General features: G+C 36.0%; 2 protein-coding genes across 6 annotated transcripts; both read left to right on the forward strand.

The window, feature by feature from the left end:
- Positions 1-2,702: 2,702 nt before the first annotated feature.
- Positions 2,703-35,959, forward strand: LOC140153500 (uncharacterized). Of its 5 annotated transcripts, none has more exons than XM_072176276.1 (5): positions 2,703-2,947; positions 7,333-7,679; positions 11,587-11,819; positions 25,199-25,236; positions 30,802-35,959. In XM_072176276.1, the coding sequence occupies exons 1-4, from the start codon at positions 2,783-2,785 to the stop codon at positions 25,225-25,227; spliced, it is 774 nt and encodes a 257-aa protein (XP_072032377.1). In that variant the 5' UTR covers positions 2,703-2,782; the 3' UTR covers positions 25,228-25,236; positions 30,802-35,959. The 5 variants fall into 5 exon arrangements, with proteins under 5 accessions (XP_072032377.1, XP_072032385.1, XP_072032369.1 ...); XM_072176292.1 differs by having other exon boundaries at positions 2,704-2,947; positions 11,587-11,713; XM_072176284.1 differs by lacking the exon at positions 25,199-25,236.
- A 9,313-nt stretch (positions 35,960-45,272) lies between these two features.
- LOC140163036 (uncharacterized) lies at positions 45,273-67,204 on the forward strand. The gene is made up of 7 exons (XM_072186380.1): positions 45,273-45,563; positions 46,698-46,762; positions 48,310-48,382; positions 50,788-50,940; positions 53,088-53,405; positions 54,921-55,136; positions 63,840-67,204. The coding sequence occupies exons 3-7, from the start codon at positions 48,340-48,342 to the stop codon at positions 67,202-67,204; spliced, it is 4,095 nt and encodes a 1,364-aa protein (XP_072042481.1). The 5' UTR covers positions 45,273-45,563; positions 46,698-46,762; positions 48,310-48,339.
- Positions 67,205-72,089: the final 4,885 nt, after the last annotated feature.

The raw sequence follows: 72,089 nt of genomic DNA on the forward strand, positions 1-72,089 counted from the left end.
GCCTGGTAATCGCGCCCAGCCGAGAACCGCCAAATATGGGTAGGCCTAACCGCCTAGTCTATTTTAAAACTGATGCATCAATGACTATGTTCATCATGTCATATAGAGGCCTTGCATGCGACGTATCATCCCGTAAATATGGCGGACTACTCAAATGCATTCAACAAAAGCATGATTGCAATCTACCGTGACAGTTCGTCTCACACACATAATCCTGCACTACGATCAAATAGGTTGATGACAACATTTGATTGAATGGACTGCACTCCGCCATAACTACGGTGAAGGACACCGGTTGAAAACCTTTGTTTGGAGCCAATCAATAATTTCATGCAGGGCCTCTATTGTATCATTCTCACATAGAGCGTGTTTATAGTGAGACAATCTTTCCGTTATTTAGCTAAACTACCGCGTAGTCTAGATTTGCAATGGTTAGTAAAACATAAACAAATATAGACTGCGTGGCAGTCCAGCTAAATACCGCATAATCTGCCTCACTATAAACACGCTCATTGATATAGAAATACTAAATTCGTTCACTATCTATATTTTTACTTCTAGTAGAGCTCCAATCTAAGGGTTAAAGTTATGTTTTAGGTTAGGTTAGGATTTTTTAAAGTACCCAGTACAGTGAACCTTATGGTACAAATGCGCGCGAAAATTTTAGCATAGGCCTATTGAAACTAAACTGGTGAAATATGGGACAAAAGTGGAATAAATTCGCGCAAAGCGCTAAAAATGGCATTTTGTGGCTATAAAATGGCCAAATATGAGGTTAATTTCGACACAAACCAATACACAGGCGTCAATATTGGGGGGGGGGGGTGATTATATTGACCATCCCCCTGGCAAAATATTGTGGCATTTATCCCCCCGATCTACGCCTAGTGTAATTTAGAGCCCTGTGCCTCCATCGGTCTCCCTCTCCCTCTCTCTCCTCCCCCCCCCCTCCTTCCTTTTTTCTTCCTCCCCTTGGAGAAAACTCTAATAGGCACAAAGGACCAATATGCGATACGTAATCTATTTCCTCTTCTTTCTATATCTAACCTCCTTGTGCCTACATAATTAGTACTGATATATCATACGCTGGCGAAATTACGTAATTAATCGGATTAATTAACATACTGAGCAATAGGTGAAAACAATTTTGACAAAAGGAGTTGTCCTTGTCAATTTGTAGACATGTACTTTTGATTATTTACATAGCTTCTTCTGAATCTCCAATCACTGTGTAAAACATCCATCCAAAAATCTGATTGCTATTATTATATGGATGAATGGACATATCACAAAAGGATTGCTTATCTCAATAGGGCATGTACTTAAGCATTTTTTTTTAACTGACCGGCGTTATTGGGCGTTTTATCGGAGGTCACCGAGTAATGCCGAAGATCAAAATCGATTTTATGTATTGTGTATGTATCATAGGACGCTCGTATTAATTGTCTCTATGCGCTTGAGAATTCAACAATATAAATAATGGTAGCTCTATTATAATAGGCCTACACATTAATGTTTTAAGCAGATAAAATTCCAAAATATAATACGTTTTCTGCCTTTGCTTGTCACGTGGTAGGCGTATTATATTTATAAATAAGTTTCAGATGAATAACAAGAAGACAAGTGGCCTAGTGGTCTAAGGCGCTAGGCTCATAGAGTACTAAGCGTTGCGCCGTGAGTTCGAACCCCGCCTCTGCCAAACTTTAAAAGAAGTAAATTAAAATTTGACTCTTTTTATTTCATATTTGGGAAATGTGACTGGGAGAATTTATGTATGGTGTGGAGTGGTGTGATAGGGCATGTACATTAACTGGCCGGCGCGGTCCGGTGACTAAGTCTTTATTGGGCGTTTTATCGGCAGTCAACGAGTAATGTGAGTAGTTTTTTTGGTAGTGGGAGGCAGGAGCAAGCAAATTTAGCACCATGTTTTGGGACACCCTAAAATATCAGAACCAAAAAGCCAATAATTCACTTTTATGGCCATTTTGAGATTTTGGTACAAAAATAATCCCCAACTCAGTTCCTATATAGCATAATATACTTTAGGCCTACTTCAATAATTGCAGGCTCAATTTGGTCAAATAGCTTCAAATAATACTGAGAACACTTTTTGGCCTAGAGAATAAAACTAGGCATCCATAGGCCTAATTATTGTTTTAGCCGCTGTCATGCACAGATGACATCATCATTTCAATCAACGAGGCAAAGATCAAAGCCGAGTTGTTACGCAGAACTTTAGAGGGAGCCTACTTTAGGCCTACTAGGGAGTCAATGAAGGTAAAAGGATTTTAGGTGCTAGTGCCCTAAAAGCAACACATTTTGATGTAGGCCTATACCATTTTTCAACAATTTTTATACTTTTTCAAATTTTTCCGCCCTTTTTTCTTTACTAATTCTTTTTGCCGCCCCTTCGTTTTTGTCGCCCTGTTTTTGCCGCCCTTTCTTCTTCCACCGCCCTTCGTTTTGGCCTCCCCCTGCTTTTACCCGGGGGGGCTCGTGCCCCCAAAGCCCCCCCCCCCCAAATACGCGCATGTATCATGGTCATCACCTGCTGTGCTGTGCATCAAATCTATCTGAAATCTATCAAATCTATGCTGTTGAGCGCCATCATGTGCCCTGCAAGCTGTATGTGAAAATTGAGGGATTTTGAAGTTGTCTATGAAGGTTACTCTGCTTGTTTGCGTTTCAGACAACTGGCAATCCAAAAATCAACAAAGTGGTCAAAGGTCATTTTGGGCCAGAGTGAAAAATTTTCTCGATCCATCTGTGTAATGATATCACGATGGCGGAGATGAAATTAAACGAAACTTCACTTTTAGGAGCTTCAAAAAAGTCCTATGGTCGATCATATGGAACAACACAAAGATCTGTACAAGAAACGTACATAAAACACACTATTTCTCCAGCTGACACCTTACAAGGCATCGCTCTAAAATATGGTGTTTCGGTAAGTAGACATCAAATTGATCAATTCATGAAAATTAATCAATCATGACTCATGTCAATGCTTCTCAGCTCATAGACATGGGTTTCTGTTCTTGCTTTTATTACATTATGTACATGTTTTCAGTACTATACTCATCACCCCGTTGGACTAGCTCGATACGGCTTGGTCATATAGTATCATGGCATTCATGTAGTCCGAATAATCAGACCCAGAACAAAATATTAATTTCTGACATGATCGTGTACTAGCTGGGTCTGAACTGTTTCCATATGAAATCTTGATGGCAAATTGGACAATAGAAGCACATGGTTCTACGTGACAGCTTTTTAATCCCTATTCAGGTTACGTGAATCACGCTATTGTGGACCATCCTTCTGATACTTGACTGAGTGTTTGGACAAGCGGAACGGTTTTTGTCTACCTCTCTGTTTGTAAACAAACCAGGAGGTCGAAATCGTCCTCCTCGCCGAATACGAAAGTCAGATGTAATAGTACGGCACTGGCATTCATGCATCATGGATCGAGTAACGAGTTAGACTAGGACTAGGTATCCCAGGCAAACCGTAGTTAACACATTTGCTAGTCAGCGAAATTCGCCGAGACCGGGGCCAAACACAATGCACATTTACATAGAAATTTGAATTTTTTTCGAGAACAGGTCGGTGAAGGAAACCTACATAAATATGTTTTCTATACTTCACTTGACCCAAATATATGATTTTTTATGGTGATAATCAAATCGCACATGGAATTTTAGAGGATTTTGATAGCAGTTCCATTAAAAAAAGCTGCTATCGTCATGAGACTAGATCTAGAAACACCCCTAAATGCCATTTTGGGGAATTTTGCTATAATGAAAGACAAAGATAAAGACAATTTATCGCGTCTGACGTCACCTGTCAATCAAACTCGAGCACGGTTTGTTTACAAGTGTCGTGATGATGACTTGCTGAGCGCGGATTTATAACCGGGCGCCTTATTGTTGATTTTGCACCTTTCGACATGCAAACCATCTCAAAAGTTAGGGCTTTATAGTAAGAAACTTTCTTTGGTGAGGGCACCATGTCCACAATCCCTAGAAAAGCTGCTTTTTGCCTTGTAAAAGTAATGAACTTTTTCGCCATTTGCTGCTATTCCTTTTCTCCGATCAGCACCAGATAGATCGGTCTTCCTTTCTGCGCTGATTAACCTGTGTAAACCAATCAAGGATCGTAATTAACAGTGACATCAGACGCGATAAATTGCATTTATCTCTGTCTTTAATTATAGCAGAATCTTTTTGATGAAAGTCAATCTTTGACAAGTTGTAACTTTGTTACCGAAAGTGCTATGACAAAAAGGTTTTCAGTTTTGGCTTTCTTTACTCAAGGGCTTTAATTTGATATGTAAAATGATGCAGTGTGATGGCAAATTTGAATTCACCTAGCATACCTATAGATAGGGCTGCTAAGAATACATAATTATGTTATTTAGCGCCCAAATTTGCGTATTTTGGCTCCAATTATGCGTTTTGACATTTTTGAAAAAATCTAAAAAAAAAAAAAAAAAAAAATTTTTTTTCATGGTTTGGAGAGTCCCTGGACCTAACATCAAGTGCTACCATCATTAAAAAAAAAAAAAAATTGGAAAAAAGATACAAAAAAATTACAAGTTTGTATCCAAATGGGACCAATTTGTAACTTGTGTTCACTTCAAAATCTATCTAAGATATAGACTTGTGTACAAAACCAATGCATTTTTATATCTTCAATAGACTATGCAGTGAACACAAGTTACAATTCAGTCACATTTTGATACAAACTTGTAATTTTTTTGTATCTTTTTTCCAATTTTTTTAAATCAACCACAAATGCTTGCAGTACCTCACTCTAGGTCAAGGGACTCTCTAAATCCGCAAAAATTTTTTTTTTTAAACGCAATTTTTAATTTTTTTAATTTTCTTTTTTTTTTTTTTTTTTTTTTTCATTTTTTTTTTAATTTTTTTAATATTTTTTTTTGTTTTTTTTTTTGTTTTTAAATTTCTGAAATTTTTTTTTTTTTTTTTTTTTTTATGTTTTTGGCGGAAATCGCGGATTTTTGCGTTTTTGGAAAATCGGGGTGCGTTTTTGGCCTCCAAAATCGCGTATTCTTAGCAGGCCTACCTATAGACTAGTATAAACTATGGTACATAAAGTAAACTATAATTTAATATCATCATCATGCACTTTTTTTTTTTTTGACTTGGGAAAACTGTAGGGAATTTCACGAACATAAATAATTTGAGAACTGATTGTATAATAAAATGAGGTCATCAAGTTTGGGAAATCTAGCACTGGGCAAATCAATCGAACTCCCGATTGGCAAACATGCGATATTCGCATCAGCCCTACCGTTGCCTACATTTAGTGAACAGAATATTTTTACCCGTCCATTTGAATAACGAAGTTGAACTTAGAGCAAATTTTTCATCGCTAATCGCTATGAATATGTCGAGTTTTCAGCTCGGAACTCGGGAACACAAAATTTAAGTTCTAAATTAAACTGTCGATTTTTAAATGCTCTGTATCATTTAAATTAGGTTTTTTCAGCAATCGGATATATTTTTATTGTAAAGTTGAGAGTCAGATTTTATTTTTGGTGATATTTGATATATTTGGTGTCTTCACTTTTGTTTTAAATGTACGGATACTTTTTGTGTGCAGTAAATAGGGATTCTATAGTAATTTTAGTTTTATATCATAACTTGCCTTTGATATGGGTGCCCAAAACTGCCCATTAAAGATGAATTTCAACTATGAAAATGATACATGTGGTCGCATGTCACAAGGTGGTCCATTTTGCGTTACAGGCCAAAAACTTACCAAAATATGATTTTTGGATATTTTGAAGGTTTAAATTAACCCCTTTTATTAATCGACATGACTTTTAAAGAAAAAATATGTTCCGTTTTTGCTAAAACGGACAGTTTCCGCCTAATTAATGTACACGATTCAATGTAAATTTGAAACTTTAAATATATTTTTCTCGTTTTCGATAGTATTATCAGAACAATTTACATTGCTCATCTTTGGAATATAGTTTTTGGAATATTTTGTATCAGAATATGTTCCAAACATGATTGTGAACATCTTGGAGTCAATAAATGACTCTTTCAATAAAAGGCGTCTTGTATACAGGGTGCATAAAAAGTATGTAAAATTAATAAATTATTTTTTTGAATTTTTAAGGACAACTTGTTAACACTTCAACCTACACAATTTTGAATGCAAGTATTGAATTTGTCAGCAAATTTCACCCCAGAAAATGTATACTTTTAGCATAGTAGGGGCACTAGGGTGACTAATAAGCGTGCTATGGCAAAATGCTGTTTCTTCAAATTCAATAATTAGAAAACAATAGAATAAATAAGGAATTACAAGTGCATTCCATGCAAATCAGCGTACCACTTTACAAGTAGTGATACTGAAAATGTTTTAATGTTTCAGAACAATACTCTGATGTGTTACTCACAATTAAATACGGTACTTAAAACAGCCCTGTATTGTGTACTGTTTAAAAGATATTCATTGCAAAACATGTCTGGGTATGACAAAAAATAACATTCCCATTCACTCAGCACACACAAACCTCCTCCTGACCCACCTGCTCCTGACCCACCTGCTCCTCCACCCCCGCAATTTCAAATGTAAACTGCTGCCATTTTTTTGTTTAAACTTCTGTTTCATTGACATTTTCCACAATTTTTACTCCATCCTTCAGCTTTAAAATGAGACCTCAACTAACTCAATAGGGCAAGGGGTTGTTGCAGTATAACATTTTTCGTTCCGCCCCATTTAGAAAAATGTAACACCTCCACCTTTTTAGGGTACAAACTTGTGACATACGACCATGTACTAGTTTGTACCGTATTGTCTGTAATAAACACTCCCCCTCTAATAAACACTCCATCTAATTTTAAAATGAAAAATTGACAAAAATGCAAACATATCCATGCCATCCCCCCCATAACGTGTAGAGAACTCGCTAAATTGCAAGGAACAAAACCTATTATGACTCAACTCCCATCCATTTCATTGCCTAATTACATTGTATGGTAGAATTTCACTAATTCCATGAACTTACAGGTGTAATTTTGTTGTATTTCCCACAAAAATGTCATTTTCTGTGGGCACCGTCATCATGTAGTATTAGTATAGTCGTAAATCCCTCCTTTCAACAGGAGCACCATCATGAAATTGAACCCGATTTTAAAACTTTTTTCACTGACAATTCACTTCCAATAAATGCCCCCTTTTGGAAAAATGCAAGGGCCCCGGGGGCGTTTATTACAGACAATCCGGTATAACACCACAATGTCTTTTAGAACTCAACATTTAATTACAATCTCTTGAAATTGTATTTTCCAGGTGGAACGAAATAGACGTGCTAATAAACTATATACCAACGATAGCATCTTCCTTCGTTCAAGTCTTAGCATTCCAGTCGGCGATCAACCTCTCCCAGCCCACGTATTGGAAAGCGCCACCGCAAGTGCAAATAATAAACCCATCCATGGTGCTTTACAAACAAACGTAATTCCAGAGAATAGTAGTAGCGAGGATGAGGCAGAGGAAGTAAAGACAGAGGAGAAGAAAGAAGATAATCATCATGAAGAGGAAACAAAGAGAGACACCACAATGGATTTCTTTAACAGAATTGATAGAGAATTACGGCAAGAGAAGACAAAGATGGTGCAGATTGAAAACACAAGCAAGTAAGCATTTGTTTCAATGATTATTCTTTGTTAAATATGCTTACAAACATATTTAGTAAAAACTAGTGAGTAATAAAATAAGCTAAACCCTGAAGTGCACAAATAGAAAGCTATACTTGGAGTATGTATAAATACAACATGTTTTGAGCGGAAGTAGTCATAACTACTGGTCCCAACTACCGAGGTGTTGGATGATTTGACTACATTGTACTTCCAATGCGTCAGCGGAGGGAAAGTAGTCAAATCATCTAACACCCAGGGAACAGTAGTTTTTACTACTTTCCCAAAATTGAACATGGTTGTATTTGTTTTACTATGCCTCATAAATATTTTCATTAACACAGAAAAAGTAAAGAAAACTTTACGGCATGGTTAATAAGTATAATATTTTGCTTACCCGATTTTATTGGAAGATTTCTGTTCAATCAATTTAGATTTATATTATTCTAATTTTCTTTTAACACTACATAAATAACAGTCATAAAACTTGTGTGTTATTTTAAAAATAACTGCAGCAGCCGCCATTTTCATGCTGCAAAAGGCATCTGAAGAATCGCTGTTGTGTATTATAGCATAATATATGTCTGAAGGAATGGTGACTCGCAGGTCAAGACACTGTGTGGTAGTAGGGGTGCGGAAGTTTTTACTACTTCCTCACATGCCTTTAGTTGCACAGGCACAGAGAAGTAGTCAAAATACCTACTCGGATGCTGGCGTTATTAACCAATAAGATGTCTGGATTACCTTATAAATATTTATGAGGTAATTTAGTAAAAGCAAATTACCATTATCATATTCATTCCATTAACTGCCCATGCCCCTATAAGCACCCACCCAGTGACTTTACAACAAGCAAACTTTGGTATTAACTGCCCAATGTGCCCATGCAGATTTGGATCATGGTCTGAAACTTACAACATGGTGATGATGATGGATGAATATTTTTATGTATTGTAGGCCTAAACAATGTAAAACATAAACACCCATCTAAAATGACATTGTTAAGCGCTCTGAGCGGTTAATGGAACGAATACGATACATGTAATTCTAAATTTATGTTGAGATTTTGCTGCCTGATACTATGTAACCTTCATTGGAAGGGAATACTATCACCATAAAACTTGGTGATTGGGTCTATACCTTATGATTTGTTTTTATAATTTTGTAAAAAACACACAAATTTTAATTTGTTACACATATCTTTTAGTATTACTCAACTTTGTTGGTACTTAATTTCAGAGGACACTTTCAATTCAGGGATTGTAATTATTGGCTGTATAAATTAGTACCTACATGTACTCCAGTTTGGCATTATATGTTTGATGAGATGGCATTCATGCACATACATGTAACATGCAACAGGCATGCAACATACCAGCGCTTTATCACTTTTATTATTATTATATTATTATTATTAATTGTCCCATATAATTTAGATAAGTTTGATGATATGGAAATCTTTTGATCTTGAGTCCAAATTTCATTTCCAAAAACAGTTTGAAGGCTGTTGACATTTTAAAATATGACCTTTAGTGAACTTTAACTATGTTAACCATTGAAGCAAATTTAAAGCCGGTTTCTAATTGATTTGACTAGTTTAAATTCAAATTTTCCGATGTTATTATTAATAATATTTTAATGGTATTAATATGAAAAAGGAAATAAATAATTATAATAAGTACGTATATATAAAATAAATAAAATGAACATAATGAGTGAGTGAATAAGTAAATTGCTGACTTACTGACTGACTGAATGACTGAAGGAAAGAATGATAGAATGACTGACTGACAGACAGACTAAATGAATACATAATGAGTCAGTGTGTGTTTGTGGGGGGGGGGTGGAAGGGATGAGGGTGTGTAAGTGACTGAGAAGAATGAAACGAATACCTGTACCAACAGCACTCATATGAGCAATATATGAACAGTCTTTTTTGTCTATTTTGAAATATATGAACAGTCTTTTTTGTCTTGTTATAGGTACACAAACGCAACAATATCAAACTGAACAACAACAGTTAAAGCAACAATACAATGTAGCTACTGTTTGTAATCCTACAGCTCAAGAATTCTTCTCTTGACCTGACAGTTCCCCATGACATACAATGTATAACCTGAGCTGACCCATTCCAAAAAATCTTAAGTTTTTAACTTGTTCTCATTCCAACCGGATTTAATCTCAACTGTACCAGATTTTATGTAGCACTACTTTCTGGCTCTGTTGCTTTTATAATACTATCCAGAAAGGTTGCGCCAGCAAAAGCGCTTCGGTTGAACACCTCGCGCTACGCGCTCTGATGTTCGTGCTATGCACTCACTAAGTCTGTGAGGGCCACAAAACTGCGGCTAATTTTATGTGAACTGTATCGACCCCAAATTAGAGTGTAATCTTCATGCAAGCTTACACAAAATTAACATATTGTCACAACTTCAGCTTCATTCTGTAAGCTGTATACATGTAATCCCTGTCTTGATATTACGCTAACTCTGCTCTGTAGGCTTACATGAATGTACACAGAAACCAAGTTAAACCATGACCTTGCTACTTGACAAACTCGAGTTTCTCCACGACTGTGCCTACAATCTTTTGATCGGGCTGCAAATTTGGCCAGAATCGGATAATCAATTCTTGAAACGATTCACCTAAAAGTACTTTGCAAGAATCAAAATTTGAAATTCCTATTCTATGCGCAATAAGTTTTGAGTCTTTTGATTCTTGCAAGATGAGTTTTTGAATATTTTTTGATTCAAATGAAGTAAGATGAAATTACACCCTTGCACATTATACCATACATAATTTGTACATTCTGTAAAATGATGTGATCGTACATGTGATTATTTTAAAGGAGAGAGAGAGACAGCTAGGTAATAATATAGGGCCAAACATTTTTTATAGCAGTAATTTCAAGATAATATGTATGTATTTGTTTAAAATGAGGTAAATTGTACTATTTCATCCAATGAAGCCCTTGAGGTGGTTTTAAATGCAAATTAATGATCCATGATCGTTTTCATCTTTGGCACAGAAGAAGATAATAATTTTTGGCAGTGTTTTCAGCACCCTACCTCCTCTGATTATTGCTCTCAGACCTGGATACTGCCCTCATACGGTTGAAATTGCACATGTCCAAATAAATTCGGAAATTGTGTCAAATCGTTCAAGAACATCACGAATGACCTCTGCTGATTTTCCCGTAAAAAGTTTGTAAGTAATATGGAATCTGTGGCCAAAAACAAAAATTTCACTTTGACCCCCCCATGGGGAATTCCACTGGGATATTTTTTACGGAAAAATCAGTGGAGGTGTGCAGGAACATGACTCAACATGTGAGTATACTTTTATTGGGACAAATGAAGTGATTTGCGAAAAAACAGGAAAAAAACAACTTTCAATGTGATTGGTCAGAAGCCAATAGCGACTGCTAGGTTACCATGGCAACGGTTTTATTACCTTCATAACATGGCCAACATATCCTACATAAGTACAAACTCACTTGAGATTGTATCATGAAAGGTTTTGGAGATATTTGCAAAAATGTTGGAATTCATGATTTCCCTAAACCTTGCCTTTAACACCACCTTAAATTAAAATACAAAATCATATGTAATGAAAGAGTTTAACTTCAACACTACACTATTTTTTAGCTCACCTGGAATGTTGTGGATCGGTCAGTCGACTAGCGTCTTCAGCAGATGGTGATGCTGTGATGATATCGTGTCTACAATCGGAATAATCCTTTTTGGTAATGTCACATGATTGGCAGTATGTCGTCATACAATGTAGGATGTTAGGATGTTGTGGCATCTTAACAACCTACCTGTATAAAACTATATATTGTCAAAGGATTATCCGGATTGTAAACAAGATTGTTTTACCCTTGTTATATTTCCATTACTTCTTCTAGGGTGTCAGAATATGAAGCCATGAGACCACAAGTTGTATCTGAAAGATCACCATCCGAAGATCCAGTACGAAGATCATCAACGCCAGGATCGTTGGCGCATGCTGAGAACAGCTATCAGCATGGCACGGTGAGAATGAGTATAGTGGACAGGAGAAGATCTGTGGATATGTCAAAACTGGAAAGGCGGAGATCCGCAGATATTGTGGCTATGCCAAACTTCAGCGGAAAAGGAGGTAGGCGATGGACCCATTTTTGGCGTAGGGGAGACAGACAAGACAAGGACCCACAGGGGTGGACAGAACTGACCGATTTGACTGAAAATTTATGACCCAAACAAATTAATGTGTGATGTTTATGCAAAGGGATGTAGCTTTGATTTTTCCCAAACAGTATGTTTCCTTCTGTCATATTATGATTGCAATTTATACTTAATATTCCATTTAGAAAGTGGCTTAAAATAAGCTTTCAAAACTTCTTTATTTAAAAAAATTACTGTTACCTTTACACAAGGTTCATCTGAGAAGGAAATAATTTACAAATGTATTTTTGTTCTGAAAGCTTGTTCTTATATTGACCAAAACTAATGCAATTGAAGTTTGATTCAGTATCTATTCTTATTGTACATATTATATGTAAATATGATTGTACAATGTACAATGTACATATCAAGTTTGTTCCATTCACTCATTTAATAAGCATATTGTGCACCTGTACAGCCTGGTATCTGCATGTTGAATGAATAGCATTGAAATGTATCTCTATGCAAGGTTTAAGAGAATACAAATCTTCTTGGATATTTCATCATTCTTGGTTGCTGTGGCATGCAAAAACCTCTTGATTCTTAGCTAACAATTACAATATGTAGCAGAATGCTCTCAAATGCATTTCGATTTGAGCGTATACTATGGCGATGATTGACTGAAGTCTTCTGAATGGTTTTACATGTAGCCCTTAACCGTGTTGACTTAAATGAAAGAGAATGATGTGATTCCTTCTGAGGCTTCCAGGCAAGGATCATAGTGGCTTTCACAGAATTACTTATTATTATTGGGGGAAAGTTTGTTACTATGTTCGAAGAAAAATGTCCACATGAAGTATTCTGAAGAAGTGTAAATGTAGCTTGGCTATTAAACTAATGGATGACCTATCATAAACAAACACTGAAGGAAGTGTACTGTTTGGAATCTCTAATAAAATATACATCCCTTTGCCATGACATTACACTGCATAAACTGCATACAGCATCAACCTGCTCCTAGCTCAGCCATGTGTGTAAGATACACATACACATTAGACAGCAAGGGGTGAACGCAGTACGCAAACGTATGATGTCATGTGATGCCAGTGTAACCAATCAGAACTGTTGAATGGCATCCAATTGACATCTCGTTCACCTAGTGCTGTCTATTCTCTATATATACACCCGTACACCATCTGCCTACCTCCTGTCTGCCGCATCCTAATTTGGGGTAAAAAATTACTATCTTTATATTTTTCTTTAACAAAACTGTCTTGTGTTTTGAGTAGGATTTAATTTTTTTCCTAGAGGAATTTTCATCAGAGGGCTGAGCTTTCGGTACTCAAGCAAGTACCATCTTCAAAGTCACTAAATAAAAACATCTTATATAGTTATCTGTAGATGGCACTCGCTAGAGTACCGAAAGCTCAGCCTTCATTAAATCCTACTCATGTTTATCGTCTGGGAGTACCAAGTAATTTCAAAATGTCTTGTGTTGTTATCAAGTTTGTTTTATGTTTGTCAATGCATGCTCAAAATAGTACAATGTGTACAAATTACATGTACAATGAGTGACATGTGCAATATTTTTTCAATCATTGAATTCTGCCTACATGTATTAGAATTGGAAAATTAGATGAAAATGAAAAGTCTTTGGTATCATTGGTAGAGAAAGTGACATCAATATTCTATATAGAATCTTATTTAAAGACAACATTTTGCTTAATGCATGCCACACCAAGATACAGTACATCATGTAGATAGATTACTAGATTCAATGGCAAATTGATTTCATCATCATGAGAGAGTGACCATTCAGATCATTTCAGATTAAGTTGGTTTCATAAGACAGCATTTTTCATCCGATGGAATAACCAATTTATCCCATTCTTTTTGGATAATTGAATGTGATAGAACCAGCAATATGCATGTTACACAATATCACCCACATAATGGGCTACATCAGTGCATGTTAAGAGTAAATTCAGAAGGGCAGGGTTCATTGCTCACCAATCATGTGTTTCAGTAATTGCTGTATAAAGCTGTGCAGTTATTTAAAGACAACTGGCATGGCCAGTATAGTTCGGATATAGTTGATATTCAAAACATGGTTTGTAGCATTTCATTGTGTGATATTTATAACATCAATTTCATTTGATTACAGCGCAAACAAAAGCAGTACTATAATACAGTAATAACAGTAAAGGCTAAAGCCATTTGAAAGAACTCTGAAAACATAGTTTGTACTAACAATTAGGGTCCAAAATTATGTAAGAGATGCAGGAAATAGGAGTAGGATGCACATGTAGGTTTTCTTATATTTCACATCTATTTCTATTGCCTATAATGTTATAAATGCTTTCATTGTATTCAAGCTCAGTTATATGTAATTTATTGCACCATAGCTTGCCTTTCACAAAAAGACTTCATAGCAGATGTTTCATTTCCATGAACTTTGCACACTGCACAGTATAATTTATTATCTGTGATATTTGTACTTTACTTGCAGATCAATTGGTAGCCCATCTACATGTACGTGTATGTGACCCATCACATGGAAATACAGTCAATCTTCCAATTTGGAATTTTCATTTTTTTTAAATGATTGCAGCACCTGTGTAGCAATCCTTAAAAAAAATTTTTCTTTTTTTAGATTTTGTGTTTTTGGCGGGAAATCACAGATTTGTGTGTTTTTTGGAAAATCAAGGTGCATTTTTTGGCCTCCAAAATTGCCGATTCTTAGCAGCCCTAGTTTATACTATGTGCATGACAAAAATAAGAATTTTAAAAGCTATATATTTGTCTCATAAAATAAAAAATTAAATTTAAAAGAATGATGACTTGAAAGCATTATAAAAAAGCAGTTTATAGATTGGTTGAAAAATTGGTGAGTTCATTTTTGGAGGCAGCTGCAGTGTTTTGATGTGATGGGTCAGTTATCGTGCATGAAGAAATTTATTTGCTGTACATTTTACATGCACTAAAAATAAAGATATTAGTCTTTTAGGCCAAAAAAAAAAAAAAGGTTTGTCTCAGGACCCCTGCAGCATAGCTTTTAAAATGAGATTTAGCGCAGAGCGTACGCTTCTGGCGCTAGTGCTTTTTTTTTTTTTTTTTTTTGAATGATAAAACATCGTAGTTTTCAAGAAAAATTACATTTTCGGCACAATCAATTGGCGATCATTTCTGACAAAATGTCAAAAATAAATACTCCAGGAACTGTATGACATGTTCGCTCTGAATACCGATCTCTTGAAACAGTATGCAAGTAACGGCTCTGCGAACGAAATAGCGGGACAATCGACTCTACTTGTAGATCTAGAACACGTCACTGGGAATTTCCCATGTGCAGATATTTTGCTGCTCGATAAGCGATTTCATAACCAGAGAAAAGATCATCATTTAACTAATTTTCATACCATGCCGAGTAAATATTGGAGTTTCCTCAACACATAAATGTCAACTTTTTGTACTCCTTACTTACGGTAATGTTTAAATGTAGGACAAAATAGCGGCGCACATCAACATTTGTGGTGCTGAATTTTGCACCAATTCATTGGCACTACTCACAACATTTACATTGTCACGTCGTGTGATCGAAATTTTTCAGAACTTGAACGGGAACTTGAATTATTAATATTTAGCATATTTTTTAGTATAGGTTAGGGTTAGGGTTTAGGTTAGGGGTTTTAGGAGGTGACGGTTAGAATAGTTAAACCGGGAGTAAGATCTACGTTGCGTATGCCATGTTATTTGGGGCGCCGTTCTTGTTACAAAAAAAAAAAAAAAAAAAAAACATCGCATAGGACATAGCCTGTTTTTCAAAAAAAAAAAAAAAAAAATAGCACATATAGCTTTTTAGCCAAAAGGTCCAGAGACAAACCTTTTTTTTTTTTTTTTTTTAGTTTTGGAAGCTTGAACTTAATACAGTGACACAATAGCAACAAAATATAGCCTACATGTTGCTTACTTGATAATGTAACAATAAAAACGGTGCATATGTAGTAAATTCAGAAGATTTAGCAAGTTAGCAACTCCGACATTTGTAGAACCCTGCATAGAGAGTGTCGCCTAATGGTTAGGGTACTTGCCTTTAGTGCATGAGATCTCAGGTTCAATTCCTGACGGTGAAAATTTACTGAGATATTGACTTGGGAAAAAAATGACCGAAATCAATATAGATGCTATATATTTGGGTTATCCAGGGTTGTCAAAACCCGAACAAATCAAATCAAATAATAAAAAAAGCAGAATTGTGTTCTTGAGATATTGGGGAAGAAAGATGGAATCAGCTTGTTCTACACTTGTAAATATCCAAGGTTACAGCAAACACATATCTGTATACCGCACAGCCATATTTCAGACAGTATTGTGAAACACAATTTGTTGACCATACACGCTGGTGGGTATGCTTAGCCTATATTACACCCTTGCCAAGTTTAATATTTTAGTGTTTTGATCTTGGACTATTACTTATGGAAGGTGCACTCTATCTCTATAGAGGTTTATGCTATAGAATAGGAAACATATGTGGGTGTGTGTGTGGGGGAGGGGTGGTTGAGTGTGTGTGCATATACATGTATGTGGTTGTGTGGATTCGTTAAATTAATGTATCACAAAGTAAAGGGGTGTATGTGACGGTGACCAGCTTCATGTACTGTTCAAATGATGACAGGAAAATTGTCATACATGAATTGTCTGTTGTACATGGCCTAGCAAGCAAATAGCACAGGAAGGAAAAATACACCGTGCAATGTTGGCCTATCTTTTATAAGCAAGGCACACAAATTCTTGTGAGCCCATTTTTTTAGGCATCCTCAATCCATCTTTCATGTCAATATAGAAAATAAAAATTACATGCGCCACTGGAGTTTTTCCTTGGGTATGGGCTGAATATCACAACATTTCGCATGTACAGACAAAATTTTACCTGCACAGAATTAATATTACATGCATCTGTGCATGTAAAGCCCTTCTAAATTGAATCCTGGTCCTAACTTTTTGGTAAAATAGGTAATTCTAGGCCTAGCTCGAACACTTAGTATGTTTGTAGTTCTGTGATAAACACACACGCATATATAGCGTAGCATTTATATGTGCTCCAGAAGATAGAATGCACACGCCTTACACATGCGTAAGGCTCAGTATGCAACATGGACAGGTACATTGAGCTTGGGCAAGAATTATCTAGTTAACCTATAGTCAAATGCTCTAGTGATAGTGATCTAGATGAAGATATCTAGGTTAGGAATAAGATTTATTATTAATTCATACCATATTAAATATTTAAGGAAAGATGTCACAGGATTTTGCTCCCATTTTATATAATCTATGGTTTGGAATTCATGGATGGATTATTTCAAGCTGCAAACAAGACAACGCGGACACTCATTTTACCTGATGTGGACAATTTTGCAAAAAAATGTAGCTAAGAAAAATATTTGTATTTTAGTTTAACTCAGTTATTGTCATATAGGGTAGATTGTTAGTAAATTTTGTATGGAATAATTAGCTTTTGTATGATCTTGTTAAAAGCATCTTATTTCCATATATTTGTGTACAAGGTATTAGAAAAATAGGTGTACATAAAATTTATATTTGTTATTAAGTTATTGTTGTTTATTGTTTTAGCGAATATGCAAATTAATACACCAAATACTATATGTGTGTGAAGGAATTTGAAATGCAGTGTCCTAGCTTTGCATTTCTTGGATTTCTATTATTACTAATCCAGGGTATTAGATAGCAATATGTGATGTGATATTTTGATAAGTGGTGTAAACTCTAGAGACTAGATCGAGTCATCAAGACACAGATGTTTATAATGTGTACTATGCACAGTGAATTTTCACTTACAACATGCAAATCCATTTATAATAATACAAGTACATTTATAATATGTTCATATAATTTTAAAAAATAAATTATAATTTCAAGCCATTCATGCAGTCGGAATAAGTCATCAATTAAAAATAGTCGTGGACAAACAGACACATACATGGTAAAATGTACATGCACAGACATGATACATGTTATCAGTTGATCTAAACCATTTTATTTCAAGCATTTTATCATTCATTAATAGGAATATAATTTTGGAAGTCTGGTCCCCTGGTAAAACTTCCGCCATTCTTACTAATATAATAATGTAATTAATAGTTATCTTCAGTAGATAGTTTATAGCTCTGAGCATCTGTGTGATTCACATGCTTAAATAGTGGTATGTTATGAAAGTTAACATCCTTGCAAATTAATGCTATAATGCTTTATAAATAACTATGTATAGACTAACTAAATGTTATGGATATTGAAACTTGGTGTCCAGATTATTTTGTTCTGGATTCAGTTTTGAGTTTTGACTCAATTCATTTAAAAAAGAAAAGAGGGTTCTTACAGTTAGAAAAGTTCTCAAGGTGCTAATTTAGAGATGTACATGAATTGTGCATTATTATTTTTGGAGACTCTTGACTGGATACGGGATAAAAACACAATTTTGATATTTTACAGGAAAAATATAGAGCATGTTAAAGGGGATGGGACCAAAGCCCATTAAAGTAAGATATTTGTTAAAGTGCAACCTCTATTGAATGTTTTCAAGTATGGTTATCATGTAAGGTAAAGTTGTAATTAATTATCAGCATTTAGAATTAATTATTTTACAGTATTAAAATATTAACAAGTGCAATACATGAATTGGTCTGATCCAATTTATATTTTTACTTCAATATTTCGTATATTCCCACTTTATTTCTATGGCTGAAAATATTTCTGTGGTTGAAATGTGCAAGATAGAAAGCTTTTTTTGTGATAATAATTAATATAGTATTTTTTATTATCTCAACAAAACAAATTGGATACAAATATGATCGATCACCTCCCCAATATAATTAAGTATTTTTAAGATTTTTTTTATTTTGATGTTATGATTGTGAAATCTTTTCATCTCGGATTGAAATAAAGTTATCCATTAGAGGAATCATATTTGTGTCAATACCAGTGATGCCAACGCCGCGCCTTAGGCGCACAATTGGGCTACTTGGCGATCACTTGCCGCTACTCAAAAATGCATGCCGCTACTTGTCTAAAATTGGGCTACTTTTGCCAGTCTCAGGCCGCGGCGCTAATTTGATGTATTTTCCTTTCAATTTAGCCGATTTATAAAGGTTTTGAGTCTTTGAAGCTCCAACTTGAAATTACAATGGGTTTTGTGACCATTTATTGATCGGTCAGTAACTTCCCAGTAAGTACCGGAAGTTTCAAAGTCAAGTGCTTTTCCGCCCAATTGGGTGTTTTGCGTTATAAATTCGGGTAAATCCGCCCAAATATCCGGTATTGGGCACTTTTTGGAAGCTTAAAAATTGGGCTACTTGAGAATCCTTTACCGCGGCCTGGCGAGTCAATGCGCCGCGCCTTGACGCTGAAAAGTTTTGGCAACACTGGTCAATACATGTATTTCTATCATTTGTCAGATTTTGCATTTAATCACACCATATCAAGATGTGTTAAAACTTGGTACCTAAATTTGTTTTTCTTACTTAATTTTTGATGTACAGTATTAATATAAATAAGTATGTTTATTATGGCGCTGACCGCAGATATTTATAACAAGTAATTATAGTGCTAGCACTTTGTGCAACTAACTGGTATTTTTGTAACAACCCAAATTATGTATATGGTACAGGTTGTAATTGTTTTTAAAATGTAAGTAGTTCAGCAAAAAAATTCCTTTAAAAAAGGAATGGGCGCCCAATGGGAACTTTGGTGTGATGTGCTGAAATGTAACCATTTGGATAAAAGTGTCTTCTTTAAACCAAGAGGATTGGTTTCAAATAGAAAGAATAAAGCTTAGGTTATCATCAGTTTGGTTACTATTGTTTAATGGCAGTGGTATATCATGATAGGGGGTGGAGCAGAATTGTTCCAATGCCAGAAGATGTGGTTTAACCCCTGAGCACTACCTGCTGATCTAACATTGCCTCTGATTGGTCAATTACATAATATCTTCATTTTAATCACCAATCAGAATGGAACTTTTTTGCATGGTGAAATTATTTTAACAATGTTGCTGATTGGTCCAATTGATAATGGAAACTTCTTTTTGGCCAATCGGCAGGTAGTTCTCATGGGGTTAAGATTGATATTGTGCAAATTATATAACAAGCTTATTCAAAAATGAATCAAATTTGACATTAATCATAAATTTAGAACAATGTTGCAGCTCATTAGGATATTTTAGAAAATGGAAAGTTGGAACACGAGTCCCAACTATTTCAACTCAAGATTTGTAAAAATAATATTTAGATTTTGTATTTTTTGTAATACTTTGTGGTCATAATGTTTGCATTAAAACAGTATCATGTACATAATGTTATGCATGGTCAAAACTATTCATGGTTTTCATTGTTCATATATTTTCTCATGTCTAATACTGTAAAAACTTGATAGTTAGCATATGTGCTTAATATAGAGTGCTTTTAAAACATGCAAACATGAAGAGCCCCATCCACGAAAGTGTAAAGGGTTTTGAGCAAATCATCAATACACATAAGTTGTATACGAACAAGTAAACCTGCAAATGCGTGTCTCAACCCCATTAGCTCAGTTGGTAAAGTGCTGGTAGTGGTAGAAATAAGAACACTAGATACATGTATGCATGTGAGATGCAAGAAAGAAAACTTTGAATATATGTACAAGATAGACCAAAATGTAATTGCTCTGTGGAAAAGTAGAGCTTGCAAATTTGATTTTTCAATATTAATTAAAATGTAGTAAAAAATATAGAAATTAAGCACTAAATAGGCAAGAATTATTTGGTTTTTGTAACTGCAGGCGCAAGCCAGTAAAGCGCCAAATTATGCCTGCTTTTAAATTCACAAAAGCATGGATCTCAGTCACACAATACGCTAAGCGCAGTTTACGTAGGTAAACCTGGACCTGGCTACAAAATCTAACTCTCCTGGCTAGTCAAACTTTGGTTGAGACATTCACCTTCCACTTGTGTTGAGGTTTAAGTTTGAATACATGTACATGTATGATCAATGTTAAATATTATCAGGAAATGTTCTTCACATTATTTGTATCATTTCGATTTGGAGGTTTTTGTTTCATGTAGTTGTGTCTAAAAAAAATTTTCTTTTGACTATAAGCTTTGATCTAATCCCTCACAGATGGAGGATTATGTTTAATATCACAATTGGGTCTTATTGGAGTATTGTAAGTATTAGTGGCATGTGATCAAGCTAGACATTTATCACAGATATTTGGAAGGACATAATCATGGTAATCAACTAACAAATTTGATAGCATTTTTGCATGACAAATTTGGGTTCATAAAGAGTTTTTGATTTAAAAAGATAGATTTTTAGTCTACCTCAAGTCCTCAACCTTTTATTGTCATAGTAATCATGCACGTTGCATGAACATTATTGTATCACCAAGAGGAAGCGGTTCATAATACTTCTGGTATCACTTTGGAATGTTATTTCATGTAAATTTGGTTTTGCTTCCTCAACTGTTGGCTTTGTCAAGGCAGTAGATTGACCCTTTGCACAGATCAGGCATCTTGCAACCAAAAAGAGAATCTCCATGCAAATGCATGCACAAAATGTGCATTTTTGTTTTTGTATTTCTAGGAAAATGCAAAAAGGCTTTGGCTATGTGGTAGTCATTTTTGCAATAATTTGGTAATTTCTTACTGAAAGGTATATCATATTGCATATAGGTATCAAAGGTCATGATAGGGTCAAAAGGGGTCATCCTATCAAAATGGTCATTGAAGTGACCCACTCTCATTCCCAGTGGATGTATTTCTGGATGCAGTATGACACCAGGGTATGTGATGACACAATATCATTCGTATTCATTGACCATCATGCAGAGGTCATAAGGGATTATTTTATGTGATGGTTTAAAATGGCTAGAGACGGACGGGACAGCTGGAGGAGGAGATTTACAGCCTCATTTTTTTTTAATAGAAAAGAGGATGCTCCATTTCGTATAAAGAAAGGATAAGACATCAATCAAGTGCTTTATACTTCATTACACTGGTGCAAGTAGTAAGTTACTGCATTCCAAATGATGTATGATCAGCTCGTAATAGGCGAGAATTATTCAGTTTTTATTACTGCACGAATCAATAAAGTCCCAACTTACACCCGCATAAATTCACAAAAGTGTGTGGCAGTCACACAATTCACAAAAGGCACTTGGCATAGGTCATCTATATCAATCCATGATGTTACGAGTCCTGTCTATTGCGAGCTGATCAGAGTATAGTAACACAGTTTATCAATTTAGAGCATCGAAATGAGTTTGATGTAATCACATTCCCAATGTTAAGACTTGTTTTCACAGTCATATATTACACTGTGCTAGCTGGACTTTGTAAAAACCAATTAGTTGGTTATTTTGAATGTGGACAGTTTGTATTTAAATAGTAACATAAAATCTGTGTTTTGGACCAGCTTCAAATAGGCAAGCATTGGACATTGATTCAGGCAAGTGTAGGTACATAATTGCAACAGATGCATTAGGTGCAGAATGCTTGGTGTAACAGTCTAACAGACATGCACGTAAGTCTCTGCTTATAATGTTGTAACTTAAGAAATGTAGTAACTAGCAAGGTAGTAATGTTTCTTGAAACAGATTCATCAGGATCGTTCATAGTTCATAAGATTGATAAAGGTTCTTTTTCAGATCCAATAAAATGATACTACTCACTCAGAAATATTTCAATTCCTATCAGGAATCTTGTTCACTCTGGTACTGGTGTTTCTAGATGTTTTTAGCACCGGCAACACTTCTGTCTGGTTTTGATGACGTCACCAAACTTTCTTGTTGCCGAGTATTTATGACCTGGTCATAAATACTGAGATTGTCCCCCACATCTATGGTAGTCCAAAAATCCACAAGAAGGACACGCCTCTCCGTCCCATAGTAGATTACACAGGCTCCATTGGATATAATGTATCCCGCTCGCTGGCTGACACCTTAAGTCCAATTGTTGGTACAACCAGCCACCACATGCTCAACTCTAAACAGGTGGCTGAGGACTTAGGTGAAATAACCATCAGAGAGGATGAGTGCCTCATTTCACACGACGTGGTGTCGTTATTCACCAATACCCCCATTGAGTTGACGTTAGATATTATCTGCCGCAAGCTAGAACAAGATCCTAACCTCGGCCAAAGGACATTGCTTACCGTCAATGATCTCATGGAGTTGGTGAACTTCATTTTGACCACAACGTACTTCACGTTGAAAGGAATAATCTACAAACAGAAGAAAGGCATGGCGATGGGTAGTCCACTCAGCCCGATAGCAGTAGACCTTTTCATGGAGTGGCTTGAGGAAGAAGCGATTACCACAGCCCCGCTCAACTGCAAACCGTCCCTTTGGAAGAGATACGTCGACGATGTGCTAGAGGTCATTAAGCGTGGCGAGGCAGAGAACTTGGCGCAACATCTCAACCAAGTTGACCCGACGGGTAGCATCAAGTTTACTTATGAGGAAGAGTCCAACAGTAGCTTGCCTTTCTTGTATTTATCGCAAACCAACTCATACCGATCAATACTTGCAATTCAATTCTCAGCACCCACTACATCAGAAGCTAGGCGTTGTAAAAACTCTGCTTGATAGAAAGGACACCATTGTGACTGAGACGGAAGACCGGAAAAATGAGGAGTTGCACATAAAACAAGCCCTCGCTAGATGCGGTTACCCTGAGTGGTCCATTAACAAAGTTAAAGCGGACAAAGAGCATCCGAAACCCAAGAAAAAGCCCCCCAAAGACAGCAAGGAGAGGAGTAAAGGTCTTGTGGTCGTCCCATACGTGGAGGGACTCTCCGAGAGGGTTTCCAGAGTTTTTAAGAAACATGGCCTTTCCACCAGTATGAAACCCCACCGCACTATACGTAACATGTTAGTTCACCCGAAAGACAAGCGCGACGCATTACAATCAGCAGAAGTGATCTACGAGATACCCTGTCAGAACTGCCCCAAAACTTACATCGGGGAAACAGGCCGCTTATTTGAGACAAGATTAACAGAACACAAGTCAGAAAGCGAAAAAGTAAGCGCCAAAAGCTTCACCCGGTCACAATGAAAAGCATCCGCTTCAGAAATTCACAAATCTGCCATTGCCGAACATGTTGCCAACCAAAACCACGTAATTGGGTGGGAGGAGGCTCAGGTTATTGATCAAGAATCTGACAAAACTACATGCTGGCTAAAGGAAGCAATCTGGATCAAGAGTAGAGGAAAAGACACTATGAATAAAGACGAGGGGGCCTACCGACTGGACAAAATTTATGACCAGGTCATAAATACTCGGCAACAAGAAAGTTTGGTGACGTCATCAAAACCAGACGGAAGTGTTGCCGGTGCTAAAAACATCTAGAAACACCAGTACCAGAGTGAACAAGATTCCTGATAGGAATTGAAATATTTCTGAGTGAGTAGTATCATTTTATTGGATCTGAAAAAGAACCTTTATCAATCTTAGGTAGTAATGTTCTTTAAGCTATCCAGTAGGCCTATACACTCTAATGCTTTCTTGGCTTTCTTCATCAGTAGTATTCTTCAGAAGTGTGCTATCTACATTTCTATGCTGCTTCATTGCATTTACATATGTCATGTAATGTATCACAGCTTTACACTGCAAGTAGTAAACACATAGCTGAATTAACATGTATTTTACAGGTACTTGAAATGTATTCTTGTATAGATGTATCCATATCAAAATGATTGCAACCCACAAGTTTCCATTGTGGAGAAACTTACTTTCAAACAACATTGAATGTGCATCATGGAATAACCTGACTCTATTGTGAGTCTTTTCATCACATGAATCTTTTTATGTTTCGGGTGGATCATATATTGGGTTATTCCAGTTGAAATTCATACACCCCCTATGGAAGACATGATGCTGATTATTCGATACAGGGGGTGTGCATTTCAAATGGGGTTACCTGAATGGATGATTTGAAATCTACACCAATGGTGTGGGAGATTAAGGTCATGTCTTCCATAGGGGGTGTATAGATTTCACCTGGAATTAGCCCATTAAGTGTCAGTCTTTATCAAAACGAAAGTTTGAAACTGATGGGCTTCAAATCATTTTGATACCTGTTGTACATTTATATTTTCACCAACCCATTCTGTGTGTAGCAGTTTTTCAAACTATTCTACCAATGGGTTTGGGCTATTCAACTCCATTTCAAGTCTCTCTGCAAAATCATGTCCACAGTAGATCTTATGATTGCTTAGCAGTGAACACCATTTTTGTTTTGTTGCATTTAATTTTTGTTCTGAAATATTTTGATATGATTTATGTTGTTTTGCTAAGTTTTGTATGATATGATTTGTTCCTTGCAGTGTTACGAATCCCAGTATGGGCAGAATAGGGAGGCACAGTGAGTAGATGTAGCTAAAATACATTACTAATAACCATCTATAACATCCATAACTGACATCTCATGTTACTGACATCACATCTTTTGTCACTTGTACGTCTTTTTCCTAAATCATTATTTTAAGTGATGAGAACCGTACAATAATAGAGGTTATCCACTTTACTCATGTGTGACTTCTAACAAAAGGCGCTGATTCCCGTAGTATTCCTTATTCAAAACAATTCAATGCATGACCTCGGAGTTACCTGCATGACTCTTGGCGGCTATTTTGAAACAGTCATGGTTGCACATGCAGGTACTTCTTTTGAAAGTCCTAAACAAGGTATAGCAGTCGTTGATAGGATATGCAGCTTATAGAACACGGATAACCTCTATTGTCCAAGTCATTTTGGGCATCATGACATTTCAATGATATCATAGAAATAGAATTTTACAAAGGTTTATGTGCAATGCCAATATGGCTTTAATATGCCTATCAAGTATAAACCCATTGGCTTCTAGTACTATGGGCCAAGTTATCTTAAATGTTGGTTTGAAGACTAGAATTTGTTTCTGCAGTATCCAAAATCCAATGACATAAAAATGATGTCAGAAAGACCAAAAAGGCCATCTCAATTCAATAATTCAATAGTTCTAATGGATTATGGTGACTTCTGTTCATTTTTTTAAATTACAATTATATTTGTTCAGTGTACATGTAGTAGCCACAAATTCCGCAAAAGGATAGTGCTTCTGTTTTCCCATGATATCTTGCAGGATCTGGTACATGCTGCCAATTGGTGTCATCATTTGTATTGAACTATGGAATTTGTTTGGACTTTCATAATTATGTTTGTTTTAGATAAAACAGGAAGCATAGTTGGTCTACCTAAGTTGACCCTGTATTACAAGTATTAAATATGATACGGTGGATTATTTTAGAATTCATATTTGTTATATTGTAATGTCTTTGGGAGTCCTTATGTAACAGCATTTTCTGTGCAAACTGTAGTTGGGTAAAAGTTTCTTCACAAAGCTAAACTTTTATATGTCAAAAACATAGCAATTCAGGATAATATTAATAAAAATACGATAGAAATAAACATTGCAGGCAATCTTATAGATGGTGCTTATACAGTTTTGAATTGAATACCTAAGTGGAAGAAGGCCCCAACTCCAATTTTTTTGCAAAAATGAGTTAGACCCAGCATTTTATTGCCAGCAGACTGTTCTTCCTTGTGTGTGAAAGATGAGCCAAAATCAACTCTCTAAATAGTCTTCATGGTTTTCATGGAAGAAAGGCCTAACTCCATGGGGTTGGGCCCATCTTCCACAAATATTGGGTTAAAGAGGAATTTTGTTCATCCATGAAATCTGCTTTTCACTTCAATATAAACTTTCTTGCTAACAACATATTACATGCTTCTACTTTTTTTTTTTATTATTTATTATCTTTACCCAGGGTATACCCGAATCAGCTTAAAGCTGTTCTAACCGAGGCCCTGCAATATACAATTAAGTTACAACAATATTAAAAGACACTCTTATAAAATATAGTAATTATACATAAAAACACATGATTTAGATATATATACAAACAATTATGGCACGTAATTTCATATAATCATAGGTATATACAACTTTTAAAAACATTAAATCAAGCGAATATGCAATCTACTTCAGATGGCTGCTTTTATACATTGTCTTAAACGACTGAACATTGACAGCATTTCTAGTAGGCGGGTCAATATTATTCCACAACTTAACGCCACTATAGCTGAACGAAAATTTAAAAGACTCGATGTCAGTACCATGAACAATGGGTGGAAGAGCTAGCAAATCAGCTGCAGCTTGCCTCGTAACACGATCGTGATTGTCACGCACATAATTAAACATATTATTTAAATACTGTGGAGCAAGACCATTAAGACATTTATAAATCATTAGAGCTTTGAAATAATCATCACGATCTGATAGCCGTGACCACCTTAGCTCTTGAAACATATAATTAGATGGAGTGTAGTAATTAACACCTAAGATCACTTTCAAGCATCGCTTTTGTATTACATCAAGTCTATGACAATCTTCTTTAAAACGACCATACCATGCTAAGCTACAATAATCAAAGTGAGGTTGAACCATACTTTTATAAAGAACATTTAAAGTATCAACATTAAGATATGGTTTAACACGACGTAACAAAGCAAGTTTACAAAAAACATTTCGAACAACATTATTAACTTGCTTATGCCATTTTAATTGATTATCAATTACAACACCCTACTTATGCAATTAATGGATAATTTCCAAATTTCTGTAGCTATTTATAACACATCTGCTTACGGAACTGGCACTTGCCGTATAATATTAGTTCAAGAAGGGCCCAACTCCAGTTTGTATTAAGACTTGTACCGTTGCGATGGAAACATATATGATTTGAATGTATGTAAAAGGCTACTGTATATTCATGTATTTTTTCTAAATATCTCAAAAACAGTTTTGATGGAGTTGGGCCCAGAGTTGTGCCCTTCTTCCACTCAGGTATTCAATTAGAAAGGTGCACAAGTAGTGCATATTCGGGAAAGGGCATTAATTGGGTCTAAGCTAGAGCCTGCCTAGGAAAATTTCTTGGATTTTGGTTTAGTTGCCATGCTCTTGCAGAAAAATGCGACACTATTCCTTGGTTCACCTGAAGTTCGGTAGTGATGTGATGCTTTTTCATAGTTGTGCTGTGAGTGTGCCTATGAACTGGCCTTGTACGTGTGCATACACAAGTAATGTTATGTGCGCGATTCGATACTGCGACCAGCAAAATCAGCATCTATGCCAGTACCAAACTTGAGGTAAACCAATGTGTAACAGTAAACATAGTAGTAAGTACTGATAAACAGTAGAGGGCAAGCCTCATGGTAAACCTTTTGGACAACTTACCCATTTACACAGATTGGTCCAGTTGCTATGGTTGTTTACTTACCTCAACTTATTCCCATATTTTGTGAAATATTTGTACACAGTGTATGGCCATTCAAGCTTTGTTTCATTAATGCCGTTGTTAATATTTTACTTTTGCTCACAATACTGAATTTACAAGTGGGCATCTGAGCCAATTACAGGCATGTTATATTTGTCCAACACAATTAATTACAACTCCCATTTGCCAGAGATTCAAATTAGGAGATGTAATTGTGCTGGGCAAATTATAACATATGGCTATTACATGTACTTGTACTTGCTCTGGGGTCCATTTCACTAAACATTACGAAGCTTCGTAAGTCTCAAAATCCTTTGTGACTTATGACAAGTCATAAGTTCCATTTCACTCAACTTACATACGAACAGTACGCTTCGTAAGTCATAGGGATTTACTACAGGGACCTATGTAAAGTTACGTCTAGTATTGGGTATTCCTAACTTTACGAACGGTTACTTGAGTTACGAAGGGTTAAAAGTTTAGTGAAATGGACTCCAGATGATTTTGTTTGAGATACTGTGACCAGAATTAATATCTTACTTAGTATAACATCACATAATGTAGGAGTGGTAGATCCATCCATCATGTCATCCATCACATTTAACTAGCGTGATTCATCCATGAAGATATTCAAAGCATCACATAAAAGGTTTCAACTCTGCCCCTGTCTCCTACCCAATATGCCATCATCCACACAATGATTACTGAGCAAGAGTGAAAAGACCCAAGTACTTAATGCTTGGAACATTTGACAACATGTATTATAGGATGCAGATAAATTCAACATCCTTCCATCACAAGAATCAAACTTATCTACAGAAATGGATCTAGTAAATATTATAACTCGTATAAAGATTCTTGTCATTTGATTGGCCAATTACTGTTGATTATTTTGGTTATTTTCAGCATCGGCTGCAAAATGACTATTATATTCATATTAAAAGGAAGATCGAATTTAAATTTAAATTACAGTGCTGATTCTAAGTTGTTTTTTGATCTCGAAGATTGAGAAAGTGTTTACTGTTCAATTTCATCAAAATGATGACATATAACTTGGAGATTTTTTTTCCTGGAATAGATCGGTCATTTTGATTGTGTAATACTGTCATTCCACGTTGAACAAAGTGTCATTTTCTGTTATACTGTAAAAACTTGATAGTTAGGACATGTGCTTACTATCGAGCGCTTTTAAAACATGCAAACATGAAGTGCCCCATCCACAAAAGTGTAAAGGGTTTTGATTTTGAGCAACTCATACATCGATACATATAGTTATATATAATTATATATACGAACAAGTTAACCTGCAAATTTGTGTCTCAACCCCATTAGCTCTGTTGATAAAGTCTCCAGACTTTGGTACAACTTCATGTTTTTAAAAGCGCTCAATAGTAAGCACATATGCTAACTATCGAGTTTTTATGGTATATTGATCACTTTCGCTAACAAATATTTATTTACCGTAAATGACCTTCACTGTTGTCATATCACTTTAAATTCATTAATTTATAAGACATAGCAGATTCCTGTCATTCATTTTTAACTTATTAATTATGCCATAATTATACCATTTGGCAATTAGTTGCCTGCTCTGCTATGTGAAGGGGTGTGTGTGTGTAGGGGTGGGTGGGGTGTGTATGTATGTGATATCACCTTGAAATGTGGGCACACTTATGAATAAAAGCTCAGTATCCGTGGACATGCAATAACCAAGGACATCCATGTTTTTCAATAGAGAGCGACAATCGTAATTAAGCATATAATAAAAACCTTTAAGTAAGTCCTCAGTTATGGTGTAATACCTGTCCTCAGTCTCTTGTGACATGTCAAACTGGTGTAAAAAGCCCACAGTGTGGCGGCTAAGTTTCAAATGCGTATGTCCTCAGTGTTTGCAGAGGGATATAAAATCCTCGGTTCATAATAAGTTGGGGTGGGGTGTGTGTGTACTTTTGTAAACTCCATCAATTAAGAACAAACACAAGAACCACAGACTCCTGGACAGTCTAGCTAAATCAAAAATAGCTTTAGAACGTATTATTTGCAACATCTGCATGTACACACATCTGCATATGAAAACTGCTTTTATTGCATATTTGTCACACTACTGAAAAGTTTGATGTGTTATTGCATTTGACCTTGTTAGCATCAGTGGGTACTTATTTTCATGCAGTGAAATAAAAACTAGATATCTTCCTACCAGTTCAATTGTTGGGGGTTTCACATGGAATATGCAGGCCCCTTATCCCTCCCCTGCTGGTAACATCACTGTTGTGCAAGACATTAGTTTCTAAAATTTTATTTGATCTTTTGAGATGATTAAATGCTACAAGTACACTGCCAAGGGTGTATTAAGAATCCACTGGAGTTGGTAATTAAGGAATGGGTGCTAATTAGGCCAAATGCAACTCACATAGTTTCTGCAAAGAAATTATGATGAAATGTTTCTGTTAGTTAGTTATGTCATATGGCAAAATTAAGCATTTCCACAAAGCTATATGCAATCATTCTTTCAACGACTTCATTTTATCGATATCATGATACTGTGCCTACTAGTTTGTAAACAAATAATAACATGTTGATTGTTTACCATTTTGTTTCCTCTCTGTTTCTCACAGATATGTTATGACAACAACCAAGAAGACTTACCAAAATCATCTCAAATGAAGCATCTCAACTATAAGGTCTGAATATGCGGTGATTTATTGAAATCAATGGTGCAAAGTGTAACAACACTACAATTTATTTTATCAAGGCTTGTACTGGCATATACTCTGAGCAACATGAAGTATGAAGTAATTCCACCAACAGCCAACACTTCCCTGAAGTATGAGTGTGAAATGTATTCTTTTTTGGAGTGTCTATGATTATCTTTTACTCAATCTAGTGCAACAAAGCCTTTGCAATATAAATGTCTCATGTAATATTTTTAAAATGTATATAACAAAATATCTGCATGTAAGATTTGTCAATTAGTGGCCATATTGGGCTATTCCATTTAAAATCCACACTACCCATGTGGAAGATTTAGGAAATATCTTCCACAGGAGGAGTATGTTTTTCAAATGTAATTGGTCAGTGCTAATCATTCTGAAACCCATGCTCTCCTGTATTATAGCTTTACCTATATGTTCCACAACTGGAGTGAGTATTTCAAATGGAAGTTACCCAACTGTCTATTCTATTCAAAACTTACTAGTTAAATCTTCCACAGAGGTAGTGTGGATTTTAAATGGAATAGCCCAAATATGAGTTTGTGGTTCTATACTTAGGCTCAATCGAAGTTTGGTAGTGACATCAATGCTTTTTCACAGTTGCACCACATGCGTGCTGACAAACTGCCATTTTAGGCATGCGACGCGTGTACGCTCTGCATGATTAACTTAACGTGAGAGATTTGATACTGCTACCAACGAAATACGCACAAACATCACTACTGAACTTGATGCAGCAAAGTATATAAATATATGTGAAGATTATCCTTCACCTCTGTGTAAAAACTATGAAATTTAGAATTGCAATCTAAATCAGTTAGTCTGACGATGCATCCAGGATTGGATGTGAAAGTTTGCCACTCAAATATAGTAAGTCCAGATGTCTAGATTGCAATTCTGAATTTCAAAGTATTGAGAGGATTCTACTGGTCATTGAGCAATTTTGTGGCTAAAGACTTCACTAGGATGGTATATGTGCCAATTACTTGCATGGTACTTATGTAAGGGAAATCTAAACTAGTGTTTCTTTTGCTATGTGCGTTGTAAATCATTTTTGTAATTTGATTGTAATCAGCATGTAAAGCGATCTTGCCAGTAATATGCTGTGGATGTGTAAGCCTTTGTATTATGCGTTCCAGCTACGGTGACACTTGTGACATCATGCTGGACAAATTCCATTCACTGTCAGAGGAGGTTTGTGTGTGTGCATGCAATAGATCTGTAATCAATATGACCTTGATTTGCTAGGAATTGAACAAAGCACCTGTCTCATCAAACCACTCTAATACCTCTTCGAACATGACAGAGGTGTCATAAATCAAAGCTGGAACAGATAATAACACACATGCTCTCTTGGAGGAGAATGGCTGTGTAATTTTCACCTTTGCTGAAAAAAAACTGTAGGAACACTATTTGGGTTCCCATGCATTTCAATCCAACATGTCAGATTATCATAGTTACGAGTAGAGTCTGAGTTCTCTAGTATCTGTCTCCTGGTTTTGTTGCAATGATACAAGTTGGAACACAGCAACAATTTGATACCCAGTGGTTTTACTCCATACTTCATGCCAAAGAGTATATCAGTATCATTCCTTAGCAGGACTATGTGCAATCTGATGATTTGAATCTACAGACTGATATTTATGTGGAAGAGTTGCTGTTTTGTGCAGCTACAAGCAGTCGCCAGCCACCAGCCAATGTAGAGGGAAGTTTTCATTGTCTTTTATCATTTTAGTGTAATGAATCAAATCTTTGAAGCAATTGTATGTTGTGTGTGTTGATATATGGATTGATATGCTACTAGAAAGTATAGGGTAATGATGAGTGTTATCAACTGTGTGTTGAAGTATGGAATGATATGCTACTAGAAAGTAATAGGGTAATGATGAGTGTTATCAACTGTATGTTGCATGCATCTGAGACTAATCTCAGGCATGTATTCTCACAAGAGAATGAATGAAATAGGTTTATGTACTTACAGCCATAATGTATGTTTTCGGTTAAATTTAAATTTAGGAAAAGAATAACCAAATTCCAATTTTACCGAAAATCACATATTGCATCTTTAACAGAGTGTGAAATGATGTTCAGTGTTCATGAATTAGATCAGTTACATGTATGAATAGTGTTTGTGCCATCAGTTGGGTAAACAACATTCAAACCATCAACATTAATATATTCGCAAGCCTGTATTTACGCCAAGGTATACCATACCAAATCATACGAGCGCATAAGAAAATTGGTTGTGTGTCTTGCCATAAGGTATGTTCTATAAACCCACAATACTTATCACCTTCTGCATCACTAGGGCATCAAATGTAGTAGTGTTATGACATTATTTGAGCAACTCATGATGTTCAACACTTTCCTTCATTGCTGTCAGTAAATCACCCAGGTCTTAACTGAAAAGTATATTTGTTGCAGCTTATTATTATGTATATAAATAAATGATTATGACTGGTGCATATAAATCTTTGTCATTTGTTTGGTTACCATGGATACTTATTATTTAGTTCCTATCATGATCTATCTCACAAATGTATGTTTTCCAAAATACTGGAACTTACTATTTAATATGTTTAATTAATTATTATTTTAATAATTAATTATTATTTTAATTAAAATTATTCAGTACTATGTTTTTTGGGAAAGGTATGTTCTAGATTGTTTGGACCAGTAGGCCTATCATACTAGTGCACGCTAATGTATGATTGGTAGCATTACTTGGCTGCAATGTTGATATGTCACATGTTGTTGAAACAACATACATATACAGACTTAATTTAGGAATTGGATACACAGTGTCATTGTACAGCTGAATTTGGTCTTAATTTGAAATGTGTATAATCCATCTTTGTAATAACAGTATGTCAAAGTGTACACTCTAGCTGTTATAAAGGATGTAACAGAACTGATTAAAAGGGACAAACTATATTTGTTTTTCTTATGGTTCAAAAGCCAACAAGTTTGCTCCCCTCAGCCAAGGGATGCACTAGTTGACAATACTATTAGACTATGTATGCTTATCATTATGTAGAGGGAATGGGTGAGTAAATCTCAAAGAGAAAATCGGAGCAAATTCTAAAATCTATTCAACCTTTCAGTTGGGCAATGTGGTACTAGTGAACATACTCAAGATCATACTGAACTTAAATTTCAAATGTATTGTTTTAAATATATGATACTATCTTTGTGAGCTCCTCCAGTATTGTTTCAATGTAAGGCAAATAAACCAAAAGAATATTTTATATATAGGCATGTTTAGTGAATGTAGATGTGTATGAAATGTATACTTGTAACCTGCATAAATCTCATTTGCAATTTTTGGGTAACAGAGGAAAGCATCAATTTCTTTTGGGATGTTACAGTCTCTTAAGTAATATTATCCAGAGTGTATATGTGACCCGGTCCAGTCCACTCAGGCTAAAGTCAGATTTTTCAAAATTGAGTTATTATCAGATTTATATAAAGTAACAATTCACTTTCTATCAAACCCCATGTGTATAACTGATTTGGTTGCAAAGTTACAACATTTTTACATGTTCATAATCTAACTATGACTACAATGTAACTAGAACCCCAACCTATTTCTGGCTATATCCAGGCCTTGCCGTTTGAGGCGAGCGATCGCTCTTGCTCGCCACCGCTCGCCCAAACTCCATTTCTAGCGAGCGATTTTCCACTCGCCATAGACACTATATATCGCTCGCTGCGAATCTCCAAAAATCAGCCATCGAACCAGCCAATTCAGCATTTAATCGATTCTGTGCCCTCTCTAACATGTCTAAGCGGAGAAAGTCACAAAGTTTAGCGCTTCGCGTGAATTTCAACATAAATACCGTTTTAAGACCGTAGCTCTACTTGATCATAATCATGTACCCAAATTAGTGGTATTTGTGCAATTTCGACCACTCGCCTGGCATCCTGCTAGCGAGTGATTAACCACTCGCCTTTAAAATCTAGACGGCAAGGCCTGTATATCTCAGTTTTGTATTTGCCGACATTAGCCTGAGTGGACTAAACCGGGTCACATATCTAAATAGAATCAATTTTTTCCAAAAAAAAATCTACTTTTTGCCCAAAACAGCTGATTTACATGCATACAGCAAATTTAAACAAATTCCCTGGAAGTAAAATCTAGGTCAGTCAGGCCCATAGAACAGGTGTTTTTTCCCATTATGTTATGCATAGTACAATTCCAAGCCGGGACTTTTTGAGTCAAATCTTTTGGGTTTCTCAGATATACATTCAATTTTTCTGGGTATTGTTTGAAGCGAAATCATATTATCAGCAATCCATAGCACAAAACCTACAGTATGTATTATGTTATGCGATATACTCATGTAACGAGTATATCGCATATATAAGTATTTTGTACCAAATATTTTGTGGGATTATTTGCAGATGGTACAAAGAAATATGCAAACAATAATGTTTATTCCAAAATGCAATGTAATTGAATACCTGTATAATTGCTCTTTAATGTAACTAGTTGGGAAGGAAGTAACTTGGACACAATGTGTCCTCCTGAAACCTAAATTCACATCAAGATGTACAACTCAAGACATTGTATAATTTGAAATGATTTATTTTTCTCTTTTTTTTTGGTACTGTGTGACTTATGGCATGATTTACTATTGTGTTGAAGTTTAACTCTGGGAAAAGACACAATTTCAATCAACTATTGTCAGTCAATTTCTAGCCATTTAATGTGATGTTGTCATATCTCTACAAATTGACAGACTGTTGCAGCTGTTTTAATAATCACTGCATAGTTTTATCTGGTTATATTCACGGAATGTTAACCAACCATAAAAATTGCTTGAAATGTACATTGATTGGTAATAAATTGTTTCAAATTATATGCGGTGAGACAAAATAGAAGGGCAAATGTTTGGGAATGAGGTAAGCAAAAATAATTATTGAAATTGTCATTAAAATGTCAATCCCGATGTATAATACATCTTTCGCGACATTACATGCTTTGGCATGATTTACTTTGTATCAGTGTTGCTGCATTTAAATCCAAAATCATAATCATACCACAGACTGTCATCATTTTTGATAAAAATTCCCTTTAAAAGGGAAAGCCAGCCTCAATGTAGAAGAGGTCTTGTAATTAGTTTTGGTCAATGTGAAAGGCATTTTTTGGATCACGCTTACATCTACATGACAGTCCACCAAACCATCAACGATGAGAACATGCACACTGAAACAGCAGAAAACATTAATTCCTACTAATCTCATGTCAACTCTTTTAATTCATTACATGTACTCCAAATTGTTCTGGTCTGTTTGTTTTGTTGTTGTTGTTGTTGTTGTTGTTGTCGTTGGTTTTTTTTGTCTTTTCAGCTTTTTACCCACGATATCTCAATTTCCAATTTTGTAATACCAGAACTTACGAACTCAATATCTTCGCTTATAGGAATGTCCGATTTCACTGCTTTCGATATATACACTGCCGGTTTGAGTTAACTTACATGTACATTTTATTTTAAAATAACTTAATTAATTTGCAATGTATAGTTTAAGCCTACTATATTATAATAGATAGTGGCCAGCACATTTATAAAGGACTGGTTACTCACTACAATCTTCACTCTTAAACTGTGTTTTTCTGAATGTGCTGATCATGTTGATTGCTAGTCGGAAACTCCCTGCGAAGCTATGGACATGGCATCTTACATACTCCATTCTATAACAGTCTGCCTAGTGCCTTGTGTGTTTTCTCTTCAATCATTTTGTTGAATGTAATTTTATGAATCAAATAGTTATGTGTCATTTTATTTATAATAAAGAAGTTATTAAATTAATAAAGTAAGACAATTTATTTATCTATAAGTGCATGTCAAATGGGGTACATTGTTCAATACTATATGCATAAATTATGCCCATATTATAGCTAGGCCCTAAAAACTTTATTTTGCATCGGATTTTCCCGTTGAAAAGACAAAACTGATGTTTATGATAGCAACCATTTCATCAATAACATTTTGAGTCATTTTTATCCATAAAACGTCACAGGATATGATAGATAACTACTTTCACATCAATATGGTCCATATGATCACAGATTGTTGAGAATCTGTGATATGATCCGGGATATGATGAAGATTTTGATTCTATAGATCTGTTATCAACATGATATCACGCTGTTCAGTGGTCAAGGAGTAAGGACCCCGGTCAAGGACACTGATATGACATCATAGGTGATGTCAGATTTTCTTCTGCTGACCATATGATGCTATATATATTAACTATTATTGTTACATTTAGGCCTTTAAACTTTTAAAGTCATAATTAATTAGTTCAAACATAACTTTGGTAATACTCACTGCTTTCGTTCGTTGAAACGGCAAAACATACTTACTTTTCCTAACAAATCGAATTAAAATATTTTTAAAAAATTTAACCACAAAAAGTAAAAAAAAAATCATTCCAATACCACTAAAATATAATCTCTTGAGTAAACTGACCCCAAACCTGAAACAGGTACCAGCCCCGAATGGGCTGGCGAAAACCTCCGATGACATGTCAAGCTCTTTCTTGATGTGCATTTCAAACCTAACCAGCTCATGCTTAAGTTGCATATATTTTTCTTTTTTATTATGGATTGAAATGGTCTTGTCAATATCATTCAGAGCATATTATTGTACATCAAGTACTAAGAACATCAAGATGAAAGAAATCACTGAGAATATTTTACTTGATTTCACCCCAAGTTTGGTAGTGACGTGAGTGCTTTTACATGGTTGCATCGCAAGCTTACCTGTAAGCATATGTGTATGCTGAAGGATTAGGTTATAGCATGCACAAGTTTATACTGAATACAGCAAAATAATGCACCAACGTCAATACCAGACTCAAAGGTGAGATAAAGAATAGCTTCATGCCTCTTAAATCATAAAATGGAAGGAAGAAAAATTATGCAGGGGAGGATTAGTCGCAATGCTTATTTTACCCTCAACTTCTTATTTTACTTTCAAGTTCCTGTCCTCAACTTAATATAGGTCTTGCTATAACACTGAGATTGATTGGTTGACTTGAACTGTATACATGCTTAAAGTTATATGTGAGGACTTTGTGGGACTAAATTGTGTGTGTTTTTAAAATATATTGTAATTCTTTTACCCATATATATAATGAACAGTTAGTGAAGAATGTGCTTGTTATGAAAAGTGTACGTAAATTGTGTATTCCAAGATTGATGCTGTATTACTGTATTACTCTTTCTTTAAACAACTCATATTAATATAATTCCTCTATGCTATGTTGTGACACTATAAGTATCTAAGCAGTATGTTGCATTTGTTGTTATTTGCCTTCTCATATTGGTACGCACTTTGGTTCTCAGAGGACAGAGCAGAGTCTGGCACGCCAAGGCAAACATGCCAAAGTTGGTACACAGCTACATTTTGAATTGTTCACAGGCTGTGTCTGGATACAAACAAACATACAAACACAAACAAATCTCATTTTAAAAAGATGTTCAGGGCTTTTATCGGGCAGGCCAACTCAGGTGCAAAATTGATTGCAGTTGTTATTTTCTGTTTTATTATAGGCCCATTTAAATGTAAATCTCACGTAAGTTTATATTATAGGACCTTAGTTACCTCCGATCAAGTTCCCTTAAACATTATACTCAAGACGTCACAAGTTATTTACTATGCTCTTAGAGATTCAATATCTCTGTGTCCCAGTCACAGTTCAGGAATTGCACTGCTGAATAGTGTGATCTTGATATGAACTTAAACTTTGTTGTCAGATTGTGAATGCTGAAACAATTCAGTATATAAAGTGGTGTATGGATATTGAATAATGCTATGACCTTGGGTTTCTGGGAATTTCTCGGTGTGTAATAAGTCTGAAATTATTTTACTGCTCTTATATGAAATGAGATATAATATTATAAAATTTCTGTTTTCCAATTTGTTACTTTTCTGTAGTTCTTGTAAATGTAGTTACAGTTATTTGTAGAACATATTCGTTAATTTACTAGCAACCTTTATTAGTTAAGATGTGATAGTGAATTCAGGTATGGGTGTCATGCACAGTGTGTGGTTGTCATATTCAACTGCGTAAGCCAAAGTTAATAGACAAATAGCTTCTACATTCACTCTTTAACTGAAGATTGTAAACATTTTATTTTGTACCATATTCTTAAAAAATATCTGAAATTGTTCAATAGGCTATCTGATCTTTATGCCACTAATTGGACCATAGTGTGTGCTTAATAATAACCAAAAAATTCCTCCGAAACAATATTTAGTGTGTCAAAAAGTAATGGATTTTTAGATGGCAGTAATTTATATTTGAAGACCAAACTAAAAAGACTAGTTTGCGTATGTCAGACGCAAAGTAGTCTTTTTAATTAGGTCTTCAATTATAGTATACAAATATTGACTGCTATAAGGGGCATGGTTAAATTTATAGGCCCAAGGTGATCTCAAAACCATGACTATGCCCCAGGCGTAGCCGAGGGCATAGTCATGGTTTTGAGATCACCGGGCCTATAATTTTAACCATGCCTCGAATAAAAAGCAGTCAATATTTGTTTTATATACCAAATCTTAAGATTCTTGTCATCTGTTTGGTTAAGCATCGATTTTGGGAAGAGTAATTAATAGTTTCAAAGCGAACGGCACACAGATTACAATCTGCGATTTAGGCCTATGCGTAATTATAGCGCTGTGAAAACATTAACGCGCGCGTAATACCATTTTACGCTGGGAAAAACGCGCAGTTTGATCGCGTGACGCACGTGACCGGTCCATAGTTCATTTCCATGGACCGGTCCATAGTTCATTTTGCGGGCATAGTTAATTCAATGACTGCACTTTCAACCAATCAGATGACAGGAATCTATATATGAGGTATATAATAGAAGTTATGGCTGGCTTACAGGTGAATACTTCAACATATCCAGGTGAACAAGTAGAGGGGATGATATGTGACATGATTTGATCCAATCAGACCAAAGTCTGAAATAATGAAATCAAGATAGAGGCAACAATAAGGAGCAAAAAACAATAAAAAACATAAGAAAATTGACATATAAAACTTAACAACAAAGTATGCCAGGAACTTAATGATTTCAATATCAGTAAGCTTAGGTATTGAGTTACAGTTTTTGTCAGAACGGCAGTTATTTACATTTTGAGAGCGTGCTGAGCATAAACAAGGAAGTGGGGTTCTGATTGGCTGATTCAATCAACTGACAATCATAACAACTGATCGATAATCTGATTGGCCGAGGGGCATAGTCATGGTTTTTGGGCCCAGTTCGGCGTTCATAAAGGGAACACAAAGCTCCGCGTAGGTCGCTCATTAACAGAGCGCACATGTCAATCTGAGCAAGGGACTGCCGTTCTTCTCTGAAACCCAGTGTAGTAATGGTAATAACTCAATGTACAAAATTCTGACTCTGGTCCGAGTGGATCAGATTGTGTCACATAATACAATTTTTTTTGTTGGGGCAGTGCTTTGGTCATAAACCTGATGAAAATAAATGTACAACTTGGAAATTGTTTATAAATTAACTTTCTGTTTCCTGTAATTTGTAATGAATATGTAATATTCCTATATATATATTGTGTGAACATCAGGACAAAAATACTTGGACATACTCTGTCAAAGATTCTTGTTACTTGCAAAGTTTTGTCATGGTCACACATATTAAGCTGTGTTCCTGATGGAAAAATGTAAACTAATGTAAAACTGACATGTCTGTTTTAAAGGCTTTACATATTTTGAACTTATTTCCTTTGATCTGATATATTGTGTGTCGTCTCATATTGAGAGTACCGCCATGATGAGTTTCACAGTGGCAGATTCGAATCAGTGCATTTACGCAGTTGCATTGCCAGCGTATGGATAAATCGCCCTTATACACATGTGTATACGCCCTGAAGGATTAGGTTAGCCACTCGATTTGAATCTGCTACTGCAAAATCCGACATTGCGTTACTCTCAACTTGAGATGAGATGGACAATAGTCTCTCACATGTTAAAAGAGGAAACCCTTCATGTGGTATGTAAATGTGTGTTGTTTAAATGTCTAATTTGATGCCTGATTTGTGGGGACTTATTGTTATAAGATTTGACAAGCCTTTGTAACAAGTTCAAGCCCGCTAGACTGGCATTCTAGCTTTTGACTTCACTGATGATAGAAATCAATCAAAATTGACAAGTAAACTATCCTCAAGCTATTGTGTTGAAATATCTCTATACCAGTCACTTATGCATGAGCTAATGGTGTACCAACTGATTGGTCAGTGGCAATTGATACAACTAAAAAGGACACTCAGCCATTGCCACACTGGGGGTCTTATTACAGAGATGTAAGACTTCCAGAAAAAAACACTTCTGGAAATGTAAAATTTTTTTTTTTTTTTACATTTCTGGAATTGGATGATGATAATTTGTCATAAAAAGAGCTCTGCCCCATGGACCTCCGTTGCACGCCTCACCTTCAGCTCGGCTGCTCGCCTTTGGCTTGCATGATTTTCAGGAAATGGATCATTACCTTACTTACATCTCTGTTATTAGCATTAACAGGACTTGAAAACAGTTAGGAGACCAGTCTGGAGAAATAAGAAAAGGCAGCAGTGTGTACATGCTTGTAATAAGCACCATTCCAATTCAAACAGACTGAAAAAGGATCAATGTTAGGTTGCCATGGTGATGAGAGGTATGTCACAAATTGTAATTGAATAATGATTAAGGTACGTCTTCAAAAGAGTAGGAATTTTCAACATTTTGATTTTAAATTCCAAAATGAAAATATCCTGAAAAATGGGAGCACAGCTGTGAAATCATGAAATCAGATTGCCTACTTGCCAAAGAATTGTTACATAACAGTATACTAGTATTACACAGGAACTTATTTATCTGTTATATAGACAATATGATGGAAACACAATTATATATTAAAAATGCAGAATATTTCACATTGTACATACAGTGAAGTCAAATATGTGAATTGTGATAGCTGAACTTTTTAAAGGAAACTATTGATTTATAATATGTTGTGGTTTTATGAAATGATGAACTTGATCTCAAAATTTGCAAATTTCTCTGTAAACAAGGGATATTAATTTTGATCTAATGAAAGCCAACACATTTTAGCCTGCGATTGCAAGTGCATAAGTGTTAACAAGTAGCATTGACCAACATATATGCAGTGATTATTTTAATGTTTATTAAGTTCTTTTAATACATAAAAAGCAATAAGTAGATAAAAATTAGAAACATGTGAAAACTTGGATTATAAGTGTTGGCAAAAAGTTCAATTATTGTATGTAGTTGTATGATAGTGCTATATGTGCTGACCTTTTATTTTGAATATCCCATATGCCCTATATACATGTATTAGTAAAGTTTCATTTAAACTGATAGTAAAACTACACTAGCTTCCAAAGAAGTATGGCACTCTTTAGCTCTGATTGATGCGAGTACCCTGTTAATGAACAACATACGTGGAACTTTGTGTTCCCTTCATGAGTGCCACTCTGCACTGATGAACACTTTGACGCATAATCGGCCAATCAGATTATCGGTTTGTTATGATTGAATCGGTCAATCCGTGTTTACGCTTTGTATGCTCCCAAAATGTAAACAAGTGCCATTGCTCTCTGCCAGCACATGTAAAATATGAATATTACGGAAAGTTATTTGATGAAAAATTTGTTTTTGTTGTTTTATTTTTATCCATGTAGTTACTTTCTAATCCATATTAACAATACTACAAACAAGATTTGTTTAAAAACACAGATAGCATCTATTGAAAGTAATATAATATTGTCCCTTTCTTAACATGAAATTGTACCTCTGCATAAGGCGATTAAGCAGTTTCTTTTCCTATTTTAATTTGAAGTTCCAATCCTGTGTTCAATCTCAAAATGTTTGAAATGATAAATACATTAGTATGTTTTAAAAATGTAACTTGTTTCAATTGCTAAGAAATGCAAAATGTGTTGTGTGTATTCTGAATCATATATGCTCTAATGATGAATATGTATATTGTGTTATTGTCATTGTACAGGCTATAAATAATAACAATAAAATAAAATATATATGATGTAAATTCAAACTTGAGTAAAATGTTATATTGTTGCTGGAGTGGGCATGTTTTGTTTATCAAAAGTGGATGAATGATATTTGAAATGTGTGTTGAGGTGGTATAATCAGTTGTGAAATGTACAGTAGTATGTATGATATAGCTATGATTCCTTATTTTCAACCAGTCTTGTATTTATCAGCATAAGATTTACCTACATTTTTCGCCTTGATGTGGCAGTGATGTCAACGCATTGATTCAGCTATTTCCTGCGGCCGCATCTATGTGGCATCTTTAAGCATGTGTGTGTTAATGCCAGCGCTTCTAGCGAACGCTAGCGATATAAGGCTGTGCCCAATGAATTGTGCACTGACGTCACTGCCACATCAAGGTGAAAAATGGTATAGAGAAGGGGGAATAGACATGATTTGAAGTCTTGGATCTAAAGATGAGGTGACATCCGGGGTGACATTTACCGCTCCATGTCCAAGCTGACTTAGCATGTCGGGATTGATTCTGAAGATCCTGAGTTCTTTTCAGTAAGTGTGGGTATATGGTGTGATCGGATGGCATACCAAAAAGTTGGTCGGCAGTTGTCAACTTGTCAATGGTCTTTGTCTGGCAGTGTGTATGCGCATCATTTTTCCAGAGAGCCTATGCTTTCAAAACAAATTGTATACATGGCGATAAGTCTATTGAAAGGTGAAGTGGTCATATTCTGAGTCATAAGCTTCCTAGGTTTGGTTTGTGAGAGCACTTAGAGACCCTGAGGGCCAGGATCAATTAGTGAAGATTGCTTTGTTGTTGTTGTTGTTGTTGTTGTTGTTGTTGTTGTTGTTGTTGTTGTTTTGTTTTTGCTTTGGCAAAGGAAAATTTGCAATTTGTGAAATATGGGTTAAACTTTGGTATTTTGGCATTACTGTACTTCTCAGCAAGGTCCTATTGCACTGCCTGATGTGTTTGTCCTAATTATCACGTTAAAAAGAACTAGGCCATGCCTAGGTCACGCAATGTATGCAGCTTGTTCAGCAAATGAGGTGCCAATATTTCATGATGTGATTGAATTAGCCAATCAGAACCCTTCTTCTGTGTGTTTGCTGTATGCTGAAAGAACACTGATAATAGTATAAACATGACAAAATAAGACTTGTTAAATAAAAGGCTTTTTTGTTACTTTAATAAAAGTCGATAGTTAATAGAATTTATATTTAAAATATCAGTGGCACTGATGTGTACTTTTTTTATGGCCGGCAAACCTACAATCAAACATGCATACAATGCAAAGTCTTGAATTTGGTTCACTTGGAAAAACAAATATTACCTTTCTGATATGATTTCCAATAAAGTATGTACAAGAAAGTTCTGAGAGAAAGTTCCAAGTTTCAAGCTGTTCACCTGCTACATGGCAAAAAAAAAGAGTAGAAAACGTTCTTGCCTATTATTGGCAACATCATGTTTTGCCTGCCAGTTTGGTATGCAACTTGCAAGTAATAGAGGGGCTATAATTTAAACATGTCATGAAAGTCCAGTGGGATCATCTTAAGAATGGCAATTACCTCCAGTACATTGAAGACCGAACAAGTAACATATTTCTTTATTTGAAAAGACCTAAATTTTCACCAAATGTTACAAATGTGTTTTAGTGAAATATATTTGCAGTTACTATGGAGTAAGTTTACGAAAGATTGATGATGCATATATTGTTGTGTCAATGCAATAACATTGTAAGTGACTTATTAGTGATTTTGTAGAAGCATAAATGTGTTTCAATTTGTTTGCTTAAAAAATTACTGTTTTTTGACATTTTAATTATTATTCTAATTAATTGCTTTTAAGACTTGTAAAATGGCTTAAAATGTGTGCATTTATCTATATGTGATGTGATCAAGCAAAATCAGTTGGAAGTCGAAAATATTGATTTTTAGATACAGCCAAACAAAGGAAATAATTTCTTTTGTTGTTCAACTGTTCATATCTTTAGAAATAAATGTTCAATTTGAATGGGGTATTCTGCAAAATGTAGCTTTGCACACTGCTATATAAAAATTATGTAGAATACTGAAAATTGAATATGCCCAACTTCAGACTGAATTTGCTTGGTCGCACCACACATGTTCATAATCCATTAGCCCAAATTCACCAAAAATGTCACTGTGTTTTTGCACTGTCACAACAAACAACTGAAACCTCTCGTTTCCTATTGGTCTTATCTCTTTTGGTAGACAGGATGTATACCAGGGATGGTTTTGTCACCAGGGCAGGATCACTCTCTGCATTTCACAAACTTAAAAAAAAACCACCCTTTATACTCATTTTAGAGCCTCAGTCCAATAACCAATATACTTTTGGCATGGTGATTTGAATTATGCACTCTAGCTGACATTGACATTGTTTCAATAGTCATGTGAATATGAGTTTGTGAAACATTCCTTGTATTGTATTTGTATGCAAATATATGTAGATCAGCAAGTAACGGGTTTCCCATTTTGATATCGCCTTCTACCACAAATATATGACACACGGCACAATACTACTGTACGATTGTAGTCCTTTCCTCTATTTTGTGCTATGGATGCAGCCATCAACTAGGAATATGTTCTATCTAAAGGTAGGAGTTGCATGTAGTATAAGAGATAATAGAATAAGATAACCTATGATGTGATCATTAACTCCCAAAGTATAAGAATTTGTGTTCGCTTCTCTTGAATTGAGAATTGGGTGTGGCTGAGAGCTTCTGCTTCCATGTAGTGTAACGGATAATAGAATGTAAGGTAGCCTGTTATGTGATGCATTACTGCATAAGTGTCATAGTTTACCAGTTTTTCTTGAGTGTAAGAATTATTTGTGAGTGTGTGAGAGTTCCATATAATAATTATAGCAGATGAGAAAATAGTTATAGAATGTAAGATAACCTGTGATGTGATCATTAACTGCCAAAGAATCATAGTTTACCAGCTTTGTTTGAGTCAAGTGTAAGAGATGATATCAAAGTATCGTAGTTTTTTGTGTCGGCTTCTCTTGAGTTGAGAATTGGGTTGGCTTCTGCTTCCATGTAGTGTAAGAGACAAATAATGGACGGTAGCCTTCAGTGTGATCCTGTAATGCTCTGTGTGATGACCATAGGCGTCAACATAAAAAGTCCCATGTTCTGAGATATTTTCTCAAAATATCAAGAGCTACCTCAAGAACCAATGAACCAATACTAGGCTTGTTGGTACTCATTCTAATGCATTTTTCATTCTGATTCCAAATATTGTAATTTTTTAAAGAAATTTTGTAACTTGTCATCCACGTGGAGGGTTAATGTCAACATGTCACAGTTTATGACATCTCTTTAAACTTGAAAATTGGGTGTGGGTCCTGGTGTGGGTGAGAGTTTCATTTAATATAAAAGGTAATAGAATGTAAGGTGGTGTGTGGTGTGATGCTTTTTTGTCAAAGTATCACACATTACATCAGCTTTTGAGAATTGGGTATGGGCAAGGGTTTCAGAGAAGTATAAAAGGTAATAGAATAGAATATAAGGTGGAGTGTGATGTGATCATCAGTTCTCTTGATTCTGGGGCTGTCCATTGGGAAGAGTTACATGCATTGTACAGATCTATTTTTTCAAATGGCAATCATCATTGTACCGATTTCCTTTAAAATCCTAAAATCTCGAATACCATCAAGATAACTTTGTTGAAAATGAACCAGTATTTCATGATCTATTAAAGCCAAATGTATATGGTTTATCTTTCAGATGAAAAAGGTGCAGCTGTAGTTACTGAGGTTCTTTCATGTCTGCAACAAGTGTAAGCACAGCAGGTAAGCAGACTTGGATTTATACTATTCTGCAAACAAATGTTGAAATAAAAATGAACAGCAGTATATATAGGTGAACGTAAAATAATTTCAATAGTTTATAAATAACTGATTTGTATGATTGTACTTAGTGTCCATATACAAAAGGTAAGCAAAATATCAGATCTGTAATATCATATACAGTAATAGAAAACAACACAATTTTCTTACAATTAGGATCTGATTTCCCCATACAGACTACAGTGTAGGACTATACAACTGGTCAGTAAGACTCTCACTTCCACATCTGTTTTTCAAGTGATGGCTTTAATACAACCCTTTGCCAATTTGTTTAAGTGGTTTTAAAGGAAAAGAGGCAGTAAAAAGGAAGCCCCTGATTTAAACTTGGGCCCCTGAGCCCCAAATGTTATTTTCGTATCTTGTTGGGCCCCTTTGGATCCCTGGGACCCAAATGTCCCATTGTATGGATATAATAATATAACCAATTTTATACTTGGCAAAACAACATTTAAAAAATATATTTAATAGTTCGGGCACTGTGAATTCAAATACTCTTGCATTTTGAGCTAGTTTTGTTGCAAGGTGCTATTGTTTATTTTGTTGTGGTTTAAACATTTGCTATGTGCTACAACAACTTAATATCTTTATGTTGCAAGTTTTTGTCTACCAAAAGTAATCGCAAAAGCAGGTGGTCGCGAAAGCAGGCGAGACTTGTGGTTCGAGAACCGCCTTGTTTGGATATTCTGCTTTGTGTCATTTTGCTCTGCTTTATAAAATTGCACAGATAGAAATTTGCACAGATGAATTTGAAGCAAAAAAGCTCATTAATTATCTAATGTACCAAACAGACTGCCTAAGTGTTTTATTTGCTGCCAAAATTGAAACAAGTGAAAAATATGTGAAATTTCAGACCCGGGTATGTGATTTCACAGACAAGATCTCTGAATAAGCCAAATCGGCATTGGAAGTTTGCAATACATTGTGGGACAGTTTTTGCAGTTTTGGGACACTTCGCCCTCTGACCTATTGGGAAAATTCAGAAAAATTGGTTTTTGTGCATACAAAGATTATAATCTAAAATGTTTTACAAGAATGAAAACAAACCCAAAAAACATTATTATTGAATAAATTAAGTATTAAAATATAATTATAATGATAACATTATGACAATAATAAATTAATTAATAATAATTACAGCAATTTCCCGAATATGTCAGAGGTCAAAGTGTCCCAAAACTGCTCTCAAAAACCGGAAGTTACAATGGCGAGAGGAATCTTGGAATTCACAGCGCCCCGAACTGATAATGGATTACGATGATTTATACATGTGGTTCGTGAATGAAGAGCACCTGTTTTTCAATTTGCGCGAACAAGTGGTATGAACAATGACCCCTTTTTTGTGTTTCACAAATCGCGTTTCTTTATCTGAAAATACCCCCTAATTTTGCAGGCATGAGTACCAGCAGATACAATGGGTGCCGGAACCAGGATTCAAACTTTCCTTGTCAAAATATCATTGGTACTATTTTCTGTATATTTTACCCTCACAGTTGGATAGTGGATGAAGGCATCCATTCATCATGGCGGCACCTGATGAAACCAAATTGCAGCAGGATTTACAGGGTAAGCATGTATTCTAGATCCATGATACATAATGCACAAAGGCATATATCACATCCCCGGGATCACATCAGACAATTTGGGCAAGGCTCACTTGTAGCCAATTAAGATATACACTGTACATATGCTAAAATGTGTTTTTGCAAAGATCCCATTAGGAGTTTGAGCCACTAGCCATGCCACTGTATGAAAAGTTACTAATAGCTATAAATCAGGGCTTGCCTCATTTGCGCAACTTTTTTAAGCACTGGCCAAAAGATTTAGTCCTGGGGATTTTAATAGTCCACAGTCTGCCAGAAGTGAATATCTTCATCACCTATCAGCCATTGTTTAGTTATGGCAAAGATGTGGTATGTTACAAAAACCCAATCATCTTTGCGCTGTATCGAACTATGATTTTCAACATGAAAAACAACCATTTTTAGGTCTTCCAAAGGAAAAGACCTTATGGCATCATGAGTTGTGTGTTCATCTGTGTGGTTGTAATTGTGTGTCCATCCGTCAACAATTCTGTAAGGCTTTTTGGTCTTGTATGAACAGTTCAAATCCTATTGCAACTTAACTTGGGTCATAGCTGCACTATGGGAACCCTCATCTGTTGGTGGTGTTCAAGGTCATATACTGATGTCAAAGGTCATTTGAGGTCAACTTGTAAATAGGCTGAAAATACAAAATCTGGTCTTAAATGAACAGTTCACATGCAACAAAACTTGAGCCAAAGCTGCATTATGGGAGCTTTCATGTAATGGTGGTGTTCAAGTTCACATACTGAGGTCAAAGGTCATTTGAGGTCAATAGGTAAATAGGCTGAAATATAAAATCTAGTGTCATGTGAACAGTTCACATCCAATTGCAACCAATATTATGTTTTGATGAGTCCAAGTGTGTGAAAATATTGGATCCAACACATAATAATGAAAAATTGGATGTTTTACACCCAATATTTATTGGTCTCGCTATGAGTTTTAAAATATTGGATTCAATTACGTCTCGTTCAATATTTTAAAACTCATAGCTCGACCAATAAATATGGGCTCAATCAATTCAAACTTGAACCAAAGCTGCAATATGGGAGATCTCATGTACATGTAATGGTAGTGTTCAAGGTCACATGCTGAGGTCAAAGGTCATTTGAGGTCAACTTGTAAAATTGGCTAAAAATGAAAAAAAAAACCGGTTTCACAACAATGCACAAAAATGTTTCACATGAATATTTACTATAATTTTATGTAGTGTTCACTACCCATATCTTCGGACGTCCTATCTGGGACATCCGTCCATTGTTACAATATTAGCTTCAAGTTGGATGTAGGATAGTGTCTGCATGGAGCAGATGCTGTGAAATAATGTATGTAGTTACCAGGTTGGCTTGATGCCTAAAATAATGCTCCTCATTCAAGATTTCAGTAATGTGCTGTTTTTGTCCAGATGTGCTGCTTTTAGGGCTTGGGATTTTTTTTTAAACATGGTGTGTGCTCAGTGCTATTGGGAAGTAGATTTTTTTTAATGTGCCATTTTTGTGTAAATGTACTTCTTTTTGGGAGTGGGTAGATTGTTTTTTAGAAATGTGGCATTTTTGTGTAAGCGTGCCGCTTTTGGGGAGTGTATTTTGTTTTTATCCCCATTGCTTTAGCCATAAGGGGGATATTGCGATGGGGGTATTCCTTATGTGTGTACATGTGTATATTTAGGGGTGTAAGTGTGTGTTCCATATTTTCTCGTACATTTATCCTTTATTATAATGATGAAATTACGTGTAAGTTAACTTTAATATCCGAGGTCAGATAATTAAAGATGGTTGGATTTTCAGTTTTCCTGATATTTTCTCTCACATTTGTCCTATAATGATAAAACTTAGTGTAAGTTAACCTTAATATGTATCACAAAATTTTCAAGGTTCAAGGTTGTCTGAGGTAAAATTAGTTAAGTTGGTTGGATTTTCACTAGAGTTGGGACTTTTTTTTACCAGTTTTCCTATTATTGAGGTGACATTTGGTGAGAGTAAATACATCAATATGTTTGAGGATTATACCACAAAATAGCTTTTCATAAACTTTACATACAAAATAGGAGTCACGTTTCTGGCCATAAGTCAAGGTACCTTGAACTTTGAAATAGACATTTTATATAATAATCAGAACAGAATTCTGCTGAAAATGACTCAACATTTTATGGCCGATTTTTACATCAACACTACATATGGCGTAGAATTGAAGATTAATGGATTATCATAAAATGGTCGGCAAGAAAGTCCATATTGTTTATGGTCATTTCAAGGTCATCTGAGGTCAAATAAGTAAATATTCTGGGATTTTCTTTGTGGTTACAAACTGCAGTATTTTGTAAACATGTATTGAAAAAAAGAAATGTGTGATAACATCATTTGACTCATTCTTCTTTTCTAATAGACTCAGATGAAGCCATGCTGGAGCAGGCCCTAGCTATATCCATGCTGCCAGCCAGCAGTGCATCCCAGGAGGCTCCCATGCCAGATTTCAGTGCCATGACGGAAGAAGAACAGATAGCATATGCCATGCAGATGTCATTACAAGCTGATGAAGGTAGATATTTACTAACAAACACTGAGGGTGATTTCTATGATTGTAATGCATAACACAACCTCACATATGTAACCATCTACCACAAACCCAGTGTAAGTCACCAGTGCTTATTCAGAGATATGGACCAATAAGCATTATTGAAAACAAATGAATTTTTTTCACGCTTTTTTGGACAAAAAAGGTTCAAATTTTGGGAAGAAAGTCCACTTTTCACAAAATTGCCCCCCCCCTTTGAAAAAAGTCCACTTTTTCAAAATCAGCACCCCAAATGAAATCCTGCGTACGGGCCTGGACACTGGGTTTGTTGTGGATGGTTACACACATATATGTCATACACACATTTGAAGACCAGTGAGTCTATACTGCTGACATGTTCCTCAGTTAAATTCAAATGTTGGGTCTTATACCAATAGCGTATTACAACCATGGGAGTAACATGCATGGGCGCTAGTAGTAAATTCCAATTTTCTATGCTTTACCTCACTTGTTCGGCTCAAAATTAAAAGGGACATATCTAACAGTAATTTATACAATAAAGGTCAAAACTTGTCCATGAATTGCTTAAATTGGGCCGTCATTTGGCAAATTTTCGGCCTTTCAAAACTTAAATTGTACACAATAATAGTGCAAAAATAGTCCACCAAATGGCTTCAAGTTCAATTAGGTCTTCATTTTGCAAAATTTTCTCACTTCTGAGGGGCCACATCCCCCTTAGACACCCCCTGCATGCACAACTACATGGGTACATAATTATAAAGCAATAATTCATACAATAAAAGTCAAAACTTGTCCACAAATGGTTTCAATTGGGCAGACTTTTCGCAAATTTTAGGCTTTTTCAAACTAAAATTTTACACAATAATAGTGACAAAATGGTCCACCAAATGGCTTCAATTGGGTCTTTATTTTCCAAAAATTTCTCAGGGGGGGCACATCCCCCACAGACAACCCCTGCATCGCGCAAGCGCTCCGGGATGGCCGCAAAAACCATAATTTGCGCCCCCCGGTCTACGAATTCCTGGATACGCCTGTATACTGCTTATAAATTTGGATCTTATATACCACCAATATTATCCCATTAAAGATATCACATGATTGATTTTTAAATGGTTTAATAATATTAATCCACAATTTAATAAAGAAAAACATTTCATTTTAATTAAAATATTAGCTTCAAGTTGTTATCTATGACAAACAAACAAATGAAAATAGAGTGGTTCAGAACCGCAAAGTCCCCCGGCTGTTGCATTGTGCCAAGATGTCAACATTTTTTTTTTTAATTAGCATATTTGGCATTGAAATCTATTCAAGTTAAGAACCTGTGATCCTGCTACACCCTACCAATTTACATCACTGTACCCCTTACGGAACTTCAGATATTGGGAAAAAAGAAAACCTAATTATAAACATAAATTACACAAATCGGCCACTTTTTTGCAAATTTAGGCACGCTTTGCACGAATTTGTTCAAATCTGAGCCATATTTGACATTTAAGCATCAATATGTTATATGTACACATTTCATGATCCTTTTTTAGCCCTTCAAGAAATCCCCCCTCCCCCGGTTCTGTATACGTGCCTCTTACATATGAACGTTCCATAACCCACAGCTCACTGGTTTGAATCCCACCTGTGGCTAATTCTGAATTATAAAATGTTACTTTTTTCAATTATTATAAAGAGGGGAAAATTATATCATCAACTTCTTTGATTATTTAGCCTATTTCCCGCTCATACTTCATACTTTTCTATGGATGTTCCTTTAAAAAACAACTGCCCTCTGGAATCGACCAATGGATAGGTATATGGGAAAGGCCTTGAATTTTCATGAAACTTGGTGAATATGAATTAAGTGATGGAAGTTAGTTTTTTTGAAGGTCATCAGATGTCAAATAAGTAAAGATTAATGGATTTTCATGAAAATAGTCAAAAATGAAAGTCAAATATTTTCATGATCATTTTAAGGTTATCTATAGGTCAAATAAACAAATATTCTTGGATTTTCTTGAAATCTGATGGATTATGTTGACCTTTGCGGTTACAAACTGCTGTATTTTATAAACATTGTATTGAAAAAAAGATGAAAAATAGCATTGAGATACAGAAATATGTGATAACATCCTGACTCATTCTTCTTTTCTACCTAGACTCAGATGAAGCCGTGCTGGAGCAGGCCCTAGCTATGTCCATGCTGCCAGCCAGCAGTGCATCCCAGGAGGCTCCCATGCCAGATTTCAGTGCCATGGAGACAAGGGAAGAACAGATAGCATTAAAAGCTGGGACGACAGAGGAGGAACAGATAGCATTAAAAGCTGGGACGACAGGGGAGGAACAGATAGCATTAAAAGCTGGGGCGACAGGGGAGGAACAGATAGCATTAAAAGCTGGGATGACAGGGGAGGAACAGATAGCATTAAAAGCTGGGACAACAGGGGAGGAACAGATAGCACTAAAAGCTGATGAAGGTAGATATACATTGATGCTTCCACAATAAGTGTGTGAATACTAATATACACTAGGAAGTCAAGGAACAACACTCTATATCTCTTACATTAACACATTGCCACCCACTGCTGATTTTTATCTAGCTGTTACTATGGCTAGGTCTTGAAATCTTGCGGTTTCTTTTTTCTTTCTTGCTTTTTTCTTCTTATCTGGCAACAGGTCCACTGTACAGCACCTGCATACTGCAGGAGTTTGATTTTTGACCATTTTTATGTTTTGATGAATTTAAGTGTGTGAAAATATTTGATCCAAAACATGTTAATGATAAAATTGGATGCTTTCCCGGATGCTTTACACCCAAAATTTATTAGTCTCACTATGACTACATCTCATCCAATATTTTGAAACTCAACTAATAAATATGGGCATATACTCCGCTTGCCTGACGAAGAGCCAGTAAAAGAGAATGCATTGTATGTCCCACTCATAGCAAGAGGAAACCTGGACAGCTACAAACCTTGTTTTGGAAATACATCCAGTAGACTGGTTCTATTTGGGAAAAATCGCATTCCTAACAGCAAGTTTGCATAAAAGTTGGCAACTAGCTTATTTTTGTTAATTTGGGTATGCTGAACTCGAATCTGTTGTTTGCCAAGCAATATTTTGAGACAGTGACCCTCAAAAAGATCCCCAAATGACCCCATAATTTTATTCCCATAACACTTTCAAACATGTCAAATTACGCATCTGGCCCCATGGATCCCAGAAATGTTTGTGTGTGTACGACCTATTGTTAAGAAGTTATGGGGCACAAAAGGTCACAGGTCGATTTGCTTATTGTGTATGGGTCAAAAGTCAAAGTTGCTCAAATTTTCGTGAAAGTTGTGGCAAATTCAATGGAATTGTATTCATTTATCGTCTATCTTCTGTTCTGAACTTGACATCGCAGATAGTAAAAAGTATTCTTTTCCTGAATTCCTTGCAATTGAGGAACAGTTTGCAACCTTTTTTACGAAAATCGGAACAACTTTAATTTTTCACCCCGTATTGACCTTGCTGAGCCTCATAACTTGGTAATTATATGTCCTATGCGCAAATATGTTACATTTTTGTTATCCTTAGACCTAGATGAATAATTTGACATGTTTTTTAGTGAATTTGGAGCATTTTTAATTTTTGCCCCCTATATGAACATGTTTGGGGTTAGGGGATCATTTTTTAGGGTCACATGGTTCCAATATAGCTTGGCAGACAAAATACTTCAATTCAACATAACCGAAATAATGGGGTTGCCAACTTTTACGCGAACTTACCGCTTGATGCTTAATAAGCACATATTTACAAAATAGAACCAGTCTGCAGTGTCTTTTGGGGGATATGGACAGCATGCTGAGTCAAGGTCAACTATCAGTAATGGCTCGATCAAGACATAGACCCTGGAAGATCTTCCAGGGTCTATGCTCAAGACCGATGTAGCTAGAGGAAAATGAGTTATGTAATTAGTAATAAACAAGGGAATAATTTGTTTATTACAGGTGCTGTAGTAGAAAGCAGCAAGCAACAACAAGCACTCATGCCATCTATTCAAGCAGAAAATGTAAACTTGGGAGAAACTCAAAATGTTGTTACTGGAGACCAGACATACATTCAACATGTAGAGAGAAACATTGAAAGACACATTGAGCAGAATATAGAAACAAACATCGAGAAACAAGTTGTGTATAACATCGGCAATCAGGGAAATATAAAAGGTAAGTTGTTTAGAAACAAATTGGAGCATGATTGTTGAAAATTGTTTGTTTCCTATGAGCGCATGTACAAAACAAGACTTGCTTTATTGTTTTTTGTCTCGCCTGATAAGGCAGGAGACCATGTAATCACTTTTCCGTATGTATGTATCATGTATGTGTGTGTGTCAGGGTCGGATTCAAGCGGTGGTCCCACACCAGTGGATTTTGGGTCTGACCAGTAGATTTTTTAGTTAATATGAGACGAGACTATAATTGAAATAAGTGAAAGATGTTTGGGACTTATTGCGGACGTTTGGGACACTTTCTGGTAAACCTCTGTAATTTGTATTTATATTTTTTTATTTTTCGTCAATCTATTCTTATACCTCAAAGTTGCAAATTATATACAGTGATTGTACTTACTTCGGGCGCTCTCTGGACAGCGTGTGTATAAGTTTCACATGGAGTGACGTTTAGTAAAGACAGAATTTATGAATACGCCAATATCATGGTTTGTGTTGACTACTCCGAGTGACCCAACACAAATAATATTCTAAATGGAGCTTTTTATCATTAAAAGTCATATCTGCACTATGGGAACCCTAATCTGTTGGTAGTGTTCAAGGTGATATGCTGAACAGTTTAAATCATATTGCAACCAAACTTGGGTCATAGCTGCATTATGGGTACCTCTGTGTATTGGTAGTATCCAAGGTCACATACTGAGAAATGATGATTGTTCTCATATCACATGTCACATACTGAGGTTTAAAGGTCATTTGAGGTCAACTGAAAATACAAAATCTGGTCTCACATGAACAATTCAAAACCAATTCGAACTTGAGCCAAAGCTGCATTGCATTATGGGAACTTTCATGTAAAGGTGGTGTTCAAGGTTACATACTGAGGTCAAAGGTCATTTAAGGTCAACTTGAAAAATTGGCTGAAAATGGAAAAAAAAAGTTTTTCTCAAAAATGAAAAATATTCACAAGAATATTGGCTATGCGTGGTGTTCACTACCTGCAGTAACTTCGGATGACCTATCTGGAACCGCCATCCCTATATTTTAAAATCTGACTATTGGTGTCACCACTAGTGTCAATAATGAAGCTGTCATACGTATTTACCGATAAAAAACATGTCTGAATTGCTCAACTCGTAGATTGATTTCATTTGAGTGATCATTTTTCACAGAATCTGTTGAGGGCTGTGTAAATTCAAAGGAGCCTTGGCATGACAAATAAAAAATGTAGGATGCAAAAACAGTATAGACCTATATATCACAGCGGGGATCCGGGGATCCATCTGAGACAATCCTCATATCAAAACCTTAAACAGTACCCACCGTCGCACAATTGGCATTGACCAAATAGTGATTAGTATACATTTGTAATACTTACATACGAGTGTACCTCATGAAAACAGGAATAGTCACTGGGATTTGAACAGTGATAACAATTCTTCGGTTGCTGTAACTGTGGTCTGAAAAATCAATCAGAATACATGTTACCACAAAGAATGTCTTAGGTGTAGTAATTGTTATCATTTTGGTCACAAAGCAAATGAATTGAGCATGCCAGGCACCAGTGGTGTAGTGTCATAGGGGCATGTGGGACACGTGCCCCCCAATTGATTGCAAAATTGAGAAAATCCCATAGGAAATTTGCCGAAAAATGGCTTGTGCCTCCCCCAATCAGACCTGGTGGCCCCCCAATCATGGTCGGTGCCCCCCCAATATGATGACCCACACTACGCCACTGCCAGGCACTGAGTTATGGCCAAGATGTTTATCATAATTTATCATCTGTTTTAAGCACAGAAATTGTCAGAAATATAGACTGTGGTCTTAATGCTGAAACATCTGCGAAACTATGTTAATTTTCCATGTAAATTAAATCCGGCTGTATTCCATAGTGGCGTATAGTGATTTTTGGTCATTTTTTGAAAATTGGCACATATGTTTTTAATGATGTTTCTAAGTCTCATCAGTCATAATTAGCTAATTAATCAGTAATTTATTAATTAAATGTGGCGTATAGTTACAAAGTGACATTTTTTGTATTCCATAGTGGCGTATCCACCTTACGCCACTTTGTATACACATTTTATAATTAAGAAATATCGGCAAAAATGAAAAACATCTACATGTCATAGTGACGTATCGTGACCTATACGCCACTATGGAATACAAAAAATGTCACTTTACGAAAAGTAACGCCATAGGGATTACACGGCGATCGAGATGGCGTAAGGTTAATATTAGGTTAGGGTATTGCGTTTTGCGTGTTTTCCATAGTGACGTATAGTTTTGTACTTATTGTTTTACTGATCAATTCTGACCTTTTATTCATGAAGTTCTTGAGATTGATTATTTTTATTATTTCCAGTTTTTCATCCATGCATAGGTTACACTGCCCTGATTGTCTTCTTTCTGTGTTTGACTCCCTTACAATTTCCCATTTAATTGAATATTCCTTGCCCTTCTTCTTTAATTCCCAAATGTGTTTCGATAGTTCTGTTTCTTTTTCATATTTTAAGTGCCTAAACGATTTTGTGTGGTTGTTGAATATCTCTTTGAATGTCCCTCCCGCTAAGCCTGCATATGATTTTTTCATGCTATCTGATTCTACTACTGCTTTATACACGATTTGTGATGATAGGCACTTTCCCTGCAGGGGGCAGGATATCGTCCGAGGCGGATATGAGGCGGATATCGTCCGCCTAACTCTGAAATCAAATTTTCCAAGCTTACACCCAATAATATATATATTTTGTCAGGTACCTTATTTTTAGATAGGGAGCATATGTGATGCGATCAAGCAAAATCAGTCAGAACTCGGCAATAATAAATTTTATAGGATAGTAAAAAAACATTTACAAAGCTGAATTTTGCAGAAAACCCCATTGAAATTGAACAGCCAGTTCCAAAGATATGAGCAATCAAAGAGTTTTCAAAACAACAGAAAACAAAAAGAAATACTTCCTTTGTATGGCTATATCTCAAAATCAATATTTCTGAGTTCCGACTGATTTTGCTTGATTGCATCATATATCTGCTCTAGATTAAAATTAAACACACATGACTTTGATCTTCATCATTTTGACTACTACAATTTACATTGGGAATGTTATTGGCCAAGTTAGGACCAATCTTAGCAAAATATATAATCATTCATATCCTTTGCAGCCTCCTTTTGGGTTACTTATCTCCCCTGATTCAGTTACAATACTACTCACATTACAGGGTTTAGTTTTACAAGGAACAGTGTGTCTTTTTTTTTAGCTTATCATGCTAGCGTGTGGCTTTCACATTATCATCGGTGAGCCTGGGAGAAATCTTGGTTTGCTCACGCTTTCTTTTCATTGGAGCATGATGGTTCGCAATCTCAAGAAACTTTAATTAAAATCATTTACTGCATTATCAAGCCAATTTATGTTACACATATCTGCTTTGAAAGACTCTCCATCAAAATGTTTATAATTCCTGTTCAAATAACGCTTATGAGCATGTTTAGCTGAATTGTTTTCTTTCCCATAATTGCATAAACAAAGCAATGATCGATCACTTGTTCCAGAATTCAATGGGCTTGTCAACTCGGTGGTGCATTGTGGGTTCTTCTTCCAACATTGATCTGTAGAGCATGGAAATTGATTATATTAACCCTAACACCAGTAAAAACCACAAAATACCACGATGAAAAATTCATAACATGCATGCATCCCAGGGTCTGCGATGACGCAATCACCCGGTGTGATATGATCACGGAATTGCTGGCCGGGCAGCAATAACCCGAGCAGCTACCGGTCCGCGCTCGCTCGCTTGGCATGCGAGGGGTCAAAGGTTCGAATCCGGGGTGCCAAGTCAAAATTCTTCTTCTTCTTGAAAAATCGGATCTTCTCTGACTTCCGATACCAAAAAGCATGGGTCAGTGTTAGGGTTAAAATACATGTATTTTTCCAGATTACAGCGCCCATTACCCCTAACACCAGTAAAACCACAAAATACCACGATGAAAAAAATTCATAACATGCATGCATCCCAGGGTCTGGATGACGCAATCACCCGGTGTGATATGATCACGGAATTGCTGGCCGGGCAGCAATAACCCGAGCAGCTACCGGTCCGCTGCTCGCTCGCTTGGCATGCGAGGGGTCAAAGGTTCAATCCCAGGGTGCCAAGTCAAAATTCTTCTTCTTCTTGAAAAATCGGATCTTCTCTGACTTCCGATACCAAAAAGCATGGGTCAGTGTTAGGGTTAAGGCAATTTATAGAGCCACCTTGTCAGGGATACCTTTTACATGTAGTCCTTTCCTAGCATGTTTGTGTATGAAATGATAGACAATCCTCATATAAAAACCTTAAACAGTACCCATCGTCGCACAATTGGCATTGACCAAATAGTGATTAGTATACATTTGTAATACTTACATACGAGTGTACCTCATGAAACAGGAATAGTCACTGGGATTTGAACAGTGATAACAATTCTTCGGTTGCTGTAACTGTGCTCTGACAAATCAATCAGAATACATGTTACCACAAAAAATGTCTTAGGTGTAGTAATTATCGTACGCCATGGAATAGAGTAAAGATTATAAGAACGCTTCCGTCTGAAGATCTGTCCTTCCGTCCGTCAGTCCGCCCTTCTTTGATTGTGAAAAATTGTTTCTCAATAATTGTGTTTGTAGTCGCTATTATTTATAAGCAGGAATAAATGTAATAGAGCTGGTATCATTGTGTGATGTTTTTGTTAAAGTTTGTTCAACAGAAAAATTATATCGGATTATGTTTTACTTTTGATGTTATGTTTGTAAATTGGTTTTAATGGTTAAAGTTTCTTTTAGTAGAGAGAAATTGTAAAACTATACCATTGATTTAGAAACACTGTATATAATTGTTCCTGATTTTTCAATTGAGTGCACTCTGTGTTTACATGTTATTAGCACCTTTTGTTATCATATACTGTGAGTAAATAAAATGAGAGCTATAAAATACAATAAATTAGGCCAGGCAAATATGTTGGGGAAATTGTAATATATAATACACCTACCCATCATGCAGTGGGAGTTTTAATGATATTTTGCCAAATGTAATCAGACTTGCACTCAGAAGGTCACTTAATCAATTTGCATTGTGGGATATGATGCCATCAATCCCATATCTAGCCACTAATCTACACTCATAAAACTAATATTATTAGATTAAATGGCCATTAAAATTGATAAAAATCTAGATATTTGGGTTGCCTTCAATTCGAAATTGTCACAGTTGATGAACATGGAACGTTATACATGCAATGTCAAATTGGGGGTGGGCCAAGGGGTATCATTTTTTTCAATCAATTTAGTATCCTTTGTGTCGTTATCATTATACAATAAAAATTCCTTTAAAAAAGGAATGGGGCCCCCATAATGGGAGCTTTGATGTGAGATGCTGAAATCCGAGGGGGGGAGGGCACTCCCACTGTGAAGGTGATGCGTATGTGTAGGGCTGATAAGACCCCCTTTTTCACCATCGCTGTCACCAAAAGACCCCATTACCTGTACATGCTGTGTAAACCAAAGACCCCATATTTTTCCTTTAGATCTATCACCCAAAGACTTTGAAATGAAAAAGCCATTTGAAGTCATTTAGAACTAGATATTCAATTTTCGAGGCTTCTTTAGGCTCTCACACACACAAAGACCCCATTAAAAAGTCATTCTCACCCAATGCCCCCCTCCCCAAGGGGGTATCATTTTTTCAATAAATTTAGTATCCTTTATATTATGGCATTGTGTCATTATCATTAAAGAATAAAAATAACAGTAACAATCCTGTTGACCCTGGCTGGAGAAAATTATAAACGACTGCAAATTAGTCTATGAGTAAATTGTAGGTCAATGAATTATGCAAACCACACAAAATAACGTTGCACAAGCCAGTGATCTCCTTGCAATACAAACCGCACAAAATAGCGTATGATACGTTAGGCAGTCTACTTGTTGTTATCATTTTGGTCACAAAGCAAATGAATTGAGCATGCCAGGCACCAGTGGTGTAGTGTCATCGGACACATGCCCCCCCCCCCCAATTGATTGCAAAATTGAGAAAATCCCATAGGAAATTTGCGAAAAATGGCTTGTGCCTCCCCAATCAGACCTGGTGCCCCCCCAATCATGGTCGGTGCCCCCCCAATATGATGACCCACACTACGCCACTGCCAGGCACTGAGTTATGGCCAAGATGTTTATCATAATTTATCATCTGTTTTAAGCACAGAAATTGTCAGAAATATAGACTGTGGTCTTAATGCTGAAACGTCTGCCGAAATGATGTTAATTTTCCATGTAAATTCGTCGACTGTATTCCATATATGTATAGTGATTTTTGGTCATTTAAAAAAAAATTGGCACATATGTTTTTAATGATGTTTCTAAGTCTCATCAGTCATAATTAGCTAATAAATTAGTAATTTATTAATTAAATGTGGCGTATAGTTACAAAGTGACATTTTTTGTATTCCATAGTGGCGTATCGACCTTACGCCACTTTGTATACACATTTTATAATTAAGAAATATCGGCAAAAATGAAAAACATTGTATGTCATAGTGGCGTACACCTTGCTACATGTCATAGTGACGTATCGTGACCTATACGCCACTATGGAATACAAAAAATGTCACTAGGGATTACACGGCGATCGAGGTGGCGTAAGGTTAATATTAGGTTAGGGTATTGCGTTTTGCGTGTTTTCCATAGTGACGTATAGTGACGTATAGTTTTGTAATTATTGTTTTCAGTTTGCCAGCAATATTATGTATTTATTTACTTTGAAAAGTATATAGAAATAAAATCTATTTAGTTAACTACCGAAATTTCACATCATTTACAAAATATGATGAATGTCTGATTTACACAACTCGATTTTAAATTGGTATTTCTTCAAACCCAATTTTCTCAAAAAGTTGTTTATTCGCGATGCCTCACTATACGCCACTATGGAATACAGCCGACGAATTGAGTGTATGTATAATCATGAGCACACAAAGTGATAGTTTAAATAATAATGAAACATTCTAATTCCATCTTTTCTTATAAAAGAATGAGTTTTGTAAACCTAAATATTGTAACTCGGCAGTATTTTATGTATGAGAATCCAATTGATATCTTGACTCTAAATTAAACCTGTTTGGATTCTACTATTCGTAAATTCTAATTGATGGTAATAGACAATGTGAAGCGTAGCTATGTTTGTTAATGAAAACTCTAGTTTCTCACATAAATTGCATGGTGACCTAATGTCACCAGAATAAAAATTAATGTTGTTGAAGTCCATGTAACAAATCAAAACCCTTTACAGTTGTAATTGCTTGATATCGTCCGCCTAACTCCGAAATCAAATTTTCCAAGCTTGCATCCAATAATATATATATTTTGTCAGGTACCTTATTTTTAGATAGGGAGCATACGTGATGCGATCAAGCAAAATCAGTCAGAACTCGGCAATAATAAATTTTCAGTTTCTTATAGGATAGCAAAAAGGATTTATACAAAGCTGGATTTTGCAGAAAACGCCATTGAAATTGAACAGCCAGCTCCAAAGATATGAGCAATCAAAGAGTTTTCAAAACAAGAGAAAACAAAAGGAAATACTTCCTTTGTATGGCTATATCTCAAAATCAATATTTCTGAGTTCCGACTGATTTTGCTTGATTGCATCATATATCTGCTCTAGATTAAAATTAAACACACATTATGACTTTGATCTTCATCATTATTGACTACTACAATTTACATTGGGGATGTTAATGGCCAAGTTAGGACCAATCTTAGCAAAATATATAATCATTCATATCCTTTGCAGCCTCCTTTTGGGTTACTTATCTCCCCTGATTCAGTTACAATACTACTCACATTACAGGGTTTAGTTTTACAAGGAACAGTGTGTCTTTTTTTAAGCTTATCATGCTAGTGTGTGGCTTTCACATTATCATCGGTGAGCCTGGGAGAAATCTTGGTTTGCTCACGCTTTCTTTTCATTGGAGCATGATGGTTCGCAATCTCAAGAAACTTTAATTAAAATCATTTACTGCATTATCAAGCCAATTTACGTTACACATATCTGCTTTGAAAGACTCTCCATCAAAATGTGTATATACCTGTTCAAATAACGCTGATGAGCATGTTTAGCTGAATTGTTTTCTTTCCCATAATTGCATTAACAAAGCAATGATCGATCACTTGTTCCAGAATTCAATGGGCTTGTCAACTCGGTGGTGCATTGTGTGTTCTTCTTCCAACATCGATCTGTAGAGCATGGAAATTGATTATATTAAGGCAATTTATAGAGCCACCTTGTCAGGGATACCTTTACATGTAGTCCTTTCCTAGCATGTTTGTGTATGAAATGATAGGTGTCCGGTTTTCTATACATATACAAACAATTAACTGCAAGTGGGCGTGATAAAAAGTGAATAAAATATATGACATGCACAGTTACATTTATTGTACCATGACTTTTTTTTGGCAGGGAGGCAATGGGGGGGGGGGTGTAATCGGGTAGAAAAGCCCAAGTTTTGGGGACATGCCCCAGTGGCATCCAGATCTGTGTCTTTTATAATAGACCTGGGTCTGTACCAGATCCCCTAATCTTCTGCAGCAATATTCAGAACCATTTGGTATTGTATTTCAATGTTTTCATTATAGTGTGTTTTTCTGCATTTGTATCTATTTTACAGATATTCCTGACTTTGATTTAGAATCTGTGAGAAGACAGCTGAAAGATGAATACCTAGAAACAAGAGGTAAGCTACCACTTCTGCCTGGTATGCCAGAGGAGTTTGCCAAGATGGAAGACATCTTTGTTGACCTGGAGATCATTGAAGAAGACAAGAAACCATCTGGGGTCATATCAAAGAAACTTGAATCATATGGTGACATTGTGTGTATTGTACGACAAATAGAAAAGGGTGGGAGGAAAGAGAGTCAACTAGTAAAACGTATTCTAGTAAGGGGAGGACCTGGAGCTGGAAAATCATCAACAGTGTCCAAGCTAGCATATGATTGGGCATGTGATAAACAAGATTCACCCATTTCAAGATTTCAATTATTGTTTGCTATCACAATAAATGAAATTAATACCAACACTGATTTGATTGGTATCATCCAAGACCAGCTTTTGCCAAAGGTGTCAAGACAGGGTCTTGAAGATTACCTCCAATCAAATGCTAGCTCTGTAGTTATTTTGTTTGATGGGTATGATGAGGCTTCTGAGCATTTTCACCTATCAAAAGATATCAAAAATGTATTGTGTAGTAAATGGTTGGCTGAAACCTGTGTAATTGTGACCACAAGGCCTAATCAAGTGGGCAGATTTAGTGGCAATTATGGTTCGTATCTTCAAGTGGAGATAAAAGGGTTTTCTGGCAAAAAAAGAAAAACTGAGTATGTCCAAAAGTTCATGGGAGCTCAAGAAAGCAATGCATCTTCCTTTTTAAGACATCTTGAAATGTTACCCTATCTTGAACAGCTTGCATCCATACCTCTCATTCTGTCCATGTTGTGCTTGCTTTGGGTTGCAGATGGAAAACTTCCATTAACTGTAACAACCTTGTACAAAGAGGTAATTATGCATTTAGCAAAACATGCAAAATATGCAAAAAAAGCCAAAGATGTTTCAAATGATCAAAAGTGGATTGATAGAATGCTTGGATATGTTGGTAAAGTAGCCATCGATGGATTGTTTGACAATAGGCTTGTTTTTAAATCAGATGAATTCGACGATGCAGTGCTGGAAGAGGCTTGTTCATTGGGCGTAGTTACAAAAGAAAAGAAAAGATCTAGACTTAATACCACATATCATGTCACATTTCTGCATAAAACATTTCAGGAAATATGTGCTGCTCATTACTGGACAAAGTTGATAGATACAGAAATAGAGAAATTCAAAAAATATCTGAAGCAAGTGACTAATAATAATATATTTGAGATGGAATATTTGTTGAGGTTTGCTTGTGGGTTGAGTGTGAAGGCTGCTGAAGTCATCATGCCACATGTTGTACAAATTATTTGTCTCGATGAATTGGAAGATTATGAAGACAATCTTGAAAATATTTTTGATAATGTTTGCCAGCAAATGCCTCTTTTTCTGCTGTATGAAGCGGAATCAAATAACACAGAAATGGGACATTACAATGAGCTGCACATGCAGTTGAAGCCTTTGTTCAAAACTGTGATCATTGGTTCACCAGGCTCAAGACCAGATGAGTTTCAAGAAGTCATCACTTCATATATTTCCTCACAACAGTTGAAAAGTGATAGCAATAGTCATGAACATTCTTGGCTAGATGGTGTTGAAAAAGTTGTAGTTGTCAATGATAGTAATGATGATGATGATGTGGATGGCGATGATGTGGATGATGATGTAGACATGGTATTTAACTTGCTTTGTACAATATCAAGGATCTCTACCTCTCTCTCAGAGTTGCATTTTACAAATTCAATTTGTTGTGAAGCCAATCGGTTTTCAAAGTTTCTATCTATCATGCCATCTCTTACCAAACTTGTCTTATACTGGGTGTCATTGTATGGTGAATTGTCTAGTGCACTAACACTTCCAGAAGTGAAGGAATTACACATTGATTACTCACATGCAGCATGCAACGCAATACTGACTGGGTTTTCCCAAGCAGCTGATATAATTGAGCAACAAAATATGAGTCAATCTCACAGTAGTGAGAAAACATCTGCTGTGGAGACTTGTATACCAATAGAAATAATACAAATAGAGCAGTTTCATCTTGAACCTGTTGATGTATGGAATTTAGCCAAGGCTATAAAGTATATGCTACATCTCAGAACTTTGACTTTATCAGTGAATGATTCGGGACCAGATGATTGTGACATGTTGTTTGATGCACTTATTGAAGCTTCTAAGAATATGCACATGTGCAATCACATGAACCAGAGTAGTTCAGATGTAAGACTTGACAGGGGTCTGTTACTTGAGGAACTTGACTTGTCAGGCCATGTAATAGGAGAATCTATAGGCAAATTTGTGGAGGTGTATAGTTACATGCCACATCTTACATGTCTGAAATTGAGTTGTGTAACATTGACATGCCATCATTGTGAAAAACTATTTGATGGGTTTATAGAAGTAGGTCAAACAAGAGATGATGGTTTAGCATTGGAAATCCTGAACCTATCTGGAAATGAGATAGGTGATTCAGCGGGAAAACTTGCCCAGGCATACAGATGCATGACATGTCTGAGATGTTTGTATCTGAGTAGAACACATATGAATCCATCTCAATGTGCACAACTATTTGATGGTTTCCTAACAACAGGAGAGTTAAAAGAGAAGCAACAAGAAAAGAAACCAGGTGGAATGCAGCAGAGAAGTATGCAGTCTGATATTGTCAGGGAGAATGGTTTAAAGCTTGAAGAGTTATACATATCCGGTAATGATATTGGTGACTCTGTAGGGAAACTTGCCCAATCATACAGGTACATGACTAGTCTGAAATGCTTAGATTTAGCAGACACAAAGCTGAATCCATCTCAGTGTGCTGTGTTATTTGATGGGTTTACTACAGCAGGTATAATGTTAACACAACAAGATGAGACAAGTAGCAATACACAAGGTGATGCATCAGGTACATCACAGAGTGGTTTGAGAATACAAGATTTGAATTTATCAGGAAATGAAATAGGTGATTCTGTAGGGAAACTTGCCCAAGCATACAGGTACATGACTAGTCTTAGATGCTTAGATCTGGTTAGCACAAAGCTGAATCCATCTCAATGGGCTGTGTTATTTGCTGGGTTTATTACAGCAGGTAAACTGTCAATACACCAAAATGAGACAATTAGCAATACACAAGGTGATACAGCAAGTACATCACAGAGTGGTTTGAGAATAGAAGATTTGGGTTTATCTGAAAATGAAATAGGTGAATCAGTAGACAAGTTGCTTGAGGCACTAACATATATGCCTCACCTCAAAGAGCTTAATATGGAGAATTGTCAACTAAGTGAGGAAAGTATGGAAGTGATATACAGGGTGTCCCAAAAGTATCTTTACCACTTTATACATTCATAACTCTAGTATTCAACAACTGACCGCAAACTTAAGGGTATATCATTTTCTTCGGAAGGGGTGGGTCGTGAATATACTGGGGGGTCATCAATCCACGTCTTCTTTTGTCTTCCTCTCTTCATTACCCCATCTGTACCTCCTTGCAGAATGGTGTTCGCTAGACTGTTCTTCCACCTGATCACATGGCCAAACCACTGGAGTTTTTACAATGGAGATCAGATGTTCTTGCTCTCCAATGAAGCACCTCTGCCGGCACATTGTCAATACCTGGTGACTTCACACCTTTCATGTTTCTTATGGCTTCGTCGACCTCTGAGCTGAGGATTGGTGGAACTTCCGCTTCTGTGTTTGCCATTGCCTTCAGCCTATTAAACAGGTTATGATCTGATGTTAGGTTATAATTGTATAGCTCTTCACAATATTCCTTCCATCTGTTGGATATTTCCATCTTCTCAGTCAAAAGATGTCCATTTTTGTCCTCAATTACTGTTGTTCTACCAGCTTTCTCCTTTGTAAGGTCTCTGATGGAAAGCTGCTGCAGTGTTGTTACGCACCATATTGGTGATCGATTGTTTGTATCACACTGATCATGGATGCACTGCTTTTTTGCTTTCTTTACTTCCCTGTTAATTCTGCTGTAGTTGGTATGGTTGATGTAACTTATGAAACACCTCTTCTTCATCTCCCTGCGCCTGTCACATAATTGTAACACATCATCTGTCATCCATGCCTGTTTCTTCTTTCTTACTTTGCCCAGCACCTCTTGTACTGTGTTAATGAAATTTTCATTCAACTGGTTGTTAAAACTCTCGATAGTCAAGTTGGCTGCTATAAGTGGAGCATATCTACCTCCAACCTTAGCCTCAAATTCAGTAGCAATGTCAGGATCCTTGAGCTTTTCTAGATCAAACTTAACTCTGGGTGACTTCACTTTCCTCAACTTCTTCAGTTTTACTCTCATCAATTTGATGGCATCACCAGGAAAAGGATTTTGTGTGGGCAAGGTTCACACTTGATTCGAAACGCTTACTGATCATGTTGTGGACTTTGCCATCTGGTGAGTGCCATGTAGCTTTTCTTAATTTTTTCTGTAGATGCAAGGTATTGGTCAGAACAAGGTCGAAGAACTTTTAAAACTCAAACTGGTCGTGACCCCTATCATTTGTCATATGCCAGTAGTACCCTGTCATGTTGGATATGCATCTGGTCCTACTTTTGCGTTGCAGTCACCCATTACGAACAAGTCACCTTTCTTAGGATTAGTGCCATTATGCCATGTAGTTGCTGGTAACACAGGTCCATTTTCAAGGGGCCAGATGCATTTAGTGTCGGGATTAAATCCCCAGGGAGTTCCAGTGACACATTCTAGAAGTTATCTGTTATAACTCAGCTGAAGATGTGATCATCGATACTGAGACAGAGATGGCACTGAGAGATGGGATTTGACCAACCAGCCTTTTATGACTCTTTAGGGTAAGGCGGCTTATGGTGTCATAAATTTAGTAGGAAGAATTGTGGCCATAATAGGTTCATAGGTCAACGCTAGAAAGTACAATATAATAAATCAGAAGATATACATACAGCTTCAAAATTACATGAATAGTCGTGTGTTGCCATAATATTAATGTATTACATTATATTGCTGTAATTTTTGCAATAAGGTTCCTCCAAACTTAATGATATCCCGGGAATGATATGAAATAGTATAATTTGAAACTATTTTTTGTTCTCTAAAATCCAACGCTAATTATATTACACAAATTGTGAAGCACGCTGGTAATGCACTTCATTTCACAAAGTGAAGTTGACATACTGAGACAGAGAAAGCAGAGATGGGTTTTGACCAACCTAGATTAAATTAATTAATAAATTAATTAATAAATTAATTAATTAATTAATTAATTAATTTTGTGACAGGGATTGGTTAAATATATTAACCCTTAATAAATGGAGACAGAAAGAGTTTTATAAATAAATAAATAAATAAATAAATAAATAGATTTAATTAATTAATTAATTAATTAATTAATTAATTAATTAATTAATTAATTAATTCCATCCGAGGTCAAAGGCTATCAATCAGAAGTCATCCGGGGTCAAAGGTCATATGGAGGTCGACGGGGTGAAACAGTACCACTATCATGCTGCAACTAGGATTATACCATTTTGTGCCAGGGTTGCATTATAATATTAACCTTTTAGAAAGAGTAGTCAGTTAAATAAATAATTAGGTCATTCGGGGTCAGGTTATATGGGGTCAACGAGATGAAACAGTGTCGCTATCATCGTGCTGCTACTTGAATACACATGTCCAATACCATCAACAATAAAAAGTAATAATTCTCAAAAAATTATTTAAATACCACCAACTATATTCATTTTTATGTTTATGTCGATTAATAAAAAGTCATGAGAATATACTAGTACTTGGATCCTGATTCGTCAAGTCTGTTTCCATGACCACAACGCATCCAATCTTTTCTCTGGACCAGACGCATCCCTTTTTAAAGGGATTTTTATTAATCGTATGTCATAATTGTAGGTACATATGCCTGGATAATTGAGATGTTGAAAGGTTGTCCTGCTAACCTCAGTGTGATAATACATCTTGATATTTTCCTGCATTCCAGCACTGATCTTGCTATGTCTCGGTGCACCAAGAAACCTATACCTCTCTCATGATGTTTGCCCTCTCCACTATTATACGACAATGTGTGTCCATCATCTGTGGTGGTCTCACCAATCCCTGTCCATCTTACTTCGGCTAAACCTAGCACAGACCATCTATACCTCCTCATTTCGTGTTCAAGTTGTTCAACTTTCTCTAGAGCATTGAGCGCCCTCACATTCCATGTACTCTTATTTTGGGTTTGGCTACACTGCCATTTCCGTTTGCTGCTCCCATATCTTTCAAAGAAACTCTGCTCTCCAGTGGCGTAACTCCTATGGGCTCTGGGGGGCGCGCCCCCGGGCACCCGGCTAAGGGGCACCCAAGCCTGGATAGCCTTTGACACGATAATACTTTGTTATAGGAAAGAAGCGGAAACCTTTACCCACCATGCATTGAATTACTCTTCATTTGGGTGCCCCTTCAACACAAAATTTTTCGCGTGCTTCGCGCGCATTGCAACATATAAATTGTTATTTTAAAGACCTAAATTCAACTTGATTAAATACAAAATTAGTGGTATTTATGCACATTTTTGCGGGCCCGCACGCAATTGTTTTAGGAAGAGGGGGGTATTTTGCATTCTTGCCCCTGGGCGCCATATGCTACGTCACTGCAGCTAGTGACGAGTCTCCAAAGTAAAGACATTAGAGAATATGAAAACATTTTGTTTTATTAACATGAACTGCATTGAAACATGAAATAAATTTAATCTGAAACACTTCGTAAGTTATTCGGTAGGTCTATGGCTTTCAATACTAAAATTGATTAGCTCTGCACCATGTTGGTCAGGGGCACCCGAACTACTTTCGCCCCCGGGCACCCTGACCCAAAGTTACGCCACTGCTGCTCTCAATTCCCAAACGAACAGTGGACTTCGGGTATATATATAAATGCGCATATATAAATGCGCACGTGACATCTACAAGTCGCCATACCGTGTTCAACGATGTAAGGTACCGGATGTGCACAAAAGTATAGGCGAAAATGACAGGTTACAAGGAAAATTGGCTTTGCAAAATAGTGGCATTGATTGCAAAGGGCAAAATAATTTGACCCAAACATAAACTCTTTATTTGGATTTTCCATTACGGAAAAAAAAAAAAATTATGACGGAAAAGCTAGATATAGCTGATTTAAAAAGTTATATTTCATTATTTCCGTGCTAAATGGGCGTGGGCAACTGGCCATGTTGATGACGAAATGTGATTCTTACTGGCATTAAGGTCAGAACTGGGTAGCTGCCGATGATGTTATTTGATAATGTTTGCACGTAGGGAACTTAGGGGGCTGTCATTTTCTTCGAAGGAAGGGGTCATGGATTTATTTATTTGGGAGTCAAGATAAGTAAACCCCCGTAGTGCCGCCAATGAACATAACTCTGACCCTAATTTTAACTCTAATTATAACGTAAATTGAGGAAACTATAACTTTAGCCCTTTTCGGCATAATGACCCTCTCAAACTAATAGGCTAGATGTCCCTTCGACCTCCTCAATCTAACTTACTCATTCGCTCGCAAATGGACAAAAAACAAATTCAAAATGTGTTTTTAAGCACCTTTTTTTTTTCCCATGCTAAATCGGTAATCTGTACACCCTTTGTCAACCTTTGACGTACAATTTAGAGTATAAACACGTAGATGACTGTACATGATCTAATAATCCCGGCTGGAAGATGTTGATGAAGACTCGTATACTATACATCACGCTCATACGTCATATATGACAATTTGACGTACAATCACGTATGTGATCCATGCTTTGAGGTTTATTCAGCTAGTAAGTTAGATCCGTCATACACATTATTGTCATGGTATTATATTGCAATTGTATACGCAATTTTGTTCAGTTTGATTCAACCGGCTTATAAAGTTTTACTTTACGGAAGGGAAAGTTAGCAAAAAACAATTAATTTATGAGTGTAAAAGGGGAGGGGTGGTTTTGGGGAAGGGGGGGGACAAATAATATTTATAAAATTATAAGTAAGGCGAGAAAGAGAGAAACCCTGTTCTACCGGCGAACGGACCTTTTAAGTAGGGTTGGTTGGTCTGTTGGTATTAAAAAAAAAAAATTAAATAACCCAAAAAATCACAAAAATCTGTAAATAAATTTCAAATTGAGAAAATACAAAAAAAAATTGTCCTGAAATTTCCAAATTTGGGGTCGGCATTCATTTGTACAGGAAAAATTTGTTTCCAAATTTGTTCAAAATAGAACAG

Source organism: Amphiura filiformis, chromosome 1 (genome assembly GCF_039555335.1).
Source record: "Amphiura filiformis chromosome 1, Afil_fr2py, whole genome shotgun sequence".
Lineage (NCBI taxonomy): Eukaryota > Metazoa > Echinodermata > Ophiuroidea > Amphilepidida > Amphiuridae > Amphiura > Amphiura filiformis.

What these genes read in the sequence shown, in the direction of transcription:
- LOC140163036 (XM_072186380.1), top strand. Translation starts at nt 48,340, where the DNA reads ATGGCGGCACCTGATGAAACCAAATTGCAGCAGGATTTACAGG. An exon ending in AGCACTAAAAGCTGATGAAG is followed by an intron (nt 53,406 to 54,920) that starts GTAGATATACAT and finishes TGTTTATTACAG; the next exon opens with GTGCTGTAGTAGAAAGCAGC. An exon ending in CAATCAGGGAAATATAAAAG is followed by an intron (nt 55,137 to 63,839) that starts GTAAGTTGTTTA and finishes TCTATTTTACAG; the next exon opens with ATATTCCTGACTTTGATTTA.
- LOC140153500 (XM_072176268.1), top strand. Translation starts at nt 2,783, where the DNA reads ATGGCGGAGATGAAATTAAACGAAACTTCACTTTTAGGAGCTTCAAAA. An exon ending in CTCTAAAATATGGTGTTTCG is followed by an intron (nt 2,948 to 7,332) that starts GTAAGTAGACAT and finishes TGTATTTTCCAG; the next exon opens with GTGGAACGAAATAGACGTGC. An exon ending in CAGATTGAAAACACAAGCAA is followed by an intron (nt 7,680 to 11,586) that starts GTAAGCATTTGT and finishes TACTTCTTCTAG; the next exon opens with GGTGTCAGAATATGAAGCCA.